This window comes from Lepidothrix coronata, unplaced genomic scaffold (assembly GCF_001604755.1).
Source record: "Lepidothrix coronata isolate B3197 unplaced genomic scaffold, Lepidothrix_coronata-1.0 Scaffold177, whole genome shotgun sequence".
NCBI classification, from domain to species: Eukaryota; Metazoa; Chordata; class Aves; order Passeriformes; family Pipridae; genus Lepidothrix; species Lepidothrix coronata.
In genome coordinates this window covers 981,634-1,053,722 of record NW_016690357.1, presented here as the reverse complement: position 1 = coordinate 1,053,722, position 72,089 = coordinate 981,634, and the positions used below count along the sequence as shown (strand labels likewise).

General features: G+C 37.7%; 2 protein-coding genes across 2 annotated transcripts; one reads left to right on the top strand and one right to left on the bottom strand.

Annotated features, from left to right (window-relative positions):
- The first annotated feature begins 24,113 nt into the window (after positions 1-24,113).
- Positions 24,114-57,511, top strand: VWDE (von Willebrand factor D and EGF domains). Its single transcript, XM_017830368.1, has 30 exons — positions 24,114-24,173; positions 26,978-27,209; positions 29,248-29,325; positions 30,071-30,330; positions 31,782-31,871; positions 33,041-33,185; positions 33,842-34,056; positions 34,382-34,455; positions 36,475-36,748; positions 36,830-37,038; positions 37,480-38,465; positions 39,662-39,798; positions 42,606-42,761; positions 43,355-43,459; positions 43,821-43,935; positions 44,921-45,171; positions 45,291-45,510; positions 46,056-46,193; positions 46,804-46,866; positions 48,343-49,023; positions 49,351-49,446; positions 49,532-49,627; positions 50,147-50,242; positions 51,180-51,275; positions 51,613-51,708; positions 52,195-52,290; positions 52,390-52,485; positions 53,766-53,861; positions 54,422-54,525; positions 55,641-57,511. The coding sequence occupies exons 1-30, from the start codon at positions 24,129-24,131 to the stop codon at positions 55,659-55,661; spliced, it is 5,367 nt and encodes a 1,788-aa protein (XP_017685857.1). The 5' UTR covers positions 24,114-24,128; the 3' UTR covers positions 55,662-57,511.
- A 3,686-nt stretch (positions 57,512-61,197) lies between these two features.
- LOC108504853 (wnt inhibitory factor 1-like) lies at positions 61,198-69,691 on the bottom strand. The gene is made up of 5 exons (XM_017830340.1): positions 69,477-69,691; positions 66,617-66,712; positions 63,597-63,701; positions 63,086-63,181; positions 61,198-61,623 (listed from the first exon to the last, which is right to left on the bottom strand). The coding sequence occupies exons 1-5, from the start codon at positions 69,685-69,687 to the stop codon at positions 61,514-61,516; spliced, it is 618 nt and encodes a 205-aa protein (XP_017685829.1). The 5' UTR covers positions 69,688-69,691; the 3' UTR covers positions 61,198-61,513.
- Between the last annotated feature and the right edge of the window lie 2,398 nt (positions 69,692-72,089).

Below are 72,089 nucleotides of genomic sequence, written 5' to 3'. Positions count from 1 at the left end.
TGTACTTTCATCAATGTGCTTGTTTCCTAGGATAGTGTATGTTAGAGTTAGATTAACAACTTTAACTCATTTTGTCAAGTACTTTGTCTTAATGTCTTTGAACAAAGTCACTTGTATTCCTGCATTGTCAAACCTTGGGGCTTTTGGCTTTTGACACTAATTTTTGAAGAAAATTTCGACACTCATTGAAGAAAACAATACAAAAATACCTTCGTGAAAAGCTATTTTAAAAACTCCGAGTGTCCCTCCTGCTAGTGCTCATATGTCACTAACAAAGACAAAGGCATAACCAAGAAAGTAAGTGCCTTAAGCTCCTAAGACAAATTCTACCTGCCGACACACAGCATCTGGGAATACAGTAACTTGGTGGGCTCTGTTCAAGTTTCCTTCCTCCTTTAATTGATGATGTAGTCTGACATTTACTTTCAAATTAAATCCAGACTAGGGCCAATTTTATAGTCATTGTTTTGTTAGGTTCACTCTGAGTGAACTTAAGCTGGAGTGAAACACTACTTTATTATTGAAATCCAAAAAGTTGCATCACGACAAAAACCACGGCAAGCAGAAAGTACTGTTAGATATGTCCATACTTCACTATAGACAAAAGGAAATTTGTCATTCAATGAAGTGTTGGAACTTTATTTGCCTCAGGTTGCATGAGAAAAGCAGCTGAGAAAAATGAGGTTCCATACTGTTGGAATTTAACAACTTTTCTACGTATTTTTGACATAAAACTCTAAACCTCAGGTCATGAGGGTTAACTTTTTGTTTCTAGTTTCTTACTGCAGGAAGTGAAAGCAGAGACTTTCTTTCAGCAAGATTCACAACACACTTTTATACCTAGACACAGAGGAGAAATGTTAGAAATATTGTCTTTAGGAAGATGTGGAAGATGACCTTAAAATCTGGGGACTCACTTTCCTCCTGAAGAGCTAAATAAACTTGCCGAAGACTGTAATCCCTACAGAGACTGTTGAGCTTTCTTGATATCTAGTTTGGCAACTTAGAGAAGTCTACAAGCTGTACTTTCCCTGCAGCAATTAGACCTGTGAGGCAACTCTATTCTAAAGAAAGGAGGCCACTCTGTGAGCACTAAAACCTACATGTTCCTAATACTGCCAGTCAGTAAGGCATAGCCAAAAGAAACTCAAATGTGTTTGATTGAGGCCCCAAGTGAAGTAGTGTCTTTATTTCATATTTAGTGTCCATAAAAACTGTGTTAATATTTCTTCAAATACCCAGAATCAACAGTGCCATATCTATTATGTATGCAGTCAAAGTGAGGATGTGGAATATTATGTTAATATGCAGTCTATCTAGTGAAAGTTGCCTCTGTACATGGCAGAGGGGTGGGAACTAGCTGATCTCCAAGGTCACTTCCAACTCAGACCATTTTACGATTCTATGGTTCTATGATTAAAACCTACAAACATCCACCTTTGAAATATGAAGACCAGCCTGGTTAAGTACCTTGTCTGAGAGACTCCATTTCAGGATTGGTTAATTCAAACGTGTTTATGCCATTTACACGTAGATGTAATGTTAGATTGGTAGAAGCTCTAGATATAAGTTTTAACCTGTCCCCTCTTCCTTCTGTCCACTGGAGATATCCTACACAGTGCTATCTATTCTTGTCTCAGAACGTTCTCTTCTTCCCTGTATCTTGTAATTTGCTATCTTGATTCTAAAAGCAAACTCAGCTTTTGTACATAAATAAAATATAATTTTGGTTTGCATTGAGTTGGCACTTGGCAGAGTCAAGAGGAAAATATTGTTGAATCTGTTATTGACCCTGCTCAACTGTAGAGCTGGGCAACTTAAGAGATTTGAATATAAGAGCTGTAGACAGGAAATCATCAGAGGTGGAAGAAGTGTAGTGCCATTAAATACTTTATCTTCTCGATGCCAATACCTTCTTTGGACTCTGGAAATTCATGTATGTGCCATACAAGTTTTAGTAGAAGATTCAGCTGTACACAGAGACACTACTTTCCTATTTGTCCATTCTTTGATATGCATTTGAGAAGGTTAAACCCTAATGAACAGCATTTTCCACAAGAAATAAACATGAAGTGAAGGAGGCATTTCGGAGTATTATGTTTCTTTCCTCCTCATTCAACAACATAAACTGTATCGGCATCTCTGACCAGCACACTAAAAACCTTAAAATACTCTTATAAAACTTGAAGTAGACAGTTGTGTTTCCACTTACGAGAATCAAGAACTAGTTTTATTTTCCTTGAGGAGAATAACTCTGATAATCTTTATAATGGTAGAATAGCTGTTCTGTTCATGCAGTATGGGATCTGAGGGATCATAATAAATGTAACTCCATGTATTATATTACCTTATTTTTGTGATGTACTTGTTTAAGTCTACTCCTCATGCTGTATTTTTTTCTGTCAAGGTTAGTTCACGTTACTAATTATACTTTTTAATAAAGTTACATTTTTAACTGTGTCATCAATCAATTCTGAGAAATTTAATTTTCTGTAGGAATGGCTTTAGGAAAATGGTACCATCTACAGAGTAGCCATTAGCATATGTAAATGGAAAAACATGGAAAAGAAGATGAGACCTGTCTGTGGGTTCTGAAATGATCAATCTCTGAGACAAGATAAAAGAACTGCTTTCCTGGGGGAGACAATGACTTGCTTCTTCATGGTAGTTATTTAATGTCAATGTACTTTATTCAGGTAATAAATAAGAGGAGTTCCCCTGAGCCTGATTGCTTTTATAATGTGTTCTCATATATAATTATAAAGAGAATGAAAAGCCAAGCTGGTGTGTGAGGCAGCAAACTAACTTTGCCACCCACCATTTCTCCCCATGCAATTGGCTGCTCACCTGGGAAATTGGCAATGCATCTGTAGCTGACACAGAGCCTTTCATTTGCAGGCTGTGTTTGTGACACACTTGTGAGCTTCATTTCTCTGACAAAACAATCTTAAAAAAACCCCAAACCAACAATTTGTTTCTTATAAAAGATATTACTAGTATATACCTAAAAAGGGTGCAATAACCCCTAATTCAGGAAAGGAGAGAGAGAATTATATATATGGCCAGTCTTCGCGAGCGAAGATTTGGGAAAGGTCATTAACCCTTCAAGCCTGCGCAGTGGATTTTTTAGGTGAGACACAGCCTGCGCTGAACTGAGCCCACCCTTTAATCCTGAGGTTCATCTGCCGGGGCCGAGCAAGCTTGGACAGTGGCAGTGAGGTCCCCAGGACGTAGGTTTGTTTAGAGTGACCTTCTCTTAGATGGATTGCCTTACAAGGCTGACGAGCTCCATCTGCCCGGGGGGCTGGGAATCGAACCCGGGTCGCAGCGGTGAGAGTCCTGCACCCTAACCACTAGACCACTATAGAGAGAGAATTAACTACAAATTAAATAGCCACCTCTGCTTTCACCAGATTTCAAGTGGGATTAATTCTGCTTTAAGATAAGAATACAATAATCTTAACATCCCAAATCTGAAAGCCACATAGTACCAGATGTTTAAGACACACAAAAATAAATGAGATGCTAAAATCCCTAGAAGCTGTTTAACTTTCAGTGAAGAACTAGGGATTTATATTCAGCTAGAGATTTATAATTTTAAGAGTCTGTCCCACAGTCTCTACTGTGTGAAAGCCAGTGCAAAGCCAGTGCAACATTTAAGTCCCATTAAACCACCCGTCTGTAACTTTAATGATATAAAAGCCTCATGCTGACTTCTGCAGAAATGACTCATGCTGCATTCCTTCCCTTTCTACACTGCCAAGTTATGCAGCTACACAGTGAATATGTAAAAAAGGGGTTTGGAAACTCAGGCAGGGGGAAAATAGGAAATAGCATAAAACATCTAAATCTAAAGGTTGTAAGTATAAGAACATTTTCCTATCTTGCATGCACGAGAAGGAGAAATTATGACTGAGAAAAAGGTCTTTTGCAAATATGAAGCTGTCCCTTGGCAAGAGTGTTTTGATGTAACATCCTAGTATTTTCTTAAGGAGTTAAGATGTTAACAAAAATACTCTGTCTTCCCTAGAAAAGAGTTATAACTGACAAAGCCTTTGTTTTGTGGAATGCAAGGCCAAACACTTACTAAAAATCCTCTTGTACAGGAGCTCATTAGGATGGAGTTAATTTTCTTCATGGCAGCTCTTATGGTGCTGTGTTTTAGTTTTGTGACCGAAGTGGTGCTGTTATCACATCAATGCCTTGGGTGTAGCTGAACAGCACCTGCATAGTGTCAAGGCTCTCTCTCCAGCTACCTCACCAAAGGCCAGTAGGCTTCGGGTGGAAAGAGGATGTGAGGGAACACACCTGGGGGACCACAGACTTAGAAGACCTGTCTCCTTAAGCAGCCTGACAGAAAAGAACCAGATTAATGTTTCACTAAAATTTCACTGGAATTAAGGTATTTTTCATCAGTGCAAACTGTTTTGTTGGAAGTTTTGCAAACCTGCTCTAATTTGGACTAGATTTTCTTGTGCCATGCATTCACAGACCTCCTGGTAGGAAAAGGAATGAGTTGAAAACAGGCACAGTTGGGGACTTAATCACAGCATAATTACAGATCTGACCATGTCGATATTTTGGAGAGCCTTACAATTAATATGGCATAGTTATGTCTACCTCACTGGACTTTTATGTCATTCCCTCAGAATATTTTATCTGGCTTTATGGCCAATAAAATTCTGAGCCTACTGCCATCCCATCCATGCCAGATATGAAGGAGCATGCAGTGATGTCCCGGGGTCTGATTTTTTCCCCTTCCACACATTTCTGGATATGAAAGGCAATAACAGTTCTAACAAAGGAGACAGTGCACATTGTGTATATCCTCATGAATCACATACAGCAACAATTAATTAAGGTCTTTTTCAAACAGAAATATACACAAGAATATGCATTCATTACTAATGAATGCGACAACAGTTGCATGTTTAAGATGGCTGAGTGGAATTAAAATACGAATATCCAAAGCTGAAGTCAGGAATAAAACCAAAAGATTTCAAAGACGGAGAAGTATATAGCCATCTACAAACAAAGGTACAAATCAGGTTTCCATAAAGATATTTTATTTTACCACAGAACTCAAAATCAGAGAAAAGTTTTGGCTGAGTAGAGGCTACAGAAAACTTTACAGTTGTTTCTAGCCCTTCAGCTATTTCCAGTTTCACTCTAAAGCCATTTTTTTTACATGTATAAGAAATGTGAAGATGTATTTTGTACAACTTTGCTTTCTCTTGTATGTATGTGCTTGTGCGCTTGTGTCTCTTCTTATATATATAGGTAAAAGATATTCTTAGACTCATAGCAGATAAAGGACTTAACTTGCCCATTGATATTTCTAAGATTATACTTGCTGCAAAATTCAAATTAAGCCTATAATGTCCATGAATGGCACAACAGGAGAACAGTCTTCTTTTTTAAGGGACTCCATATAATGTAGAGACAACAAGCACTACAATACATAGAATCTTTTAACAGGGGCACCAGAGGCTGAACAAAATTTTGTCCTCAATAAAGCCAGTAGCTGCTGATGTTGTCATAAAGACAAGCAGTGACTAGGAGATGCACTTCCTTTGGAGTAATAAGAGCTGAATGGCAAGATAAGCTGCAAAGTATCACATTGCTTCATTCAGTAAGAAGGTTTGCCCACTTGTTACAATCCCTCATCAGCACACTGTTTTTCATCAGTGGTAGAAGCAAACTGCCATTTAGTCTGTTTGTACTCTCATAGCCAAAAGAAGAGATGATTTGAAAACACCTACCCTGGAGCAACACTCTGCATTTGAATGGGTAAAGAAAAACAAGCCAGTTTCAAAGCCACCATTCTCATGTAAAGATCATAATTAAAATCGTTTTTTAAATTGCATCCTTCACAAATAGCTGTTTGTGCTCCAAATCCTTACATTCCCATGCTTCCGCATTTGTACTTAGTCCTATTTAGAAGGAGCTTTTAAGATATCTGAAAAGTTGTCAGAGGATGTGATTTTTTTTTTTTTAAGAATAAGGTCCTCAACTAGTTAAGTACTGACATCTAGGTAAAAGAATGTTATAATATGTAAGGAATGGTTTTCACATCTACCAAATATTCAGACTTTAATAAATATCAATTTCAATTAGAGTAATTATGTTTTTTCTTCCTAGAAAAAGGAAATCGCTATATGGGTTGACTTCCATGTCCAGTCATTGCTTTCACCTGTATCTAGTTTAGAAAGTCACACAAAATTAGAGTGATTCCTATACATATAATAATAGAGGTCTTGTCTGTGAAACTTTTAAAAACTTACCTTTAAGCTGAGTCATAAAATTAAAAAACATTTTTCTCACATATGAGAGAGATGAGATTTTTGTTTAATGTGATTTTTGGTCTTCAAGATTCTTTCAAATATCCCATTTTTAAATGAGGATAATATTTTACTCCATAATTGTCTACAGCGAAATAATCTAAATACCAAGCGGAGGGAGGGATGTGTGTGAAATCCACTGGTACTTTTCCAGGTTTGTGGTAGCTCTTAAAGAGCCTGAGGATCCTCCAGGAGATAATATATAGAAGGGAGGAGGAAATATTTCATAGCAGGATGTTGCAGCAGCTCTGTACATGATTTACATGATTTGGAAAGTTTGTAATTAGAATGGTTTCTCTTACATTTTTGTAGAATTTGGGCCTAAAGCATTCTGTCTACTTGAGAAAACATGACACAATTGTCTTTGAGATGTTTTTTTTGCAACTACTCCTAGAGACAACTAACCTTTCTGTCTGAAAGGTTCTTTTATCTCCTACATTTTTTTACAGATAAATATACACAGGAGACAAACATTTTAAAAGGAGGAAAACCCTATCCTACCAGTAACAGAAATGTAGCTTTTATTTCATTAAACTACTGCTATGAGCAATGGCATATACCCAGGGTTTTTTTGTTTCTACCGTTTTGTTATGTTTTTCTGGAATGTATGATTTAAAAACCTGTGATAGCAGAGCTTTTAAAGAATAAACAGTTGTTTTTATGTTCTAGTGCAAATGAGTCTCAGTGGCTTACGGCTATCTCAGTTAAGGTTTTTTTAATGGCTTTTATGGAACTCTTTTTACCAAAAACTACCTCAACTAACACTGAAATAACAGTGAACATGCACGCACACACAAACACACATCAGCCTTCTCAGTCCTGCAGAGTTATAGTGTGGGACATCATCAATCACATCCACAGTGCCAAATGTGCTACAGAGTGTAAGGTGAACGTAGAGCCAAGGTCAGAAAGCACGTCTTCATACCGAACTGCTGACAAAACGTGCCTTTCCCAAGCAGCTGAGAAATGTTTTTCTAAATAGTTTTGATTATATCTATTAAGCCCTTGGCTCCTTTAGAGCCCGTGGGTTATGGTTACAAAAACTTCATAAGAAGGTAAAACAATATATTCATTGTGCCTATGTTAGTGAAAATCTCTAAAACCTATCTACAGATTTATGATCAGTTTATTTAAAAACAAGCATTTTCAGGTGTACTCTAGTACCTCGTTTTCATTCATGAAGATCTGCCTAGAGTGTTATTGCTATTCTTCAATATTTAAGAAAAATCAGATTTATACACATTGTTAAAACTAAAATGAATTTACACTTTTACATTAAGCTCACAGTAAACCATAAACAATTCCTTGTGTTCATTGAAAGATGTGGATTTCGCCATGGTCTCATATAAAGATTGATTATTGCATTTACGTACAGTAAAGTTTTTCACCATTTTAAGTCACTAATATGCCCTACTAGACTGGCACTATCTTATTAGCTGCATTTTATTTTTATTTAGATACATTTCCACAGATTAGAAAAGCAGTCTTAATATTTACTAAATTTAGTATCTGTAACATGACTTACACTGAACACAAAATTGCATGGCATCACGCAGTAAAATCATGCATGGATGCTTTAGGCAGATTTACAGTTTAAACCATAGGACAAAACAATAAACTTCTTATATCCACCAATATCATTAGGTATCCTTTATATGTGAAAGGTACACGTGTATGTATTTACACAGACACACAAAGACACATACTCTTTAAATGAATTTATAAACATATACACACATGTAAGTTATGATGAACTGCTTCAGACCTACACTAAATGGAGGCACAGAAAAGCACAGATGGAATTTAAGATGACAAGATAAAAGGAAAAGGAATATTTTGTGGGTTTAACTGTTTTCTAGTTTGTACACTAAATGCTGGAACATGGTGTGGAATATTGAAAAAGGCCTGAGTCTTGCTGTGCAGAGAGAATACAGGGAAGCAGTGGATAGTTTATAGAGCTGGACAGAAAGTAAAATATTCTAAAATTTTCACAAAATGAGGGGAAATGTTTTAAGGAATATTTGGCAATTTCTTTCCCTGTTTACTTCCCCCCCCCAAGCAAGTTTATTCTTGTTATTATCGTGTCTACATATGTGAGTGCATGAGTACACACATACACACTAAGGAGATCAAATCACTCAAACAAGATGATAAATCCCAGATGCAAGCCATGGATGTTCTCTACCTATATACAAAAGACAACCCCTTGGGGAATCTAGCCACTCTTCAACTGCAAAACATTAAATGGCACAGAGAGGATGTGGATCTTCATCCTGCAAACACTTAAACATGCTGCAGTCTAAGCTGTTAAATAGTCTGAAGAAGCCAAGTGTGTAAAGCGAAATATATAATTTAGTTGCAAATTGGAGGTCTTAAAACACAGCAGAATGTATTGCTTTTAAAACTTTCAATTTTTTTCCTTAGCAATACCACACAAATCAGGATAAGATAATCACAGCTTGAAAATCTTTTAGTAGAATTCTTGTAAAACCAAAGATTACACTCAGAAGGGGCAACTGTCATAACCTTTATGTTCACAGATGCCAAAAAGATGCTGGTGGTCTAGGGATTATCTTCAAATACACAATGCTAAGGCTCCAGTGGAACAGCAGGATGTCTGTTCTTAGCATAGCAGCAAGTCTGGAAACAGGAGGGTAAGAACATCACAGAGAGTCACAGATCTGTAGAAGTGGAATTCCTAGTTTTACAAACCATCAAGTGTAATAACTCTAGATTAAATCTGTATCATCAAAGAGGAAAAATGTGAAATAAGGTCTGACTGATTACATTGCCTTTGCAGAGAGGGCTTAAAGACTAAATGTTTTAACTTCATTAAACCTCCTGTTAATGGATTGTGAAGTTTAAAATGACCCTTCATCCACAAAATACAGATGAGCTGGCTTCTACATATGTGGGGGCACTTTGAAAAGAGAAGCCAAGCAGGTTATTAGGGACTGGGAGGGAAAGAAATGCTACAGAGGACATCTCCTGTTTAAAAATATGTTCTTAGTTCTAAGACTGCCACTATATACAAGGTCAATAGTAATTTTTTTGCCTCGCCTGTATTATCTTTCTTCTTTTTAATTGACAGTCTCTTCTCCTATGAAGAAGAAGACAAAAATGAATAGATTTTAAACCCTGTTATATATGTAAGCTTAGACCAGTCTAAATACAGCAGAATGAAAGGAAATATTTCATCGTATTGATTGATTTTACTTCTATACATCCTCATTTCTGAGCAATAATCACTTTAGGTTAGTAACTAAACAAATCACATCTGCTTTATGACAGTTAAAGAACAGCATTGACCAGAATAATATTCTTTTCATTAGAATGCAGAGGGCATCAGCTTGGAATAGTCCTGGTGGGACACAGTAGATGTGTTTGAGATACATGTCATCTATCAATCTGTACATGAAGCTTTAAATTGTGATATTTTACATTTTCACATGGGACTAGTAAGCATTAATTTCCATCACATTTCAGGGCAGGTTACAAAACAAATTTTTAACAGGTGTTTGAGGACTATTGAAGGTATGGGAACTTTTATTATCCAGTGTTTTTCATGAGCTCATTTTTTACTTTTATATTTGCAGACTGTATTTTAAATTCATGATAGTCGATTCTACAAAAGTATTATACACAATGGAAAAGAAAAAGTACATAGGCAGGACTGAAAGAAAACCCATTTAAATGCAAAGCCTTCTTTTCCTAATTACTAGAATTGCATAAAAATCATATAAATCCTACAGCCAGCTTTTACCAGCACAAAGTCATGTAGCTCAGTGAGGCCCACCAGTGTAACTGGGACTATTACAACAACCAATATTTTCCATTCTTTTCAACTTTTCTCCCCCAACTTGCAATCAGACATTGCTGCAGTTTAACAATATAATTTGGCTTTGATTTTTACAGGGGTTTTTTTTCCTGGTATCTTTTATGTTGATTTCATGTGACAGTTTCAGCAATGACCTGCTGAAAGTATTCTCAAAGCCCATGGGTGGTCTCTGAGACATATGGAAAAGGAGTTGAAAACTGAACGGTATTATAGACCAACAGGTCTAATAGGAGATTATTATTGAAAAGATATATTTATTTAATTTTATATTTTCATACCTCAGGCTCACGAAGATGAACACTTAGAATACGAGTAGAGTAAGATGCTCTATGACTTACAGTAAAATTCATTTTGTAGCTCCTTAAAGCACAGCAGCTCAAAGCTCTTCCAGATGAAATTTCACTTAACTGAAAATTGAGATATGACAGGAAATAGGTCTGTATTTCAGCAGCCTTTCCACTGCTGACAGAAAAGACAGAGGAGTTCATGGCTATGTTCTATTCACCTATCAAAACCTTCACGTATTTGTCAAAATCACATTTCTACTCCAGAAAAAGCACAAGCTGCTGACACTTCTGAATACTTCCAAGTTTGAAGGAGTGTTGTATGATACTAAGTAACATACTGTAAAATAAAATGTTACCATTCCAGCAATGGCACTCAATATCTTTCTCTTTATTGTTTATATATCCATATATGTACACTTATATATCAGTTTATTTAATAATTAGTTTTATTTAAGTAATACTTTGCTATCTCTTCATAGAAAACAGAGGGGTTTATATCCCTATAAAATATTTAGTGCATTATACAAGTAACACTTATGAAGTCAAATTAAAATCTTCTTTACAACAAAGGAGGTAAGTTGCTCCAACAGGCTGGAATGAGTCTTTGCTTAAGGAATGTAAAGAAGGAGTTCACTCAACTCATCTGCTTACATGTTTTCTCAAAAACAAACAATACCCTGCCAAATGTAACAAGTCAGCCATGAATTCCCTTTGTCAGGATCATAGATATAACAACAGCAGCTCTGAAGCCAGACAACTATGGTACAGAAAGGGTGCTTTTTCACTAGAAAAAAAAGAAATTATGTTATAATCATAGGGTTTGGGGAAGGATTAAGGCAGAGACAAATGTCTACCGATAGGCTGTATAGGAGAGACAACTTGGGGAAACCAATACACTACAGCCCTGTGCTAGATGAAGAAATCAAGTAGCTGTTTTGTTGGTGTTTCTTTAAATAATGTGTAGGACTATGTCTGTCTAGATTCTATTGATGAAGTTATTGTTTGATTCATTCTTGCCCTATGTAGTTACTGGAACAAAACTTGTATCATAAAAAAAGATGCCATAAGGATTTATTTGTTTTCCCACTGACCATCTGTTTTTCATTCTCAGATTTACTTATGATCTATTTCTAAAATGACAAAACTGAGATGACTAACAATATTAAACATCAGAATACAGAAGTAATTTTTTTTTATCCTTACTCAAAGCTCTGTCTCCATAAGCCATTTCATTATCTCATACAGTTCACATCAAAATTCCTAACTATAGAGGAAGACAGGTAATGAAACAGCATCTTCCTGTTTCAATAGCATTGCAAGAGTACTTAAATCAACATTATGCCAGAAAGACATTCAATTAAAAAAAATTACATATCATTTACCATAGTTACTTATAGTGCCAGTACAATGGGAATTAATATTTTAAACTAATCTAATTTAGACTTTTTTTTGCTGTCTCTCTCAGTAAAGCTTTTCTTTCACAATATTTCTGTTCCTTCCTATTGTTAGCTTCAAAACCCTAGCTATAGATTCACAAGGTTTCCCATGTAAATCTGGCAGTGCTTAGATAGCTGTTAACCCCGTAATTTTATGCATCCTTTTTTCTGCACTTCCACTTTTTACTAAAGATTAAGAACATAAGAAAAATCAAAGTATATATTGCTCCGTAGTGCCTGAGAGTGACCAGAGAGTGATTAGAGAAAACAGAACACACAAGTGAAATAATTTCTTGTCCTGTTCTCACTTTTGTCCAGTCTGATGCTTTGGTTTTCCTGAGCCAGACACTGTAGCTGCATCATGTTTAACACTTCTTGAGATTACTAGTTCAGTGTTCAGCCCTCAAAATAGTTCAGTGTAATTAATTTAGCACTAGGATTTTAAATCTGGTGTCCTACTGTAATAATATTGTAGTGGATTTTCACATCAGTCAATTTTTTTAGAAATCCAACTACCAACACTACTGTGCCTGATTTTGTAAAAGAGTTTTTGAACATTTTGTTCATTTCTATGCCAAAAAAAGGGCTGTGCTTTGATCCCATGTCATTACACTTCTGTCAGACCAAGTCATGCTCTGTTCTTTTAAGCATGTTAAAACCCAATGATATTTAATTAAAAATTCAGATGGCCAAACCATCGGAGAGGGAAGTTAACAGGGCACTAGACAGAGATTGTCCTTCCAGTTTCTTCAAACTACAGATGATAAAAACCATTTTCATAACTTCCAGTGCCAAGAAAATGCTGTCTGCAGTGAGATATCTTACTCCTGTCCAAGGAAAAGACATAATTTTGTCTGGGGAGCAGCCAGGAAACATATATTTCATTAGTGTGAGGCAGGGGAATCTGTTTTCTTCAAAGTTCTTGTTTAAAGCCTCAACAAAGCCCAGTGGAAAACTGCAAAGGGGGGAAAAAATCTCATCTGCTTCTCTCTATGAGGACACTTCTCAGTTTTTTCTTACTATATAAAGGTACACTTGAAAACAAGTATGCTGGGTGAAATCCTCAGAAAAACCAATGGATTCTCAGTTAAGCTAACTGATAATCTGTGCTTCTGCTCCTTTAGAGTGCATCTGTTCTTACCATCCCAACCTACGTTAAGTCAGTAAACATTGCCTTTCCCTACAACGCAGGTAAAGGCTTACGGAAAGACACAGACTAACGTACTGTAGTAGTAAAAGCTGAGGAATCCTCTGCTTGTACTTGCTTCCTGTTATGATCCTCAGCTGTGAACTCTCTCCTTGAGAGACCACAGAGATCTTTTCATAAAACAAAGGCAAAGAATGTGCTTTTCCTGCTTTGGTGAATGCATCTTTCCTTGCCAAGCCAGCCAAGGTTATTTATTTGTATATTCACTGTTATCAGATAGCCATGGAATGTGGAAAGGATGTGCCATGTATTTGGACACAGCCAGAGTTGGCTGCTCCGTGATCTTACTGACTTGCTACCTAGTAAGCTGTTACCATATATAAAGTAAAAGCTAGAAAGAGAAAATATAGGCCCAGAAAGAAAGAACGCAGCTTTTAGCACTAGGATTGGGAGATTTTTAATCCCCCTTCTTCTTGAGGGATTTTACTAAAACATGTTTTAACGTTTACACAAACAAAGCCTTTGATACTAATAAAGGTAATGCAAGAATTTGAGAAAAATATTTCATTATTTATTCATCATCTGAATAGGTTATATATTTTAAGAATATTTTTTCTCATCTGCATCCTAGAAGAGCACATAACTTAGTCAAGGCTTTTACTCAGTAATGTGAATTTTTATTTCACAAGTATCAAAAAATATTAATGCAAATACAAATAGGTGAAAGTAAGGAAGACTGACTATGATGTACACTATTACCTATAAGATCAATATTTTGTTCCTTACTCAAGTAGCATTTATTCTATAAAGGCTAAGGAACGAATTTTATGGTGTCCTGCTTTTTTAAAATTGCAACTAAGTAAGCTGTACACACACAAAGAGAAACAGCATGGGAGACAGAAAGAGAAGAAATAGTAATTGAGAATTGTATCACACTCAACTGATCAATGTAATTACATGTCAGTGCCACAGTTCAGTATGGGTAAAACAAAGATTATTCCATTACTATTCCACTAGCCAAGGGACTTCTCAGAGTTCAAAATATTCTGAATAAATACAGCTGATAGACTATGAGTTAAGAATATAAAAATACTTGAGAACAATAAAAGAGTAAGGGGCTGATCCAAAGACAATTAATGGAAAGCCTAAGACTGATTTTATTTGGCTCTAAATAACCCCTGGAGATCAATTTCCTATGATTTACATTAAACCTTACACTGCTTATCAAAACCAAATTACATTAGATTTTTACACCAAAGTCCTTTACTACATAAGTCAAATACAGTATATACAAGAGGTCAAATATAAAAGAGAATTAAGGGCTAAAACATACTAAAGATGTCATTACTTCTGAAAGTTAAACAGGCTGTCAACACTGAGTACATTTACATGGCAGTTTAAAAAATACACTCTAAAAATTTTAAAAGCATTTTGGAAAACAAATGCCACCCAAAAGCCACTCAGTTTTCTGAAAGAGCTGCCAGCAGAATAAATTTAACCTCTTGTGATGCTGTAATGTTAGCCACAGAATGACTGAAATAAATAAATGCACGTGACCATTACTGGTTCTTTATTTCTATTTGTTTGGTGTCAAAGATAGGGATGGGGGATAGAATCAAATATCTCATTCTGAAGTAGAACTAGCAAAGTGTCTTTTTGTGTCTTCCTACATCTTAATGATGTTTCTGGACATTAGTTTCAGAGCTGTTTTAAATCAAATGAACGTTAGCTCAGTTAAAAGTGACACAAACCACAATTTGAAGGAAGATTGGAATTTGACTTTAAAGACAGAATTGATTAGACAAAGAATGTTAACAATTTATTGTTTTGGAAAGGACAAGTTCACTTACCATTCACATATATGAACTGATACAAGTAAAAAGAAATTATTTTTACAAACAGAAAGAACTAAAACCATTAAAGGGCAAGTGCAAGGGAACTCATCCTTCTCTGATAATTTTGGATCTGCTTAGAGCTGCAGGCTATCTCTCAGCCATCTGCTCCTTACAGGAGGGGTGTTATCTGCTGAAGGCAACTCTTTCCAAACATTCAGCACTTGGCATTACAACAATAACCTTTGAAGCTTTGCAGGGAAATTTCTCCCTACTTCCAAGTTCTGCTCACAGCTTTATTTAGAGTTAACATCCATGCTCTATCTCTGCACAGATAGCAAATACAGCAACATGGGTTTAAAGGGCTTACTCAGATTTACCTTGCCTACAATACAGACAGGCTTAACAGTACAGCATAGAGGACTCATTTAAGAAAGGCTTCCATCTCTTAGCTCCACAATTTGAAGGAAAAGCCTTATAATAAATCAGATACAATGGGCAATTTTAGCTTAAGCTTAATGAGATTCTTCTCTAACTATTTATCTGAGTTTATAAAACATGGCTAAGAACGTCTAAGTGTCAGAGATGGTAATTCTTTGTTCAGGTCAGCTTCCACCCACCCAGCTGTCCTCAGTTCTCAACCTCTGCTTCCCCTCTCTCATGCCCTACCATTCACACTAATTACTTGTTATTCCAAGGAGGCTACCACAAGCATTGCCTTTCTTCTAGGTGATCCTCTTATTTACCTTTGAGTTGGGGGGTTGGATACAACTGGAAAAAACATTTCTGATTTTGTCTGGAGCCAACAACTTTTAAAACTCGAAGGTGATTTTTCATTTCCAGTTCACATCTAAGCAGCTACATGCACCTATTTGAACATATTTTGGCTAACACTTCTGATTGTTCTTCCTGACTTAGTTACCTAAAATAGTTAAGGCTATTACTCCTTTATCTTAATCGATCTTCTATCCACTTGCCTGTTGTCCACTCTGGACTGTTTCCCCCAAAGCAATTTGAGATAACATCATCTTGTTAAATAATGTATAAGACATTATGTATTTTTACATATTGAGTTAATGATCTAAGGTGCACTGTTACAGACATCACACTGGCACATTACCAATATAAGTGTCACGTGATGAAGTTGCTATGTTGGCTGTATTTATAAGAAAATGCCTTCTTTTTCCTTTGACATGTTTTCTAGGATTCCTGTTACCCATACACACATGCCAGAGCTCACAGTAATGAACTTATGCAGATAACAGTTAACAGAACAATCTAGTTGCAGATTCAAGAACTTGGCATCAGCAGAGCCACTTTCTTTGTTATCTGAATTTTTAAACTTTTGCAATGATTCTATTTTCAGCATTGCCCCAGTCATGTTCCTTGTCATCCAACACGTCTTCTTCTTCAGTTTATCACTCTGCTCTTCCCTCCCTAATAAGCTGGTCCTGAGCCAGCAAAAGCACTTCTGCTCAGGCTTCCTTCAAATAATCAATTTAGTTCATTCATAGACAAAAATTTAGAATCTACCTTAAAAGAAATATATATTTAAAAGCTTTACCAAACAGGCTGAGATTACTAAACTGGTTAGCCTTGGAATAATTTTCAAGACCAACCTCAAATCTCTCTTTCTTCATTGTTCATCATAAAATACACTCTGGGAAATGTTGCTTTGGGCTGCAATGTCTAAATGCTCCTTGTATTGATACCATCACTCCCTGCGTGTGTCTTCAGTTGAATATTAAACTGTTTACAACAGGAATGACTTGGACTACATAACCATTTATAGCATCTTAAATTCTTCATTTGACAGTCTCGATTTTCCTCCCAAACATCCTGCTACTTAATAATATGCACATACAAAATTCTAGTTTGAGTTCATATTCCATTTTAAATGAAAGAGGTGTTTTCAGCAGTGCAAACCAATTTTACATAGCCTATGATTTACTTAATTAAAACTACGGAAATTATGGACTAAAACTTTCTGAAATTGCAACCTGCTGGAAAGATCTATTTTCCAATTATAAGCATGAGACTGGCCTAGAATTACTTTCATTTTCCCTAGATTCACTCTCATTGACACAACTCTGTCACCATGAGTGCCAAGTACTACTTTTTGGCAAGTTGTCAGCTCTTTTAACCACAATATGCTCTTTCTCTGCTGTCTCTGTAAGAGGCTGATAGTAGCAGAGGTAGCTGGTAGAGGAAAACCAGTCTGGAAAAGATAAAAGGTGTCTGTACTCCAGGAGCCATTACTGCCACCTCTTTCGACCCTGTGAATGATCCATGACCAAAGGTGTAAATTCTCCTGTAAATACCACTCCATCATGATTTAGCAGGCGTCAAAGAAGTAGTTCAATGTTTAAATTTTGTCAAAGATTCTCATATCTCTCTTTCTAGGTCCGGATTTTGTAACTTGCTTTGTAAAATACCTCATTCTCTCCTCTTGTCTTCTTCATAAGCATGTGGTTTTAGAAAAATTAGAAATAAAACTCAAACTAATTTCAGACATATGCAGCTTTTCAGGATAAAAGTTTATCATATCTGCTAACAAATAACCCAGATAGTTGAGTAAACAATTAAGAAAACTAATTGTTAAAATTTCCCTGAATGCTTAAGACAAAAGTATTTGCCTGAGAGAACTGTCAGAAATCCAAGACTCCACATTCAACTCTTAGGTTGTGCCAGGGATTCCTTTTCAACACTCGCTGCCATCATGGAGTTGAACTGCCTCTTGCAATGAAGAGGCTCAAGGTGTGTAAGCAAAAAAGGACAGATTACCCCCACAATGCTGCTGTGCATCTGCCTCGACTCCAAGCCCTGATATCTCCTTCTGCAGGGAAACATGCTCTGCAAATAGCCAACCCGGGTTAGTATCTCCTGGAAGCAGTCCTCTTTGACCATTGTAGCCTGAACATCTGTTCAGTGGAAGGCAGTAAGCTATGTTTCAGTGTCATCAACATTTGTTAGATCTAGGTCTGCATGTCCTACAGAAAATATTAAACATTTCTGTGGACTGCTGTACACCTTGGTGTGTGCAAGGTAGTTCAGTGCCTGCACAACCTCAGGCCTGCAATAGAAAATATCAGGATTGCCAAATCTAAAATGCTGAAATTTGTTCTGTCCTTTGTCCTCTGACAGACATGAGGAACATCTCTCAGCAAGTCTTGAAACTTGGGCTCTTGGCACTGTTAAATGTTTGCTAAACTCAGTCTGCATTAATGGTAATGAAGGTTACATATAATAAAGGTTATAGAAATATAAAATACTCTTAGCAATCTATGGAACAGCCCGTTTGAAAACGGCTCTTCTTCAACATTTTATTGCACATTATAAAATAAATACCATTCTGGGTTGGAGGGCAGTAGGACATTGCTCATGATGTCGACTAGCTTTGAGTCTGTCTGGGATAGGGAAAAGCATCTTTACAAAGCCCTCAACAAGAACTAACGACTGTTGTTCGTTTTCCTGCTGAGAATCCTCACCAGGGAGCACCGGGCAGGAGATGCCACCGCGCCCCGGGCAGAGCCCCCAGCCGTGTCCCCCCAGCGCCGGGAAGGGAGAGGGAGTAGACAGGGACAATCCACCGCGACCCCTGGGGGGCCGGGCCGGGGCCGGGGCTGGATGGGGGGCGGGCGGAGGGCCGGGCCCCGCCGAGGACCCCCGAGGGAGGGACTGCGCTGAGGAGCGGGGTGGGCGCAGGGAGCCCTTGGAGGAGCGCGGAGACACCGCCTGGGCCGGGAGAGCCGCGGGGTCCGCGGAGAGGAGCCATGGCAGGGGCCGCCCCTGCAGCCCCGCGCCTCTGGCTCTGCGCGGCCCTGATGGGCTGCCTGGCGGCTGCCGGGGCCCGCCGGAGAGGTAAGCGGCGCCGGGAATCGGGCACCAGGAATCGGGCACCGGGAATCGGGAGCATCGCCGCCAGCAGGTGGACGGGAGGGCGCAGGGAGGGCGCAGGGCGGGCGGCTGCTTTGGGCGCCGCGGGCGGAGGGGCAGCGCCGGGTGCTCCCCTGTGCCCCCGCATCGCCTGCGCATCGCCCCGCAGTTACGTGCCACTGGTTTCACTGGAAGAGGCGTAACTTTACCAACAGAGTAGGAACTGTCCTTGTCGTAGCGCACTTGCGGAGAAGACCTGCCTAGGGAAACTCGAGGACCAGGAGTGCTGGTTGTCCCACTCTCTCTTCACGGCGCTCTTGCCCTGCGTGCTGGAGCACGGGCAGTGCGTTGGCACATCCTTACCTGGGACTTCTGCAAACCCCGTGTTTCTACTGTTTCAAATTTCGGACAGAAAATCCACATAAACAGTAGATGCAATAGTGTATTACATTGAAAACGACTACAAAAAGTTCTATAAACATATATTTTACGTTTTTATAGAGGTTATGCAATTATTTACTACCTTTGCAAAACACCACTTAGGGTGTGGACATGAGTGGTTGAAAAGTGTTTTTAACACCAAATCAAATAAGGCTATTTATAAAGATGTATTAATGTGTTCATGTTGATTTGATTTTCTTTGTTGTTCTGTGCATTGGAATAGTCATATTCCTGTTCAGTGGGATTGCAATACTGTCATTGCTACAACATTTTTGCTCACATTCTCATTTGTCTCATCCAAGGAAATGGCGTCTTTTAAGTAGTTACAGTAATTTTTATATTTTGCTTTGAAAGTGTTACTCTAAATAGTTTTTTTCAGGATAACTTCTTCCAAAAAGTGAACTTCTTTTTATTTTAGTATTTTGGAAGAGTTTAAATCCACAAATACATCTAAGCACTTTTATTAAATGCAGTCCTAGTTTTAATTTCTGCCTTGGGATATTGATATGCTGCCTCCTTTGCAGTCAGTAGATGCAAGAAGAGGCACATTCATGATCAGAAAGGGCACTTACTAAAGAGTTTAACTGAGGCCACTTGCCAGACCCTGACCTTTGGACAGGAGGAGGTATAAACTGGTAAGCTGTTTATACCAGAGGAACTGAGTTGCCAGTCCTACCACTCTGCCCTTACCTATCTGTGGTCTGCTGTGGCTCTTTTCTCTTTGCTCTGGTTTGCATTCATCATTTCTCAATTATTGACTGCTCCATCATGGTGGAAATATTATGGACAGGTGGACAATCACTGAGCCCTCTTTGCACATGGATGGAACAGAGATATGAACAGGAAGTTGAAAAGCCCCTCCTTTGGCATAATTTTCTGCCTGAGTGCCTCAGAGGCAGTCGTCAGGAGCCTTAAATATCACTTTGGGGAAAATGAGCTCTTTTGTTAATTTCAGAAACCTCTTTGACTTTTGGTTAAGGTGTGGTATTCAGAGTACCTATTAGCTGACCCAGTTTATGTCAATCTTGATACAAACCCTGATGTGTTGGCAAAGCTTTCATCTACATCTCTCCCAATATGCTCATCCACTGGCACAATACTATCCTTGTCTTTAAAATGTTGCAGCCTAGGGTCACATTTCTCAATATCTGGCAGAACCAAGAAGGTCTGTGATGGATCCCAGTAAAGCTCACTGTATTAATTCTGAAGACATCCAGGAAAAAGCAAATATAGAATTAAATACTTCCTGGTATGCAGAGACTCGAGTTGAAGAACAGTAGAGACCTATATGCAATATATGGAGGGTTTGTGGAAAGAAGCACAGAATATGATAGAATATTCTGGGGAAACAGCTACATTGCTTTTTCAGCAGACAGTATGTAGTATCTGGACCTCCAAATAGAAAAAAGAGTTTGACTTTCTAGAAATAAGTCTCTCCTGATCACATGTATCCTATTGCATGTATCTCCTTTGAGTTAAGTTAAACCAGAGGTGCACAATCTGCAAAGAAGCCTGAATTTCATGATCTCAATTCTCAAGTATTTGTTTGCGTTTCATAATTAGAATTTCCTTATTCTATGGCAAATATTCCAAATTAAAGATATAAAATCACTAATATATTTAAAGGTCCAAAAAGAAATAATTAAAAAGAATATTCCCATATACATGGAAAGATTTCCATCAAGAATAATCGTGATTAAATGCTATATTTTGTTAAAACTTACAATGAGTTTTCCATTTTGTGTCAGAACACATTAGAATTTTTCGTGACTGTGGGTGAATTCAAGACAGCAGTAGTGCATACATCTTCCTGTACTTTAATGTTCTCACGTGCTAGGCAGAGTTGGTAGGTAAGCCTGCCCTGCAGGTAACCTTCCTCATCACTTTCCAGCTATCAGACACTGTTTTCAGGTCCTTATAATTTTGTCAGACTTTACTCACTGGGGAGTGACTCATTGGAGAGAGACTATTTACAAGAGCACATAGTGACAGGACAGGGGGTGATGGTTTCAAATGGAAAGAGAGTAAATTTAGATTAGATATTAGAAAAAAATTCTTTACAATGGGAGTGATGAGGCACTGGAACAGGTTGCTCAGGAAGCTGCGGCTGCCCCATCCCTGGAAGTGTTCAAGGCCAGGTTGGATGGAACTCTGAGCAACCTGGTCTAGTGGAAGGTGTCGCTATCCATGGCAGAAGGATTGGAACCACATTATCTTTAAGGTCCCTTCCAATGCAAACCATTCTATGATTCTATAAAATTTCTGGGTGTTAGACACAGGCAAAACTTTTCTGGAGCACAACATCAAAATCAGTATTCGTCATTCTGAGAGTATTGTTTTAAAGAATGTTTATATCAAAATATATTTTTATTTAATGCATCCTGAAAAAGTAAATTGTGACTTCAGTGGAAAATTTAGCCAACTATCCTCTTAAATGCCATGGTTTGAGCAGATCTGGTCTTCAAGAGTAACTTTTTCGCAGAGAACATGATATTCATTTCTTGTCCTTATCTATCCATAAATATGATAGTTTTATTTGTTTCTGCTGTTGCTGGAGTCAGACAGCATTTCAGATGTGTAAAACTCAAATGTGCAAAAAAGTAATTTTTATTTGTGTTATTGATGATGGTAGTTATTTTCAGTTGTTTTGCAGAATGTGTAAGGAAAGGAAGAGAGAAAAAACATCAACCAGTATTACACAACTCTGAAGTTTCCATACAATAACTGTGTAAACATTAGCCTACTTCTAGAAAGGAAGAAAGAATACACAAAATGCTGGATGACATTTTAAAGTGATATGCATAATAAGAAACTTATAATTTGATCTTTAGTAGGATTTATAACCCTATTACAAGTGAGTACAGTCAGCTGCTTTAAAGATCTATCAAATGATGATCTAATTAAACTGTGGAGGAAAAGAAAATAAAGACTTGTCTCATGTCTAGCTTGATTTATTAATGGAGAAGGTAACAGATATTAATTGTTTCAGGAGTGGCTCAGTTACAGGAAAGGAAACTAATGAGGGTGCTCTATGAAAGGAAGAATTCCAATAAAAAATAGAGGACAGGAAGAAACTTTCACCATGGTTCATAAACTGCTTGTGCTGTAGCTTGCTTGGAAAACATTTTAATAACACACATGACTGACCTGTGATTCTTCAAGGGCTTTTCTTTAAATTCCAGTGGAGGTAAGTTCTCTGTAAGGTCAAATTGTATGGACACGAATAGCCTACAGGCTACTACGAGCAACTCAGAAGCACAGTGGTGGCACAGTCAATCACACCGACTTCCAGCTGCCCTTAAAGGCTAGAAGATAAAGCTATTGTTACCTGCCTGGGTAGCCTAAAGCCATATTGGATTAAATCTTCAGTCTTTGAAAGACTATGGGATTCTCATGCTGTGTGCTAAAAGAGATGAAGTCTGTTCTTTCACTAAGGCTTCTTCTCCATTTAAAGGTAGAGAATTACATGGTTTGGAAACTGTTTTATAGTTGTGATTATCTAGACAAAGACACAAAAAATGTGGAAGATTTTTCATTATTGCATGATTTGAACTAAAATATGTTTGTAGTCAGTGACACAATTATACCACGCAAAATATGCGACAAATACAGACAAACCCAGGACCGAAAACTGAAGATCAGAGCATTCATATTCAAATTATGACATTAGAGAGCTTTGCTTACAGCTGCATTTTAAAATTCATTAGCAGCATAGTGAAAGCAAGAATTAAGATTCACTGTGTCATTCAGTATAACCTGAAATTCAGTTCACAGTCAGCATCAGTTGGTATCCATTTTTAAAAGCAAGGTAAATAGATAGGTATACTTCAAGTGTAATTTATTTATAAACATTCTTCTACTTTATTTTTCTCTACTTTCACTTCCCAAGCACATTCCTGAGAAAGAATGGCTGTTCAGTACGTTGCATGTAAATATAACATTACTCAGAACTTCTATTGTCACTGTCTTTGACAGGAGTCAACTCAGCTGTCAGATCAGACTCAGAAATTGTGGCATTCTGCTTTATTTCTGAATGAGTCCGCATTGTAAAAAAAAGCTATCATAAAACTTCTTTGTATTCTGATCCTTCATTTTACCTATCAGAAATCTTGAGATATTTTTTGAGGCCACAGGGTCACTTAGATGTCCAAAAATAAGTTTTTCAGTTGTATTTACCTTATTATAATTTAGCCTGTCAGTCATGCAGATTGACATAAAATGCATAACCAAGTGTCTACCCATTTCCATACACACTTTTGCTATAATCTGCAAGTACACATACAAACTATATGCAACTATGCAACTATCTCTCATTCATTTGAGGGAATTCTTAATTTCATGCATTGGAATCCTGTAAAATGATAGTCTATTTACAAAAGAACTTTGGATAATCCTTACTTCAGGTAAGATTTTGATCTTCTAATATATCTGACACCCCATTTGTATTCAGGTTCTTAGGTTTAATAAACATCAGTGGAACCAGAAAGTCAAAATCTAGATAGACTGTATAAACATATTCCTTCCCTCTGTTTTTACCTCTAGGGTAAATGGTTACTAATTTGCATGTATTGTCCACAAAAAAGAAATAAAGTTACCACATGGTGAATTCTATTAAATTTCAGAGTGCTAACGTGAATTTGTTGTTACTAAGACTTCAATATGTTTTTCTGTAAAATTAGTTTCAACCATATCGTGATACATCCTTATTTTCCCTTAAAAATACTTAACATCTTTTTAAAAATACTTGTTAGACATTCTTGCTTGATACTTGAAATACTCTTACTCCACAGTTCTTGAGTGCTCTCCTGCTGGACATCAGATCCTGCAGAGTCCTTACCGAAGCGTTGATTTTGATTCATCCCATCTCCAGCAATCAGCTATTCAGGATTTGATCTGTGACCATTCCCTAACACCAGGATGGTATCGCTTTATGATTTTTGATAAGCCTGCTGAGATGCCAACCAAGTGCGTGGAGGTATTGTTACAAATCATTTGATTCTGAGAAGTAACTCTCTTTGCTGAAGAATTTTTCAGTAGAATAGATATAAAAAAAGAGAATATGGTTATGGAGACTGATGTGGAAGAATACAAAGTACCCATCTTTTCTAAATACTTAATTATATTAAAATGCATTACCTTGAAAATCAAGTCTTAAGCACTGAAAATTTTACACTGAATGGGCAATAGCAGAAGATGATAAATTAAATCCCTTCTAGAGCACTCAAAAACTGTAATTTGTAGTCAGTGCTAAAGAAGATTTTCTCAGTGGCAACATAGCAGGGATATCATGTTGTAAAGCTGCAACTATGTGATGGTCAGTCCATTAGCAAAGCCATGTGAAAGCAGAATAATAACTTGAAGCCACATGAATCCAGTACTTGTGGAGCTTTTAAAGTGATCATGTCAGAGAGAAGGGATTACTCCCTAAGTGACTTGAACTAACAGAGCTAACTGAGGATGAGTTATCTTGTCATCTGCAAGCCCCCAAAGACTCAAGAACTACTTGAAATATTTAATACTTTAGATGTGTAATTCTTTATTTTGGAGCATACAACAAACTGTAATATTCTAAGAAGATATGTCTTCGTAGTTTCCTATTTTAAAACATTTCCGTGTTTAAAAAACCTAAGAATGTCATTAGAATATTTTACCCTTGTTTTTTCTAAAAAATTGAAGTTTCCTGGTCACAGTCTATTAAAAAATTAAAATAAAATCCCATCGATTAAGTGCTTCTAAAGGAATACAAACCAGTTAAAGTATACTAATGAATTAAATTGAGTTTATAGCAGCCTGTCTTATTTTTATTTATTTATTAAAACTTTGCAGCTATATAGCACCACTGAAGTACCCTTAATGTGCAGCTGACTCAAAGACTAAGAGGGATGTGCTGCAGAGGCTACTCATTATCCAGGTTTTATACTGAAAAAAAAAATAATCAAAAAGTATGATTCCTGAATGACTTTCTTTCAATTATGTTTAATACAAAAAAAGGGAAAAAGTTAATTAACTGGTTGTATTTTCTCAAAAATTGATTCTTTTACGTAAAGAGTTAGCATGAAAACCAGTCGAAAAAACAGTGTGTTTTTCAGAAGAGAGGTTAGACAAAATATCTACTCATTTCATCTAGGTAGGTTTTAGAAATTTGACTGAAATTCTCAGTGCTTAGTAAATATTGTTAAAAATAGGCTGCCATCCTAACACAGAGGAGCTCGGATAATTGCAGTTGGAAAGAGATTGATTCAAAGCTTATTCAGCAAATTAAATTTATTCCTTGACATCTGCTTTTTTGCATCTGTTGACAAAACCAAGACATTTATTTTGAATCTTGAAGTCAAAACATTAAAAACAAACTAAAATGGATGTCTTGTTGAGGAAGTTTCCTCCTTTTCTTTTAGGGGAACGTTTATTATAACTGCATTTAATCTCTGTCAAAGATTCAGATTTAAACAATCCATCCCATTTCTGAGTACTTGTTATTAATTCTATCCTTCTGATGGATTGATGGTGGGCTCAGAGATTCTAGATTAAGAAAGAAAAGTGTAATTTAGAGATAAGTAATTGCTAAGTGAGTCTGCAGTAGACTTTATACCAAGAGATCTAAAGACAAGTTGATCTGACACCTTGTTGCACTATCAGGTCAAAGAAAGGAATACTTGAGGCAAAAACTGAAGAAGAGGGTCTCAAAATCTTACAGTTTCAGATTTATAGTTTTCATGTAAATGTTTTCCAAATGCTGGCTTTAACATGCTGTGTCCCTCTGGTTGTTTCTCTTCAGTTTGCTTCCAGCAGCACATGAAAGCCAGGAGTTGATCTTTAACTCATTCTGGTAACCCACGAACCAGATTCCCTCTTTGTCTCCTCTTCTCGTAATTCATTTTTCTGTATTCCACTGATCAACTCTTGTGTCTGTTAAATCAGACTTATGCTTTGATTACCGTGGTTGGTACTACTGTGAAGTTGTGGCCTTCAGGGCATCTTCTTTGATGTGAAGACCTGACATAGCCATAGCAGTGAGGGGTGAGGGAGAGTTTTCCACTGAAGACTTCGTACTCCATGAAGAAAAGCACTGAACAAGGCTTTTGCTTGCAAGAGAAGGAGCAATAATCTGCTAAAATGACCTGTTCAATCAGCATCTACACTACAGACCGTGGTCCACTGCTTTGTAAACACCAAAGGATTTAGGGTTGCTACAAAGTCAATGTGATTGTTATGGGGTTGCAACAAGCATATTTGTATATAAAGATGAGGAATTGAAAGACAGACGGGGCTTATCAGTTGTCTTGCATTTTCAGGTTAGGCCACATCTTTTAGAGGAAATCCAGGAGATTAGCAGAACCTTCAATTCGTGGCAAAGGGTGTTATATTCAGTTTAGTTGATATTCAGTGTGTGTATGTTCTGCCTTGTATTTGCTGTGATAGCATTCACACAGTCAGTTACTGCAGGTTAATGGGTGCAGAGTATCTCACTAAGCCATAACACAACTGTGACCTTCTTTGGGCAAAACACTCAGTTGTGACTCCCAGTTAAGTTCTTCAGACAATAAATTATAGCCTGTCTTTAAAAAACCAAATTCATTAGAGTCAGGGAAGGACTTAAGTCTCTTTTGTGTACATTTGTATTCAACCTTGAGGAGGAAAGTCAGCAAGCCCTCTATTACCCTGTCTAAACTTTGCTAAAAGCTCATGCAGGTAATTAATTAATATGTACCTCTCGTTATAACACAGCAACAGTTTGATTTAGCATTAACCATTTTCTGATCTTTTTTTCTGGTGGTGAAGATGAATCACTGTGGAACTCAAGCCCCTATCTGGCTGTCTCTGAGGGAGTCAGAATCCATGCCTCGACCTGGTGAGATCAAACAGTTAACAGCTTGTGCTACATGGCAGTTTTTCTTCAGCACTTCAAAAGACTGCTGTCTTTTCCGAATCCCTGTCAGGGTGAGGAACTGTGGAGATTTCTTTGTTTACTTACTGCAGCCCACCCAAGGATGCATGGGTTATTGTGCAGAAGGTGAGAAAGTGCATGCTCTAATTCAGATAAGCATGTGTGTGCTTATAAGTGTGCTTCTGTGATACTTGGCTTAGTGGAATTTCTTGCAGTTCTTACTTTTATTATTCATACAATAAAAGAATGATTTGAAATGGTAAGGTGGGTTCAATTTAACCCTTTTTAACTTACATGTAGCACTCAACTATTGTTCAAAGCTCAAAAACTTAAGAACTGAAATTTTCCATGTAATGAAGTGGGGTTATTAAGACCCATCTGGAAATAAAAATTCACTGTACCTACAATGGCACTCATACTCTGCAGATACCCATTACTGAACGTGCATAGAATTACGTATCGGAGTGAGCTTTGCCTAAGAACTTGACTAAACTGTGTTTATATCTGTTATTTAGCACTGTTCAGAATACTTTTGTTACTGTAATTATCTTCATTCTGGGAAGCATACACCTTGTTGCTAGAAGAAAATTTAACACAGAAATACTTTACTGATGCACACTTTATTAGTACTGTGAGAAAGAAATTTAGATTTTTTGCAATGTCTCGCGTTGTCTTGGACCCTTGTGCTGCAGAAGTCTGTTGCTGTTCACAGCTCAAAACTTCAGTATTTCATTATTCATGCCAGATTTTTCAGATAACTTAAGTAAGGCATGGTTAAATCCTTACAGTTATACCGGGAAACACTGTGAAATAGGGACAAATTAGTGCAGTAGGAAATTCTTACTAGCTCATATAATGTACCATAGTGAAAATCCTAGCAATATTTTTATGCATCATATACTGCAGTACTCTGAGTCATAGTCTCTATTACTGACTACTTTCAGAAGCTTAATAGCAAATCTGCCAGTTGGCTTTCTGGTGCCTTTGTGGCCTAACATTACATCTTTAGGTCCAATTGTGAAAGCATTCTCCAAGGTTTCAGCGTGCATGTGACTGAAACAATGAAGAATTCCTGCACAGTAGGACTTGCATTTACTTTGGCTCAGGGCTTGTGAAGAGGAAGGAAGATATAAAACCAGAGAGGCAGCAAGCTAGCAAATTTTTACTGTCTCAAAACAAAGCAGGCAAAAAGCATAACTCTTATTTGGCTCTGCTGAATGCTGTAAATCTGAAACACATTTTGAGTTTACAAGCACTCGTATAAGATGATGTTTTTGCATGAAGTGCACTGTACTGATGTGCTACTTTTAGTATCTAGGTTACCACGTGTACTGTGTTTTCTCTTTCACACTTGATAGCTGTAAATACTTGATGCAAATGTTCAAACAGTCTGTCCTCTACATGCTAGGGAATTCAGATGTTGAATTGTGAAGTGTGGAACAGTGAAGTCTTCATTCTTTTTGGTGAATGAGAGTTTTAGTGTTGTTGCTGGCCTTCTTATGTAGTTTGAGTGGAGTGACTAACCTCTTTCTACTCCTATTACAAATGCAAAGTTCCACTTATTTTTTTATGGTATTCAAAGTACAAAACAATAGCAGTGCACAAGCACTTTTTCTTAGGCCCCTGTAGGAAAGAGGATTTTTTCAAAGCAGGTCTGCACTGAATTTGGCTGTCCAGGGTTGCGGTTAATGAATAAGTGTTTAGATGTGGATTTAGGAAGGCAAAATATACATTCAAGAGAATAGTTTAATTCCTTTTTATTCAGTAACAACATCTATAAGTATTGGCTGAGTACATCAGTAGTAAAAGATGCAGAGGTGGTAAAATGTTTTGTATACCCTCTCTCTCCTGCAATTGGATATGTCTGTCTCGTATTGGCCTCATAAGCCACCAGCGTGCTTGTAACAAACGTGGATAGAGCCTTCCTAAATCTTTGTTCACGAAGCCTAGCCATGATGACTCTCTCTCCGAGGTGATTTCCAACACAAGCCTTTGTACTGACTGCTGCCATAGTTATATATGGATCAGATTACAAGATTGCCTCTGTTCTGCAAATTTGCACTTCAATTAGTGTTTTGTGATATTTGGTGTGTTTGTAATATAGGGCAATAATTTAAGAGCACTGGAGCACATACACTGTATGTGTGTGAATATACAATGTAAGAACAATTTATGATTGTTTCAGATGCAAAGCCACAGATGTGTGATCCTGAGGGAATGGAATTTCAAGGTGCCTGCAGCAGTGAGTATTTTGTTTTGATTTTCAAGATTTTCTGTGCATCTGTGACCCAATAACGTCAACATTTAGTCATATTCTGTCTTGAATAAAAACATGTTCATGTTATCAACAGTATTGCTTGGCTTGTTGCAAAATGAGCAGTTTGGAGGTAATGTCAGACAAATCTGGATTGCAAAAGTACTTTCTCAGAATAATGTTTTGAGTAACCACTGAAATGTTAAAAAGTAATTGTGATAATTCTGATTTACAGATTAATTTGATTCTTGGAAGTACAATATAAGAGGAATCTGCAAATCTACAGTTGCTTATTCTGTTCCTTTCTAAATAGCCCTTTTCTTTTCCTTTATTCTTTTTTTCACCACTTTCTTTATAAGTAGTGAAATTATTCTACTCTGAGGCAAATTCTTTTGCATGTTGCTGTCTCCTGTCTGGTAAAATAATTAATTGTATTTTATTCCCTTGCTTATGTTTTTTTTTTTTTTTTTTTTTTAATCCCCCCCCCCTTTAGCACCTTCCTATTGGCTAGACTATAATAAAAGGTTCATAAGGAGTTTTTCTCCATTTAACAATTCATAAAAGGAAGATACACATTTTTCTTGATTCTCTTATGAAATTATGTAATATTTCCACATATGAAAAAGGTAAATATTATTAGTTTATTAACTGGCAAAAGGTAGTCAGTGTCATTTTATCCAATACTGATTTTGTGCAGAATAAAAAGCACAAACCGCACTTCTGTTTGAACTAGGTAACCTGGCTGCTACATCAGCTCCATCTGTGTCACCACCACTACCATCCGTTCCTGAAGTTGTAGCAGAGATGATCAAAGGCAGCATTTACTTAAGGTGTACCTTTGGCGTTCCTTCTGCAAACAGCTCTGTTGGATTCATTGTAACTTGGTCAAGACTTTCCCCTGAAGGTATCAAAGAAGAACTTACACACGAAACAGCAGTTCATACCTTCTCACTTCTAGAACTAGATGGGATAAACGTCAGACTTGGAGACAGAGTATGTTAACACTTAATTATAATTTCTCTGTAACTTTGTAAATATGACCCAGTAGACACTAAAAGTGATCAGAGATCCAGCACCATGCTGTATAATTTTTCCTGGAAGAAGCCTACTGCCTCTACTTGTTTACACCAACAGTGCCCATATGAATGTGTAAATACCACAGAACATATCAGTAATTACCACTTCCTTTAAGGTTTTGAGACTGTCTCACTACAATGTAGTATGCATCCAGGAGGTAAATTTTTATTAACGTTGCATCTTCTTCACCCTCTACTGTGATTTTAATTCAATACTGTAAATTAGGAGGATTTTTGGATGCAATTGCATCTCAATGAGAGGCTGTAAGAGCCAGAGGTTATGAGAAGCTGTGTTGTTGATTCATTAAATAGATTTTTTTCTCTGAATCAATAATGAGCTGCTGCTTAATGGTTTTGTCTCTAGGATTGTATTTAAATGGTTTAATTTCTGCCATCAGAAATTACTCAGTGTGAGTACCTGCATTACCTTTCATGGTAGCAGAATCAAGACACAGGCTTTCATAGTAACTTTGAGAAGCACTGGAAAAATCAATAAATATATTTACAAAATACAGGTTATTTTTCCAGGCCAAAATAAAAACAAAAAAAACATGTGGTTGTTGTGCATCTGTGTGTTCAAGCCAAAGACAGGCTGCTTAGATAGCTTATGCACAACAATAACAATTGTTAAATCCTTAAAAATCATTCAGGGACTTCAGTGACAGTCAAAGGGAAAGACACAGTCATAAGTTACCTGCTGCTGCTATGAATCTTTGGTTTTTTACAGGATTGGAAATATTGCATGTGGTCAACATATCTCAAAACGGATACAACAAAATTAAAAAATAAAACAACGAAGCCAAACACAAAACCGAAGCAAACCCACAGTGTCTAGTATCAGGGAACTAGTTCAGTGGAGGGAAATCACAGCGAATTCATCATCTTGAAAAAGATTATCCAGGCCTGTAACATCAGAAAAGCATAATCTAAGACCTAATGGGCACAAAAAATAACTAAAGGGCAAAAAATGTGAAACGGAAAAAAAAAAGAAGTAAATAACATGTTGTCAAGTGTAGAACACATTTTTGCAAGACATCATGGGTTGCAGAAATGCTCCAGAAAAAAATGTTTAAATCTGGGGAGAGTCAGGTATTCGTTAAAAGGATGACTTATATGCAGCTTTTAGTTCAAGAAGTCTCTGCACCACTGGTAGTGTACGCCAGGAAAAGGTCTTAGGTAGCTCGATCTGTTTCTGGTTTTTTTTCTATGCTGTATTTACCAATTACCACTGGCAACTGGTAACTTCTGGTGCAATCAGAACACTGGCCATGACGAATCCATTGAACTGACCCATGGTGACTGGGTTTTGTCTTTATTTGACCGCTTCATACCAAAAATGTATTCTATTTTGCTGGTTTTGCCCTACAGGTCTACTGTAGCTGTTCTGCTTTTTTCATGGAGAAGCCAGATGTACAAAGCTCTTCAGTTGAGAGCAAGGAATTTTTTGCTGGAATTAAGGTAATTTTTAAAAAACATTATGTTCTACTTTATTGTCGTAGGAATCTTTGAGTATTGCTACAGCAGCCATTCCTCTGACTAGAAGGCACTTAAAATGTATTAATTGTGAATTAATAGAGCGTGTTGTCGGCTCTTCGTGTACTCAAGGTGCAGGAAGGCTGAATTGGCACCTTGCACATGTAGTGCAAGCCTTGGATTCCAGCAGCTTGAGCCAACTCTGGCCCAGTGTTTATAAACATGGAGAGCCATGGCTCAGACCTGAGCCCAGGGACACTGTTGTCCATTAGTTTAATACTGCTGCCATTTCTGGCATGATGTTGTCCTTTGCCAACAGGCTCTTATGGCATGTGACTGACAGGACAGTCTAGGCTGGGCCTTCTTCCCAGGAGTGAGGGAAGGTGAGGCCAACCTGATGTGGGCTTAAAGGGGGAAACTGGGACATGATCTGTGAGTTCTGTGGATACATCTGTAGGGACCCATTCACTGGCCAGGAATGGGACCCCAGTCCAGGAAAGACATACTGCATGTCCTTACGTGTTGGGTATAGTCTTATTGACTTAGCCTGAGCTTATGTTTCTGCAGGATCAGGGCCCAGATTTATGTCATGTAAGTGCAGGTCTGAAGTGTACACTGCAAAGGCCCAATGTGTTATTTTTGTTGCCCTGTGAGGCTGAGTTCAGAATTTTACCCAGTGTACCAAGCTCAGCTGTAGGCCCCTGTTACTGATCTCTAGTTGCATTTTCCATTATACATCTTTAGCGAGCTGTATTGTAAGCTGATGGAGAAGAATCCCAGGAGAAATATGGTGCTTTCAGACTCTTTTGGGAATTGTTTCCTGTAGGTAACTTTCCCTCTCTTTCCCTCCCCACTCCCCCAAGACAGTACACCAAACTGTATCTTAGCTTCCAGGAGTTACATGGAGAATACATTTTTGTGGGGTTAATGTGGTGTGTTAGTTTCGTACGTTTCTATCTAGCCTTTAATCTTGCCTTTTGCTTATCCTTGCCCCTTTTCCCACCTCTTGAAGGCTCTGGCTGTAGCATCCCCATCTTTTCTCAACATGCTGCTGCTCCTCAGCCCATGTAAACAAGCACTCCTAGCTGGTTAGTAAGCAGTGCTGCAGTTTACTCACAAAGCATGCATTTTAAGTAGAGTTTCTTCTGTGTTAGATACATCCAGAAACTTATGATATATCAGAAGATGGGAAGGAATACAGACTGACAATAGAAAGTAGCATTCCTATTCCTTGTCCTGAGTTTAGCCATCTTGAAAGTGACTGCAAAATCTCACTGACATTAAATAGTGTTGATGTAGGTAAGTATTACACTGATTTCGTTGCATTTTGTATGTTTAATATATTTTTCTAAATGTTCCTGCTGTATCTTTTCTTGGAGAAGCTATTACACTGTAAAATATTTTCTAAAATGTTAAAGTGTTCACAAGCTGTATATGATTCTGCGGAAAGTATGGAAGAGTATGACCATATTACTTGTTGAAGTTAGGTGGTTTTTTACAGCTGTTGATAGCCACATTCTTTAACTCGAATAGACAGAATACTTTAATACTTGTAAAGTTTAATTCAGTTAATTTTGTTTACGTGTTGCTTTCCAAGTACTATATATGCAGTACCAAAGTCCTCATTTTTTACTGTTATTGACATTTTCTGTAGTACTTTCTCAAGCACAAGTCCCATGAACCAGGAAGAGCAGACAACTATTTTTATGTCACATTAGCAAGCCTATCATGATTTCCATTAGTCTATCGAAGTGGGAAATTCAAAAACAATTTCTTGGGGGTGTGTATGAAGGTGTAGAGAGGAGGTTTTGCATGACCAAATGCAAGAAAAAAGCATAATTATTTTAATTTATGAAAGAGTACGTAGAAAAGTTATTATGTATATTAAAACTAGTATACAAAATGTGACTTATTTAGAGGAAAAATTCACTAATTATGTATTTTCTTTAAAACAGGTAAAGAGCAGTTAGGTTTAAACTTGGCTCTTTCTTCTTGTCATGTGGATCTTCTCCAGAAACCCTGCAATGATGGAATCTGTAGTCAAGCTGTAATTTATTTCACTGCTGTGACAGACTTCATGCAGGATGGAGACAGAATTACCAGAATTGCAGTTGAACCTATACCCAGTGAGAATTTCCTGTGGAATGGCTATGTTCCAGAAAGCACACAGGTTGAAAATCTTCATGTTAAGCTCCATAAACTAACCAGAAGTATGGCTGATGTTAATGAAGTTTCTATTTCAGTCATGACTTCCTAACTCACACCAAGATTTCTAAGTAGTCAGTTTTAATTTTTTTATTTTCATTTAAATTCTGTGTTTTCATTTAAGTTAATTTTTTTTACATTTTAGTATTGATATAACTACTCAGTTTGATTGAAAGCATAATATAATATCTGTATTAGAATGTGAACTAGTATACTAAGATAAATAATGTACCTGAGTCTGTTTATTTCCAAATCTGACATGGCTTACTATTTGCTGCTTTATTCTGAAGATTACAGTTAAGGATCTACCCACTGCCTACTGCTACTCATTTACTGATCCTCATATAATTACGTTTGATGGAAGGTAATTACTGAATTGCTGCTCTTAACTTAAAGCATGTGGGGATTTTTTGTGGATGGTTTTGGTGGGCTGTTTTATTTATTTAAGCATTTATATATTTATTTCAAATCTCTGCTGGTGATACAAGTCAGATGTAGTTTTCTGTAACAGCACTGAAGTTTCTTGGGGTTTTTTTTGACAATAAGGATAAATGTGCTTCAGTTTGTAAAAAAAGCTTGCCAGTCATGATGAGGTTTGTAATATTTGCATTTCTAAAGGCAAGCTTTGGGGTTGTGGCAAGAGAATGAAACAAATAGACTATTTTACTTTCTAGAGCCATATGTCAAGAGAGGAGAGGATGCTGTGCAGTCTGTTGACTATGAAAGATAGTAATGCTCATATATGAACCATGATAAAATGATTAATTAGACAAAACTTTTAATGCAAAGGTGTTTCCAATCAACGGCATAGTTTCCCTATTTCTGTGTGTCAGTATCTGAATCCTTGTAAGGATCAAGTTCCTAGAAGCTTTTTACTGTCTGTGTAGCATTTTGCTGAGTTTATTAGTGGCATTGAAAGCAATAGTGGCATTGACAGCACTTAGTACTGTCACTTGCACGTCACTGGCCTTCTTTTTGAAGTGAAGACAACTTCCTTGGACACAGCTGTTGTGGTTTTGCTATGCTTCTTTCTTTCAAAATGTTTCTAATTCTCAAAAGATGTCTGAACAAACACATGCTCCAAGCCTGAGACTTTCATATTCTCTGTTCAGTAGAAGCACATTTCTTCAAGTAGCAGGGCGAAAAGAAAGAGGGTATGTTGCTTTCAAATAAGGATGTTCAGACCACAGCTCCACTCCTGTGAACTTGATAACAGAAGGAAAAATGAAGGTTGTGATTGATTCTCTGGCAGAACTGTGACTAGTAATAATAAAGTCAATGGAGTTATCCTGATCTTGCACTTTCTCCTTCAGTAGAAGTTTTAGGGATGTCTTCACTGAGCATTTTAACTGTGGATGCATTGTGATCAAGTTTCCTTGTGAAGCAGTGTTTTACTGTGATGTGGTCTGTCAGAAAGCATATGCTGCAGGGAAAGAACTTTCTTTTTAAGTATAAACTATGTTGCTACTTTATTTTACAAATTGAGGAAACAAATAGAAAAGGAACTGTCTGCACTGAATCATGGACAATCTTATGCAGTCCCAGTAGGGCAGCCATCTGCAGTTTGTCTGCAGGCCCATTATATACAAAGCAAATTGCCAGTCTACAATTAACTGTCAAATGCCATTTATAGCCAAGAGGCTGTTAAACTCACAGCAAAAGTTTGGGGGTTTTCTTTCCATTCTTTCTTCTTTTTCTTTCTTGCTGCTCAATCATTAAATTGGCTATTTTAACCTTGCTTCAGGGGACAGATGGCAACCCTAAGGAAAAAAAGCAAGTTGCTATTTATGGTTTTCATTTTAAATATTCTTTGGGAATAAGCACTCCCCATCTCCATCTTAATAAAGCAGACCTTTTTAAAAAAGATGTGACTTTCAAAATCATTTTGTCAAGGGTACTTGTGCAATTTTCAGCAGCTGCCCCCACATGCACGCTGCTGTGCATCTTATTGCTCTCTCTGCATAGGTATACTGTTGCAGAAACAGAAAGGTTGAGAAGTACCCTCCAGTTCCCTGTCATATGCAGTGTTAAAAAAAAAATCAAAGAATGTCAAAGGCTTCATGGTTATGTTTCCATTCACAGCCATTGTCTACATATACTCCACTTCTAATACTTCTTTAATTCCTTATTTTTCTGGTGTAAAAATAAGGTTTAATTTTTTTTCTTTTTTTGATTTAATGCTGCACAGAGGAAGATATGATGGTGTTTCTTCAGGATAAGTTGTGTGTTAGTCTGCAGGCTGTACTGTTTGTTTTCTCTGACTCAGGAAAATGAGTTGCATTATCAAAGTTCACCAAATATTAGAAATTTGTTTGAAGATAAAGTTGCTGACATGTGGTGATTATAACCAAAGTGATATCACATGCTGTTCTTTTGATTCCAGAGTCTACGACAATTTTAAAAGAGGAACATTTGTTCTCTATAAGAGTACATCTCGAGATTTTGAAGTTCATGTGCGCCAGTGGGACTGTGGAAGTCTTCACTACCCAGCATCCTGCAACTGTGGCTTTGTTGCCAAGGAAGGAAGTGATATAATTGCATTTGACATGTGCAGTGGTCAGCTACATGAATCACAGCCACACTTATTTGTAATAAACAGAGACACAACAAGAAGCAATGTCAGAGTCACTGAATCCTACCTAGGAAGAAAAGTAACAGTAAGTAGTGAATAATTGCTTACGGAATAGGTAAAATTAAAAACCATGTTTCTCATGATGGTATCTTCAATCTCATTTTAGATTTTGTTTTCTTCTGGAGCTTTCATTCGTGCTGATGTGAGCAAATGGGGAATAAGCATAACGCTTAGGGCCCCCAGTTCAGATTACAGACATACAGTGGGACTCTGTGGCACCTTTGATGGAATTGTGGAGAATGACTATCACACTGCAAGTGGGGTGGAAATCCCAAATCATGCTAATGTTCCTTTTTCTTTTATTGAGGAATGGAGGTAACAATTGTTCTGTTTAAATTAACTGTCATAATTTTTGGTTCTTCACACTCTTAAAAACTTGTCAAAATACTAAAAGAAAAAATCTTCTCAAGTTTTTAAGTTAATGTTAGAATGCTTCAATGCATTCCATAATTAATTTAAGAGAAAATTGAAACTGAAGTGCCAAATAAGTATTTAAGTACTATTATGTAAGATTAGTTTGATTAGGTTTGAACGAAGTATCAAGGTATACAGAAAATATCCACTCATCTCAATTCTTTTATTATAAGTTATTCTTGAGTTTTTGTGTCTTAATTGGCCTTTAAATATAGCTGTGTGTTGCAGATTCAGTGACATGCTGTAAAAGTATGAAACAGCAAAGAACAAAATGTTAATACTTTAATAACACAATTAAGATAGTTCAGATGATACAGTTTCATCTTTTTCTTTCTTGTCTAGAATTTTACCAGGAGATAGCTTGTTTGACAAAACACCTGTTTCTTTAACATCTTCGAGAAAAGTAGTCTTCTGTGACTGTGCACTTGAAGATGATGGATTATATCCATCAGTGAACAAACTGGAGACAGTTTCTCAGTCAGAACTTCCACTGTCTTGTAAAGAAAGTGGAAATGGTAGATTTCTTTCTTTGATACCAGGACTGGATGTCACTGCTGAGTATCTTGGTCCTACTGATCTTGTCAGAGGCTTTAAGAAACGTTCGTCTGCACATGAAATGGATTCATCTACACTTCTGCAGAGGCAGGATAATCAAACCAAACTTCACAAAACATCACGAGTAAACTCACGTGTCTTGGCAACCTCAGTGAGAAATATTGGTACAGAAAGAGAAGGAAGTTCAAGCTCAGGCAGTAGAAAAAATTCTCAGCGTTACAGTAGTCATCTTCTCAAAAGTCTGTCAGTTATAAGTAGAGGGAAGCGTCAAAATTATTATGACTACCATCCAGTATTCCTATTCCAAAGTCTCAGCCAAACAGACTTAGAGGAATATAGTTATTTTTTCCCAGAGGACCATGCCACTGACGCAGACCAAAAGTTCCTTCCTTCTTGGCCCACACCTTCAGGCCTCACCGAGTCTAGTGCTCTGTTACTCTGCCAGCAGGCAATAGCTAATTCCAGTATAGGAAGATCTTGTGGTGCCCTTCTTGGCCGGAGAACAGAGGATGCAATCAATATGTGTGTTAAAGATTTGCTGCTGAAAGATGACCTCAGCTGGGCAGAAGCTTCCTTACCTCTTCTGGAGAATGAATGTGAGAGAAGAATTTTAGAAGAAATAAATTACAACCCACAGGAACTTGAAGGCTCAGTTGAGAGCCTACTTACTGCATTAAAGTGTCCCAGTCTCTGCAGTGGTAATGGGGAATGTACAGAATGGGGCTGTGCATGTTTTCAAGGATACAGCTCGTATGACTGCAGCATACTGTCTGGTAAGTGGGGGGAGATTTAAGTGAGGGATTTACTTAAATAATGCTCCTGCAACATACATGTATTTTTCTCTCCTGCTTTTGTACACAGACAAGGGTGGCCCTGTTTATTACCCAATAAATTACTTGCCCTTAACTACAGCTATAAATATTTTCCATTCAGCCTTCTTGTTTCCAAAGGACAAAACATGGGCTTACTTTCTGGTATGCCAGATTTAAAAAGTTTACCACTTTGTCAGTTTGCAATCCAGAGTGTTGCCCCAAGAGATTGGCAATGTTTCCACACACTGTCTTCTTCAGAGAAGATCTCCCTTCCCCAGTATTTTATAGTCTATGTGATCCTGTTTACTAACAGGATCTGTAAGTGGGATGTTCTTCTCTTTATTGCTGTTACATGTCTGTAAGATAACTATTAGATATGATTGGATTAGAATCGATGGTGAAGAAAAAAAAAAGATACAGTATATAGAGCTGGGCAGGATTTTTTAAATTTTCAATAAATAAGACGGTCACTAAAAATTCAGTTAAGTAGGTACACAGGAAAAATATAAACTCTACTACAAAACTCAAAACTCTTTCAAAATAAAACCTGCTAATATTTTGTTTTGCAATGGTGTTTTTGTTTTAGTGACCTACTTAAAAGCAAATAAAGAGGTATTCTTTCTATAAAAAGAAATCTTTTATTCCTCTTGAAGTCAAATAAGATGGTTTTACTACATAAAAACTATTTTTAGTATTCTAATCTGTCAAATTATTTCCCGAAATAACTTCCACCTGAGATATTTTTCTTTAGTCCTTAATTAAAAAAAAAAATCCCATTGTAAATTATTACATAACCATCACCTTTCCTGTTCCTATTACTAGGGCCTGAGTTTCATTTTGATTTTATTCTGCCAATGTGATGTAAAGAACCATAGTTGAAAAAGCAAAACACATATTCACAAGTCTTTTTTGTCTGTTGAATTTTCTCTGCTTCATAATATTCAAGTTCTAAGAGCAGACAGAAGCCTAGCTTTAAATTTAGGATTCATTTTAACAATAAAAAAAATCTTTCTGTTTATGCCTTTCTTCAGCTGGGTCCAGATTTCGTTGTTTACATAGTTTTCATAGTTGGATAGAAAAATAAACATATTGCTTAATGTAAATGCATATTAATGAGTTAATATACTGGCATTTATTGTCTAATCTCTACTTCCAAGACGAGGCTCCAGAAATTACAGAGCTGGAGAATGCTGGGCTGTGTGATATTCGACAGTATGACTGCACATCAGCGAGAGTTTTTGGACATGGCTTCAGGGAGTCATTGAATCTGAAATGTGAAATCATCAAATTGCAAGTAGGTCTCCCTGAGCAGTGACAATTATATTTTAAGCTTCTTGTAAACGAGAGACAAAATGTCTAACATATTATTCATTGATGTGGGTACAACCCAGTGCTTCAGTGAAAGCTAAAAGCAAAGGCTCTCAGCACTTTGCAGCAGACAATGAATTCTTTGCAAGATTGCCATTTCCTCCATGATAAGAGAAATACAAAACATAATGGGAATGCTCAGCAGCTGAGAGGGAGATAACAGCATAGGGCAGCTATCCATCAGAAAAGGGCAAGGGCAACCCTGTTAGTAACAACCAGTACATCGTTGTTCATTTTTTTCAGTGCTTATGGAGAGGAATTCAAGTACCACTTCTTTGAAAAAGGACAGCGAGGTTAAAGACATTACTAGATTTCTGCCTAAATTCTAATGCTTGAAATAGCCCTTTATAAACAAAATAAATCTGTTAGGAAAAGAGAAAGGCATTTTTCATGTGTTGTCCATTTCCCTGAGGCTATTTAATGGTATACATCAGCTCTATAATGTAGATTTGAACAGGAAATTAAAAAAATTGCATGGTAAATGTTGTATGGTAAACTAAGGGGATCTGTATAGAGAGACTGTTGTTATTCAGACTTAGAATTTGCTCAAGGCAAATTTATAAGCAGTTTACAAGTTTTGGCTGGAATAAGCAATCAGCAATTACAAGTTTTTATGTTGTGTTAGACACGAGCAAAAAAAGCTTCAAAGTAAAACTGTGTTTCATTGATGTGATGCTGGAGGGGGTGAGAGTTGGCAAAAGGGGAACCATTCAATGGGAAATTATGTTCTTGAGACAAAAGGTTTTCTTAGCTAGTTCTGGCAGATGTTAAAATTATTTTGACAGAATAAGCAATGCTGGCTATAGATTTCTCTTAAACTCAACATATATCCACTCAACTTGGCTTGAAATGATAGTCAAGAGTAAGTTTACACTCCATTAGGTTAGAAGACTTTTAGACCATGCTCACCGGAAGTCAATTATTGGGAATTCACTTATCACAGTTTGAAATGTCTCAGTTTTAACTTGTGGCAAGATATTCTGAAGTCTCTCTTTTAGGTGGTGCATTTAGCTCCTGGCTACAAAAACTTTCTATTTAATCACTTTTAGTGATGATCTGTTCACTGACAAGAGCCAATTTACTGCTGTTAGCTGCAGTTGAGGAGAAAGCTGCAAATTTTTTGCTTGAGAATACAAAAGAAAGGAAGTTTGGGGGTTTGTTTTGTTTTGTTTTTCAGGATGGAGTAATAGTGAATTTATGGAAATGTCAATGGACTTGCAACAGAACTCCCCATATTTTGAAATTGAGCTTAAATGATTATAATTTCATAGGGGAGGCATTTTGACAGAATTAAGAATTTCTTAGTTTCAATATTTTCACTTTTGAAATGTTAGATCAAATCTGTTGTCCACAGAGTGTCTTACCCAGCATATGGTAGGAACTTGATAGAGGTTTGGGTTGGACATGGCCAGCAAGCTATGACTACAGAGATACAGAATTGAAATGTAAAGCATGAGTCTGTGTTTAACCTCTGCAAAATGAAAATATGGTTTTACTTCCTTCTGGTTTACACTGAACCCTAGAAGTAAGTTTTTCTATGAACCTAATGAGCTGGAATGCTAGTAGATCTGAGGGCTTTTTAATTGGTTTTTGAAAGGTGAATCTGATTCTGAAAAAATTATCTGAACTTGCCTCCAGATAATAACAAAAGATTTCTGGAGAAATAGACTGTATCACTTTTCAAAGGTTACAGTACTAAATGCACTCAAAATTGTATATTTAGAAATATTTAGCATTTATACTTTTACTTACCCTTGCTGTGAATTATTTAACTGAATACATGGTGAAAGAAAAACAAAATGTTTGATTGGAACAGAAATAGCTCATATGTCTTTTTAGCAAAAGTGTTTAATTTTCTGTCTTTGAAAAAAAAAACAACAAAAAACCCCACAAAAAACCCCACAAAGGCTTATACAGCGGATGATCTATGTGAGGACTGGGATTGAATAAACGTCTCAATCAGCTTTGGTAACTAGAAAATGTGCCAGTTCAGTAAAACCTAGTCAAGCTCAAAATTATTTTTAATTTCTTAAATTAATTTCTGTTCTCTTGATTCTTAGGCTGTCTGGATTCTTACTTCCATCTAACTTTATTTTTTTTTCATATGCTTATTCCTACTTCCACATCAATACTTCAGTCAAACAGTATTATCATCCTTATTCTGTTACCTTGAACTCTCAAGATGGATCCTTGGATGACTTGTCTTCAGTGTAGTTTAGAAGAAAAGTCTACAGGGTCAATGGTGTCTTGTCCTATTCAAAATCTACTGGCTTGTACAAGGGCTAAAAGGCTCAGTGCCAGTGTTCCCCCAGCACCCAGAATGATACCTGAGCTCTGCCAAAAACCTCATCTGTTCCTCCGATTAAAGCCTGTCCTCACATGGGAGCAGAGATGGAGTGTGACAGAGGCACTTGCATGTCAGCTCGGTGCCGTTGCAGGACCACCCACTGTTTAACCCTCCTATTACTCCCCAGTTGGAAGAACTCTTTGTCCTTGACAGTGCAGTGCCAAAGGGCTGTGCGTCAGCAAGGCTTCTCTGCCTTTCTTCCACAGTAGCAGGCTTCGCTAAAAATCTGTGTGTGCAAATAATGTCATTTAATATTTGCCACCGCATTCTAACCCAGACACATTAGATTTGTTCAAAACTGTACAATACATGTGTTTTTTCTCTCTGATAAAAATATTTGCATGATGTGTTTCACTGAAAAACAGATTTTCTGTCTTACCATTTAGTATAGTAATAGACAATGGATTCCTGGAGAACTTCTAACTATGCCAGCTGTCTTCCAAAATGCCAGGACTGTCGACTGCCAATTACCAAATGATGGGCAGCAGTCTGATGTCATGGATGTGGTTGATGATAAACCCATTGCTAAGTGGCAAATAAAGGTATTTACAGAAATATTCACTTACAAATATTCCTATTAGATGAAAATATATCACGTAGATGTTATTCTTTTTTCAATGGTTCTAAAGGTAGAACTCAGCTTGCCTGACTTGGGGTCTCAGTTTCATCACCTAAGCTGAGTGTTGAGTGTCATTTGAGAGTGTTCTCCTGCAGGGGGACTGTAGATATGACCTACATCCTACAGAGACACTTGTTCTTCAAGAGTAGAAGTTACCCTAGAGCATTTCAAATAACATTGGGTACATTTATGGTAGAATTGAATTGAGCCCAGGCTATATGTACTAATCCCTGTGTGAGGCAGATGTCTGAGCTCTCATACGGATTGAGTCAATAAGGTCAAGAGAGTGTACATACTGTTCAACTTACCCTAAAGTAGACACCTACATGTGGTTGGTCAAATATCTGCCTAGACTTATGGGCAGGTTTGATTAGATTTCTGATGACTGTTGTGAGAGTTTAAATACCCATATATAGTTGTCTGTTGCTAAGTGGAAGCTCACGTCAGCAGCCCACATTGGTGATCTATCTATTGATACCTGTATTGGTTAATCCATTTTTGCTGTACACCTTGCAGATTTCTAATGATGGACTCATTTATAGCAACTCTAAAACAATGATATTATATGATGGAGCCTGTCAGATATGTGAATCACAAGAATCTGGATTATGTACGTTAAAGGTATGTGTTTCACTACTCTCCATTATGAATAAAATGCATTTTTTCAGGCAGAAAAAAAATGTAGAAAAATCAGCAGAATGTATCCTGTTCTTTTTCCAACAGGGATTTTCTATGCACAGAAATGATATGCACAGAAGGACAAGCTGAGATGAGGCAATTTTAAATGTAAAGAATCAAACCAAAAGCACTTCATATAATTACCAAATAAAAACAAACTTACTGTCAGTTACTTAGATTTAAAAACAAGCTTAGTTGTTTAATGGAAGTGCAGAATTATTAGATTTTATTTGGTGCTATACAAATTCATAACCAATTTGATAACAAAAAATATTAATAAATCACATTTTTATTTCTCTAAAAGGAGAAAACATGCAACATAGATGGACTCTGTTATGGTGAAGGAGACACAAATCCAACCAGCCCTTGCTTACTCTGCAGACCTGACATATCAAAGTTAACTTGGTCAGTTGTTGAAAGTAAGTTCTAAATAGTTCTTTTGTAATACCAAGAAGTTGAAAGTCTACTAAGCGTTTATATTTATGGAAATAGTGATGGTTTAATTTTAACTATTTACAAATAACTAATGAAAATTAACAACTTTCGGTTTAATTGGCACTTCGAAGTCTTTTGGTATTTAGCAAGCTACACCCACATATGGTTGTCTTCAACATATAGAAAGTCTTTTAAAAAAATTATTCTGATACCGAACAGGTGGAGATCACAAACTGAATTAAATTACATGTGATATTTATTAGACCCTTAATATTTGGACATCATCTACATCAATGGCATAGATACCTGGCCTAAATATTTGAAAGTATATCCAAAGTTTTCATACTTCAATCCATTTAGAAACCACACTATGTAAAGAAGACCTAAAATTTTCCTTTTCCTTTTCCATAGTATAAAGTTCTAGACTAGACATTGTAATTCTTTTGGCTCAGATTTTGTATTTTCCATTGGTGTTTATGTGTATGAATGTGCTGGCAAGACTCTGCCTTGATTGGAAAGGGTCTTGTGTGAATGGGACTCCTGGTGCCTGTATTGGTGAATCTTGTCCTCATTCAGACTTGTACTGAAAGCCAGCGTAGCTATACCTATTTCAAAAGAGTGAAACCTGAATGAAAGGAATGAAATGAAACTCATCCAGCAGTCAGGAAGTCAAGGGATTTCCATCTTATAGTCATACAGTTAAAATATAGTGGTTAAATTCAATAATTTTTTTTTTGATGTATAGATGCAGTGCATTACAAGCTCTTGCAAAGTAAAAGCAATTTCTTGGTTATGTTTCTATAGTTAAAATGAAAATATGAAGTGTTTTTTCTGTGCCATACCAATGGCATTAGAATTTAAGAGAAAAAATTCAATGTGACTTCCTTAATAGAAAGATATTATCCTTTTAATTTTTTTAAGTATACTGTAACTTTTGCTTAAAAGGTGAAAACATCTTCTTTGTTACAGACAATCAGCCTCCAGTCCTTGAAACTTCTCAGGTTATGCTACAGACTTTTTATGGAGAAGATTTTGTATATCAGTTTTTGGCTTCAGATCCAGAGGGCTCTGCTATTCATTTCACATTGGATTCTGGTCCAGAAGGTGCCAGTCTTTCCCCATCAGGTCTCCTTTTGTGGAAAGCTCTGTCAACAAATCTCCATAAATTAACATTTTCTTTGACAGATGACTGCAATGCAACAACTAAGGTAGAAATAGAGGTAATGACTATTACAGTAAAATGACACCTACTAGTAAGATATTTAAGATATCTAATTACAGAACTCATTGCTAGTTCATTAAAAAAATAGAAAACTGTCTTATTGGGCATGTCTTGTAGGTCAGTGTAAAATCATGTGATTGCCTAAATAATGGCTCATGTGTGACAAACATTAATTTCCCACCTGGAAGTGGAAGATATCTTTGTGTGTGTGTGGCTGGATTTGAAGGTGATCTCTGTGAAGGGAATACTGATGACTGTAGACTTAACCAGTGTGGTATTGGCAGATGTGTGGATGGAATAAACAGCTATTACTGTGAATGTCCACCTGAACTTCAAGGTAAATTGCTACTTTATTTACACACATTTATCACATTCAGTGATAAATAGGAGTTTCTAATTATATGTCTGAAATTGTATTTTTTTAATTTTTGACCGTAAATAGCTTACTGTTAGATTATGAAGAAATTTTCTGTTCTGGTGATAAAGATATATGGTATGCTTCAAGATTTTTCTTGCATGAATACAATGGTTGTTTATTTTGGTTTACTATGAAAGCGAATTTCCATTGTTTTTCTCCACAGAGGTAAACTCAGCAATATGGAGAAACATAGGAATGATGAGTTTGGTTACAGTGTGATTTCTCCTGCAGATAAACATGTAGTTCCCACAGCTCATTTTCTCCATATTCTGCAATAAGCAAGATACTTAATATAAGATGAAAAAATGTGAATTGCAAACTTAGCTGTTCTTATTAGCTGTACTGAAATTATAGATACTTTTTTCTCTATTTCAGCACTGGCATACATTGTACTTTTATAAATATGCCATCAAAGTCTAGTGACCCAATATTATAGAAAAATTTAAATCTGTATTTTAATGCAGGTAAACACTGTGAAGAGGATGTAGATGAATGTGTATCCAGTCCTTGCTTCCCTGGAGTATTTTGCTTCAATACTTTTGGTTCTTACTATTGTGGTCCATGCCCAAATAATCTGCAAGGAGATGGGAAGTCATGTTATGGTAAAATTCCTTGTTTTTCAGAAGAGTGGTACTATCTTACTGTCATTTGGATTAAATATCTTTGATTATGCTTCATGTTTCTAACAGTAACTTAAAACTCTTTTCTGTAGTCAGCAAAACAGGACTGTGTCTCTGGTGATGGCAACATCAGACTGTACTGGATTTCATAGCTGTAAAAAACTTCTTCTAGTGACAAGAAAAAAAAACATACAAAACACCCCAATTCTTTTATATCAAAGTAGAATACAATGAAATTTTGGGGGGAGCTTCTTCATTATTTTCATAATATGAGAAATTATTGACAAAATATTTTTCTATTAGATTGATTAGCATAGAATTATTTACCCAAATCAAGGCATTTGCCAAATAAGGTGCCCAAATATTTATTTACAATGCAATTACTGCATAACTTGAATTTTTAAAATACTCTGTTAAAAACTTTTTTAAAGTTATTAAAAAAAATATTTAAGAAATATTTTTTACTTTTTATCTGCTTTCTGAATTTTGAGTTGTTTTTATCTATTGAAACTTTAACTTTTACTTTATTTAAAGTTGAAACAAATGTAGCTACTTCTGTGCACTACTGATGTGCCTTCACATATTTTTTTAGAAAGCTTTGAAGACACTGATGTTGAAAGGAAGGATTCCACAGGAAAAATTGGAGGGAATAAAGGTGATTTCTTTTCATAAAGAGAATTGAATTTCCAATTCACATACTGATAAGAATATAGTTGTCAAACAAAGGTCCTAGTCAGTTTTATGTTAGTTTAATTTTTCAGTTTGACACAATTTAATTCATTACTGGGGTTGTATTCTGATCTGAAAAATGAGACTGAAATGTCAATATCAACAAATCCCTTAGGTCAGTCAAGTAATTATATTAAGAGTGTGATGTATGACACTCCTAGAGTTGCCTTTTGTTTTAGTGACTAACCACTGACATAAAATAGGTAACCTGGGGATAGGAACATCTGTTATATGAGATAAGCAAAAGTTTATGGCATTATGTTGAATGCCATTTTCCTGCTTTAACTCAAAGGAAAGGTGAAAGATGTGGCAAGTGACTGTCTTTATTCTAAAACTCTAAATGCTGTTGCTGGCATTTCCAGGTCTGTGCCTGCTGGGGCTTTCTTTGCAGGAAATTCTCGTGTGTCTTTTCCGTTTATCTCTGCATTGTTGTTGAGGGAGAAGGGAGGTACTCTCTCACTCCACTGCCAATGCTGGATAACTCTTCATCAGCTGCAAAATGGTTTGCTTTTCAGCATTAGGAGATAGAACTCTAATAAAATTCAGTAAAGTTTAACCTTTTGTGGACCACTTTTTAGGACTATTGTAAATGGATTGGGGTTTCATTCTTCCTCTGCCCCATAATGCTGAAAGACCACATATAGCATTCCAGCAGTCTTGGATTACAGTGCCTTACTCCTTTCCACAGACTTCCAACTTTTCTTGGGCAGAATATGAAGAAGGTTTCATTCATTTTGCACTCCTTTCAATGAGGAGGCTGAGTCAGTCTCTGTTGTTTAGCAAACACATGCAAAACCTACTAATAAAACCCATGTAGAAACTTTAAGAAAGTTGCTTAAAAAGTTTGAAGAGTAAAAGATGGTAATACTTTTGCAACAAGGTGGTGGATTATTCACCGAGAATACTGTCCATGGTGCATCAGTAAGTAAAATCATCTATATACTTGTGATTAAATCTCTGCTTCTGGACTCTCAGCTTATTACTAGCACTTAGACACACTGATGAACCATATGCAGTATCTTTTCTTTAAATTCTTTCAGTAACCTGGCTGGAAGCCATATATGGATCTGATAATCTGCTCTGACAGTAAATCTCTTTATTGACGTGGTATGGGAAAATCTCTGCTATCTAACTCATATATATGGTGATTTCTCCTTGTCTTCCAGCCAAGAAAAGGCCATGGTGAGGGTGGAAAAGGATGTAAACAGAATACCTTGATCTTCTCTAATTCTACCACTTAGGTTCTACTGCTTACATTCTGATGTTGCACATGGAGGGACTTCTTGAATCACAGAATGAATGGGCTGTATGTTTATCTGTTCAGAAAGCATTCCCCATGCTCAGAAGGAAAAGAGTCTGTGGTCACATACTTTTTCCCCCCTTTCTTTCTAACATGCTGCAGGGTTTCAACAATCATCCTTTGAGAAGGTTTTAAGCATCTCAAGCTATATTCCCAGTTCTACAGATGTCCCAGAGAGATTTATTTCTACAGAAATGGTCAGTAGCAGCACACCATCAGCCTCCACAGTAAAAACAATCACTGCCTGGAAGTCACTTAATTCTCAGAGAAGTGCTTCTTTACAACCTGCTGTTACTGGAAACATTGCTCACACTCTCAGGACCATCAGTGGTCACCTTGCTGACATGGAAGTGAGTTCTTCAGTACATACTGTGATGACTGCGTCTTCAGGGAGCCATGCTGTATCACCTGAGAAAAGAACAAGGTCACAAACTGAGGCCTACAGCTATTTTGACACTAGCAGGAAGACTTCTCCTAGCAGCAGAGCAAATATAAGCAAAGGACTTTCTTTGCCAAGCAAAGCATTCAAAGGTGGCAATGCTCAGAGAGTTCTGCACCTATTAGCCAAGCATAAAGCAAGTAATTTACCTTTTGCCCCTGTCAAAGTCACTGTCCCACCAAAAATGCTTCCTGAAGAACTGAGTGAAGCAGTGATTCCTAAAGCAATAACCTGTACTGACTTACCCTGTTTTCCTGGTGTACACTGTGAGCCAAGTCAGGATGGAAGCATCAGGTGTGGTCGTTGTCCTAATGGTTATTATGGAGATGGCTTCACTTGCAGAGGTATTACAAATAACTGAACTTAAATGCCTTCAAAAAAAGAATATTGAGATGTCTTTATAACTTGAAAGTACATTGTTACTGTATAATCAGTGAAAAGCACGGTGTATTGAATTTTCTCACTTTCATTATTAATATTGGCATAGCCTACAGGCTTTTAGTTGTATGGATGCACTTAAAAATATTTTCCTGATGTGTCTTAGACTCCCATTTACAGACAGTGGCATAACGGATTCTCTGTGATTTGTGCATTATGTTAGGCAAAGCACAGTTGTGTGAAATGCAACTTCTATTTTCCTTATTCCCTTTGTTTTCTTCATTGCCTTTCAGCAAGATGTAGACAAACATGTGGCAAAAATATGGAGTGTGTTGCACCCAATATTTGTAAATGCAAGCCTGGTTATGCTGGTTTTAACTGTCAGACTGGTGAGTATGGTATTTTGATTTTGCCTGTGGTAACTCATATGCACAAATTAATGATTTGAAGAGTGATATTGATTTTTTCACACAGCTCTGTGCAGACCTGATTGCAAAAACCATGGGAAGTGCATTAAGCCAAATGTCTGTGAATGTCTACCAGGATACAGTGGCTCCACTTGTGAGGAAGGTAAATAGAGTATTTTTTGCTTTTGAATACATAAATACCCAAAGGATGCTGTGAACAACTTCCATGACTGTTCATTCTGACAGCAAAGAGGTGTGCTCATTTTACTTTTACTTTAACAGAACCCTTAAGTAACACAATATATATCCTAATTTTCTTGATATAAATTGTAAATGTTGCTTGTGATTGGATATTCCTAAATTTAGCTTTTGCTGTAAATAGAGGACTTCACCAGTGAATGTAATTGCCCCTAAGCTAAACAGTCCTGAAGAGTGGGAAATACTCTCTGGAAATTGTGTCAGGTTTCTTTTTTTCAGGGTGGCCACCACTGTTGAGACTGTGTACTCTTGGAATGAAATTCTTGTTGTTATTCTTGTCAAAAGGCATTGCATATGTCTCCTTATTTTATTTCCAGTTTTTTGCTCACTGTCAGTTATTAACATTTCCCTTTCTATAAAGCATGACCAATCCATGCATCTTTGTGGAGCTGATTTCTTGAACCACATAATTCTGTACCTGCAGCACATTGTAAACCACCCTGTCAAAATGGAGGCACATGTTTGGCCAGAAATCTCTGCACCTGCCCATATGGCTTTGTGGGACCAAGATGTGATACAAGTAAGCAAAAGAGCATGAGGGAAAAATACAGAACATTTGCTTCTGTTGTTCAGGAGCAAGAAAGTAAATTATGGTTTAAGTTTTTATGCACTCTGTCTAATGCTAGCAAATGACATAATACCTCTGCCTCTTTGAAGGAGCCCATACTTGGGCTTTTTGAACATTAGATAATATTTGCACATAAGTTTAAAACATAATGGACTATTAAAGTTTGGCTAGCTTTCATCCTGGTAATTTTTATCGTTCAGAGAGTCCAAATTTAGACATGCTGTTTATATATAATTCACCTGAATGTAATACTTTATTAACCTGGAATTGAGAAAGTTCTTTGTCTCCTCCTCAAATCCCAGCACTTTTGGACTCAGTTTTTCTTGTTCTAGTCTCGTTTGTGACACTAAAAAAAAAAAAAAAAAGCTGTTCTTTGTTAAGGAGTACTAAAGAGAATGAGATGTACTCTTGAAGAACTGATTCATGGTTTTCCAGAGCCATGATACTTAAATGTCTTTGCTTGTTAGTCTCGTGTCACTATGAGCCCTTGTGATGGAAGACATTTGACTGAACTTTCGTGGAGTCCATCAAACTCATCATGTTACATGGTCCACTTGTCTCTTAGTATAGCATTTCCCATTTGTTTTAGAATTTTTTGAAATTTTCTATGTTTTTAACACTGAATATAACCAAACCATGGATAATTGCATGGAAAGACATTTTATTTACTTTGTTGTCTGGTGCTAGCTATTATGGGTTTGAGACTGGGTTAATCTGTTCAGCAATTCCTCTTCAGCTAGTGGAATTGTATGTTATTTCCAGTGTTGATATGTAGGAAAGAACTGTAATATTAATCAAGCATAATTTGTAACATATCTCTTTCTCTCTCTTCACCCCGATCTCCTCCCCCGCCTTCTCCTTTGTTTTTGCCCAACGTTTTGGATTCTAGTGGTTTGCAACAGACATTGTGAAAATGGTGGTGAATGTCTCACTCCAGACATCTGCCAGTGTAAACCTGGGTGGTATGGACCTACATGCAGTACAGGTAACACTCCTGCAACTTCCATGTTCCTAAGAGGGTGTCCCTGGGACCTCCCATAGTTTGAAATCTGGAACTGTGTGGCTCAGAGAGCAGAGATGGGCAGCTGCTTACTGCAGCAGAGCTCCAGCACTCCCTCATGACTCTGCATGTAGTTTTGCTGCCAGCAGCACCTCTTGGAAGTCTTACACTGATCCTTTAATTTTGGTGAAGATTCTGTGGGAATGGTGTTACCTGCAGTTATCTTAGGTGTTTAGTTCCAGTCCTTGCAACACACACACATTTTTTTATATACTTTATTTGGATGTCATGCTTCCCACTCTTCCTGACCCTATTTCTGCAGCAATGTGTGATCCTGTGTGTCTCAATGGTGGTTCCTGTACTAAGCCAGATGTTTGCCTCTGTCCACATGGATTCTTCGGTGGCCAGTGTCAGAATGGTAATATTTTATATTTTTTCTTACCCTCACCCCTTAGCTGCCAGTATGAGACAATGTGTGAGAAAACAGTAAGACACGAAATTAACAATCAAGTCATGTACCTGAGAAGTGGTGCAAAACAAATATTGTGTTATTTTTTAGATTTTATGACTGATTCAATGAGTGTTCAAGGAGAAGGGAGACTTAAAATTTGTCTTGTCTTCCACTCAACATTTGAGTGGAAGTGCCATTGTATATTTTGTGTAGTCTAGTTACTCATGTACACATACAGTTGCCATCCTTGACCCCTTTTTATCTGATTTTGTCTTTACTATTGATGTTGGCACCAAACCACATTAATATGATTTTTACAACACTGGCCTGATAGTTCTGAATGTCTATACAAGCTGTCAGAATCTTAGTCTTGCTCTCTTGTTTCATAGAAGTATATCACTAAGGCAAACAAAATACTAACTACAGCCTTTTCCTCCTGTTTCTGTCTTTTAGCTGTCTGCAGCCCGCCTTGTAAGAATGGTGGTCATTGCATGAGAAATAATGTCTGTACTTGTCCTGATGGGTACACGGGTGGAAGATGTGAAAAAAGTAAGCCAGTGTTAAAATCCTTCCAGGATCCAAAAATAACCAACAAATTATTCTGTAATCAGTTAAATGTATTGAACAGCACATGGTTTTGATTTTAAGGTATCTGTGAGCCAAGGTGTATGAATGGAGGAAGATGTGTCGGCCCCAACATTTGCTCTTGTCCTTCAGGATGGAGAGGAAAAAGATGTGACACTCGTAAGTACCTTGTAGTTAACAGGAGAACTATACCTTACAAGTAAGATATGATTTAAGGTTACTCTGTCCACACAAGTAATAGGAAGTTAGTGCCAAAGTACTTAAGTATATACACATGTTGAAAAAAATAGTAGTCTGTAACTTGGAAGAGAAATTAAGGATGGAGAACTAATACCATGCAGTTCTTAGGATAAATCATGAGACCAAAATATCTTTTTAAGTTCTTGTATAGCAAATATTATCTGTTTCTTTCTTAATTCTTGTCTAAATAAGAAATATCCATATTTCTGCAAGGAGTTGAGTTCAATAAAGTCAAAGAAATTCAATTTGTGCTGTAGGATATAAAAACAGATAGAAAAAGAAGTTCAGTGAAAGATGGGAAAACTGTGGAAACGGTGGGAAGTGATTGAAATAGAAGATGCAACGAGCACAAGCTCTTTAGGACAGGCAGAAATAGGACTGTGATGGTAGAACATCTGTGGGTCACATTATATCTTAATGAAGATACTGATGGTGCATAAAGAAAATGTATAAAATGTGTCAGCGTGGATAAAAGCACAATCTGCATGAAAATCAGCATGAGGCTGGGTGGTAGAAATCCCATAGCTAAAGTGTTAGTGTCTGTCATAGTACTCACGCGAGGCTCAGGAACTGATGCGGGCAATGAGCTCTCTAATGGCACGGAGGAAAAACAGTTTTCCCTGTATTACTTTCTGTAATTATTGGAAAGGGTTTTTTTTTTTTGGTTGAAAAAAATATTACCAGTATGGACATGGATGAGATATTCTTGGACACTCTGGAAGAGAGATTTGATTATCAAATAGGCACCTAATGAATGGAAACAATAGCAGGTTAATTATCGTTTAATAAGCAGGGGCAAATGTGCAGAAAAATGGGTCACAGAAAATAACTTTGGATCAAATGTTCATGAGTTGATTCACCATGTGTTCAGTTGCATGACAGACAAAGATCTCTCACCAAGGTATGGGGTTTAGAAAGGTAAATTTAGAAAAAGCAAAGCTATTTAGCATATTTCAGGCTTTTGTAGCAATCTGTGATGCCACAGAACATCTCAATCTGTGCTTTGGCTGTAGGGCTTTTTGTTTCCAGTTGCCTTTATTCTTTAATATCCTATTGATCTTAGATAGATAGTTCAGTGAAGATGATGTGACTCTTGTGTATGGAAAGCACTCAACCTCTCATGGGCATCCTGAAATCTGAGTCATAAGTCAAAGTAATCACTTGGAATTTAACCAAACTTTGTGATAATGTTTGTGCAGCAATCTGTCTTCAGGAATGTAAGAATGGTGGGGAGTGTATTGGACCGAGTACATGTCATTGTCCTCCGCAGTGGGAAGGAATCCAATGCCAAACACGTAAGAATTATGTGACCTGAAACCTCTTGCTTCAGCACAATTCAGACTGCACAGTACAGCCATATGCAGAGCCTTGAAGTTCTACACCTTGGTTGTATTTTACCCTAATCTGTGTCAAAGGCAGGATAAAGAGTAGAGATTCCTCTGCCCATTCTGAAGCCCTCCAGGATATGATGGCAGTCTGGGACCGTGGCAGTATGTTTTGGCTTGCTCTAATACTGTACACTGCTGTACCAGCCCTGAGAAGCCATTGCAATAGCTTGAAATAGTAAGATGCATTAAAAAACACCTTACTCATGTTCCTTGCTCAGTCTTATTCACACTCTTGGCATGTTCTCATGTTAAATCTGCATCAAAGCATGAGGGGGATGGGATGGCCATAAGAACTTTGTTGGTTCCACATGACCTTTAAGTCTCCTATGCTGAGGGGTGTTTCCTTGTGAAAATACTGAACGAGTTCTTGGCTCCTATAAGCAAACAGAATAAGTATATAGAAATAGTAGCCACTTTTCCTCCACCAAGGTGTTTCCATGAATAAAGCCACATATCTCTTGTTTTAGCTGTATGCAACCAGAAGTGTCTGTTTGGAGGCAAGTGTGTGTTGCCCAACGTATGCTCTTGTCGTCCAGGTTATACTGGAGTCTTCTGTGGGAAGAAAATTCAGGTACATGTGGAGTCAAGATGCCATCACAGATACAGTGATTTGGGAGTCATTATCTAGTCCACCCTGTCCAATGAAGCAGCACGATATACACCAAATATGTATTTAGTCTGATTTCTCCCTTTCAGTCTTCAGTGAGGGAAAATTAATGAAATTCCTAAGAGCTATTCCAGTAACTTTTAGGCTTTAATACTTAAAAAATTGTTTTTAACACCTAATGTACATTTCCTTTGTTTCAAATTAAGCTGATTATCTCTTGTCATGCAGCAGGGATTGGTAACTATCCTCTTCACAACTACTATTCTCTCTTCCAGCAACTGGCCCCATTTTAGGGAGAAGTGTCCCGCTGTTGACTTTCTTAGCTTGCATCAAGTCAAGCCCTGATCTTTTCCCAACTAACTACACTGCCACTCAGTTCATCCCTGTTTTATACAAATGTTCATTATCCCAAAGTGTAACTTGGGAATAGCTTTACTTTTTTGCATCATAAGGTATGATGGCGATTTCTCTGTTTTGTCACACAATTTTCTGTTGGATTCCCTTGTTTGAGTGCTGACAGTCACTCACTGAAGTAGTTTAATTAAACATTTCCTTACAAGTAACTTCTTTGTGACATCTGAAGTCAAAGTATGCTCTTCTTGCATCATCTGTGGTGTTTCTCTTCTTTTAATTTCAATGTATAGACACTTTTCTGGTGCCAGTAGAATTGAGAGATGGGGCAGATATGTTTCAGAAATTGAAAGAGAGAAATGCTCATACATCTTTTGAAAATACAAAACTACATATGACAATAAGAGACTATGTTTTTCAATATGGATTTCCAAAATTGGCCCTAAAGAGAGGAATATTTTGATTTAAATGTTTACATAACTATGTCTGCAAAGAATTAATATATTTTTAATCTAGAAAATATATATTGCTGATCAGTCAGACGGTCCTGTATTGATTAAACCGGCAAATTTTCTTTAAGAAACAAAAGAGCTATAGGCACAAGTTTAACTTATGTTGTGATTCTGTGTATCAGGAAAATAGAGATGCATGGATAACTTTATTGTAAACATGGGCTGCATCATTAAAGTCTGTTTTTAATTTTTTTTCTCTCTCTCTCTCTCTCCAAGGTACAAAGGCATCATGATTGAAAAAATGTATCAATTAAATTGCAATGCTTCATGGATGTATGAGACTGGAAAATAGCAAAAGGGTTAAAGGCAATTACAGAGCTTATTTAAATGAAAGGAATATTCAGAAGTGTTATTTTTAAAGATTCGTATTAGCCACAAATACTGGTGAGCTTCAAAACAACAATCTTGTAGTCATTAAAGCATATATGTATATTTCTATAATTTTTTGCTACCTCATGCACAAACCCCACAGCTTCTGATGTCTTCACTGGACTCAGATCTGATGACTGATGCAAACTTAAAATTCTGCAGTTCGTTGATGCAGTCAGCTGGACTGAGATTTTCTTTGTGGGAACAAGATTGTAGCAGCTGCTGAGTGTCTCCAGCAAGGAAGGCAACACTTCAGCACTTCCTGAATGGTACCTTCTGTTTGTAAACACTGTATACATTATGTATTATTTGGCTGCAGACAGAAGAAAAAGCAGAACTATGTTTTTCTTCTTCTCTTGTATTTGCATCATTCTTGGTGTAATGATAAGCCAGTAGGGAGGAAGGAGGGGAAACCTGAACTGAGGCTGGGCTACTAACAATGGAGGCTTCCTTCCCATCTTGTTAACAGTCATCCAGGTGCAGAATGACTCTGGTTTATTTATGACAAGCCTTTGTAGCCACAAGCCAGATACCAACTTTTCTGTTTTGACTTCCTTACTTACACTTATAATTTGAGTACCCAGCTACTGAATTATTGGTGTGTCTGTAAGACTTCAGGCCCCTGCTTTGAGATAGCATTCAGTAATATGAGGAAATTTTGTCCCCAAGTCTTTAGGAGAAATGTGACAACGCTTTTAGCAATGCTGAATCTTAAAAGGGGAACTAATAAGCAGAGAAATTTGTTGTATATATGCCATCCATACACATCATGTCAGAAAGTATTTGTAAGGACTTCTTAGAGGATTTCTTTCCATTACCTATTGCTCCAATGAACTGTTAGCACCTACCAGCTACCAGATAGTTTTTGAACAAATAGAATTCCATTTTTTCTTAAGTTTCCTACAGAAGACCACTACCTTCTCCTACACCTGTTAAAGACATTTCAGTTCCTGCCACAACGAACTTGAGTTCTGTAAAAGACACAAATATCCCTTTACTTAAGCCATTCAAATTTACTGTTTTGTTTTGTTTATTTTTGTTTATTTTATCATGACTTCCCGTTCTCCTGAGCAATATTTAGTTTACATACTCTAATTCTGAACGGGAAGAAAATAAGAGCTCATTTTGCTATTTACTGCCACTCTGGGATGCTGATTGCCAAATCACAGCTTTTAGCAGCTCTGTGCATAGATTTCTCCTCACCTTTTTATAGTCCTCTTATGTCATTTTGCAAAGTAAGCTGACATTTTGAGAGCTCAGCATCATTCCAGAATGATACCTGATGGATTTCCAAGTGCCTGACTTGTGTATTTAAAAAATATTTTCAGTTTCCCACTTGCATTTTAAATTTCAATGTTTCCATAGTTTCTTTCAATCAAGTATCCCAGTGGCTGATAGCCTGATAATCTGAGAACTGTTCTATTATTTAAAACCTTTCTCACATCTCACAAAGATCTCGATGAACAAAACCTGACTAGCTCTTGGAACTGATGCCTCAGGATGATGCTTTGAATACATAAGGTTCTGAAAATGTTTTTAAAGTGCAAACACACCAGTATCACGTAATCTCATATTGTAATCACCCCTATTCCACATGTCAGTTACAGAGGTACTGTGCTTAAGAGAAAGAGAACATCTGTCTTGAACACTGCTAATAGTATTTTGGTTAATGAGTTTCTGCTACCCTCTGTTCAAAAAACTTAATATGTATATGTGCATTCTAGGATTTCAGGCTGAATAAAGGGGGTTTTTATCATAACTTTTAGTATTTCCCACTTATTTTCAATGGTTCTAAAGGCAGAAATTATTTTGTTCACATTTTCCAAACACAAGCTGTGTGAACAAAAGCACATCCAGAGTTTTGCTATAGTAGCTAAAAATGCTCAGTGCTAAACTGTGCTATTTTCCAGCAAACACATGGTGCAGAAAAATTACTAGTACATGCAAAAGGCCAGACAGCTACTTCAAAACTGTCCAGTAATTATGTGATTAGTTGAAACTATTTTGTTACTACATTGTCCATCATACATGTGAAACAGAATTCACTGTAATTAAAAAGCACATTGCAACAATGCAGCAAAATTGCTCAGTGCAGCAAGAAGAGGCAGAAGCACAGAGAGTGCTTGTGTACTGAGGTTAACAAGATTGTTCTAAACTTGCAATCTGAAATTAAGCCCCAAAGATTTAGGGGATTTGGGACAGGGAGAGAAGGGTTGCATAGTGCTGGAGTTCACAGAATTCCAATATGATGGAATGAATGCCCACTTGTGCCAAACTGAAGATCTTGCAGTGACCCTTAGCACATTGTGCAGAACACAGGCACCTTCACTGAATTTTCTTGCATGATTTCTTTAGACACTAAAGAGTGTTGCAAGGTACCTATGCACATCATCCATTTATTACTAGGTTGTACTACAGTTGCTCTTCAGGCCAGCAGAAATTCTCCCAAGTGCAGATTGACTTTTGTCCCTGATCTTGAAAAGATCTTTAAAATGCAGTGCAATTAATGCTTTCTAAAGGAAGGACTCGTATCACAGGAGATACCACAGCCAGCCATGTTGGCTGTGATTTAAAAATAAAACCACAAGTGGGCCCCATGAGAAAGGCTCTTTCTTTTTACAAAAGTTAATTACATGTTCTCAGAGCTGTGAAGAGAAGCAAGTTAACATTTCCGTTTACAAAAAGCAAACTTATAAAGAAGAATCAGCACAAACCCTAAAGTAAATAGGTATAAAAACTGAAGCTACTTGACAAATTGGTTACATCAACTCCATTACTGGTCCAAATGGGAAGATACAAAGTTTAAATTCTCAATAAAACATAACATCTGGGTAGATATACAAACCCAAATGTAGAGGTTAGAAAGTGTTACTAACGACTAAAGATGTTTATGCTGTTTCTGTCACATTAAAGGTGTCACATGGCGGTGTCAGGTCATTTTATCCAACTTCTGCCCACAGCTCTGTTTAGCCAGTAAATGATATTTTACAGATAAATCACTTAAATCAATTCTTGCCACAATCACTTAAGAGTGAAAGAGAAAACATGAATGGTAAAATGTGAGTGTAAGTAAATTAGGAAGAAGAAGCACTTCTCACACTTCCACGCACACTCTAAAAAGACAGAGTATCAAAAATGCAACCAGTGCAATATCCCTACAATTTTTCCCGTTGTTTATAGTGAAAAACAGAGCATCCTACTAACTATAGTTACAATTAGCTCTAATAAGTAAGAGAGCTAATATGTTCTGTATTGTTTTTCTTGATCTTTGAGCTGCATGCATGACTCACTTCCCACAGAAAGACACATCTATCTCCAAAACCTGCATTCTGTAACTTGTACATTCAATCCTCCAGCGAGTGGAAAACAAACAAAAGACAAGAATTACTGACAGTTCTTTTAGCAAATGTATGTGGAATGTGGAAATAATGTGGGGACCTGGACTGTCTCTTTTATTCTCACTTAAAATTTAATTGAATTATAAAGAGAAATTATACTTAACAAAACAAAAAAAACCATGAAAAACCCTGTAGCCAGTAGATGGTGCTACATTCAAGCAGTATTTCTAAAATATGACTACTTTCTGTGTGATATCAAACTACTGTTTACTTATTTCAGTCATTTCTAAAGAAGAAATTAATTAAATTAACATTTGTTTTGGCCTGCTCAGAAACATCAATTATACATCTCTCACTGACTGCTCCTTTTACTCCTAACAATGTCAAGATCTCTTTCAGCTTCTAGACACCATTATTGTCAGTTTTGTCTGTACTAGTTGAAGTCAGTCTTTTGGGAATAATACTGAGATATGATGCCTCTCTGTATTTACATAGTTCTGCTCATTTACTCTAAATCTTTGGTCTGCTGTAAGTAATTTTTTTCCCTTCACTCCCCTGCAAACAGTATGTCACCTAAGGTATTCAACTCCTAAATTTCTAAATTATGGCATGATTATTGTAATGAACTGTGACACTGAATTTCATCATCATCAAGCCTACTTCAGAACCACTGATAAATCATCTTGTTTCATGCATGAAAATCACTTTTTTACTAGCAGGTGTGAAACAGTGTATCACAGCACAAGCAGCACAAAAACCATGCACTTCTCTTATGTGGTCCTCTGTCTCCGGGAACAAATCCTGCACAACATGCCTGCAGCATGTTTTGTCTGAACTAAATGCAACAGCCTCTAAAGCAAGGGCAGAGGAAAGCTCGACTGTGCCACACAGCAATTGCTCATAACAAAACAGGAGTCTCATGAACTACACCCTTGCCTTTCATTTGCTCCCTGCATGCTTGGGTTCTCTCTTTTAGAGAAGGCTGGTAACTGAGAAGACCCATTACCCTTACCTATTTGCTCAGTGACTTGTAATCCCTGGAGAAACATGCCCATATAAGTCACTCTGCCCATGAGAGCTACTGCATGTTCTGGTAAGGGAATTTATACAAAGTTAAAACGTTATTCCAACAAATAGACTAAAGTGATCCGTAGCTAAAATTCTCCCATCAAAAATTCCAGTTTCACCTAGAAGACAATGAAAACCAAACTATCTCTCTCAAAAAAATAATTCATCTGAGCATAATTCAGAAAGCTGACTGATTCAACTCACATGTTTTGGCAAAACCTTCCTCAACTGCAGCATTCAAGCAACAGCACAAGTTAGACATGGAACAATGGACATAGGAGTCTCAGTCCAATATGCAACCTGACCAAAAGGCTGCAAAATCTAAATAAGGCCACATGGGAAAATCTCCAGAAGGGAGGCCTCAACATGTTCCACACAGGTGATTTGTGACAGGCACAGCTTTTCCTCACTGCCAGTCTGTAACCTCCCATTGTACTGCTCCTATAACAACACAATCTTGAATGGAAAAGAATTATCAATGTCTCCAGAAGAAAAACACATTTCCCTATCTCACTGGGATAAGGAGAAGAAATAATTGGAAGTTGAGAGATGATCAGATAATATGACTGTAGAAGTAGTCAAGATAAGGACTCTTTTAGAGTATCGGTATAGATTAAGCTTTTAGAAAGTAACAGCAGAATTGTCTGAATGAGTACTGTGTTTCTTTGGTTTTGGTTGTGGGGTTTTTTTAAACACTGCTTAACTGATCAAGATCCAGATCTGATTGGGGGGAGGGGCAAGCAGACATAAAATGATAACCAGGATTTAAATAAGATGCTTTGCAGATTGGTGATGTTCCAAAAAGACACAAACTGCAAATTTCCTCTTGCAACTCATTGAAGTGAAATTATCACTGAACTAACAATCACTTCTGATGATCTGAATTGAGGGCTTTTTGTTTCATATGCTTTTTAAAACACACATAATTAATAGAACACAATAATTCTAGTCAAAGGGAGAAAAATCAAAAAGAAGAGCATAGATCTATTCTGAAGTACTTGATTTGAAGAACAAATTTTATTTCAAGGTCAGCTGTATCAACCAAGACATAACACTTCTGCTTATTAAGAAAAAATGGGAACAGAAGAAAACGTGCCATACACTACACACAGTTGAATACTTAAAACAACTTTGTTACAATCAGCGACACTTTCATATAGAAAAGCATTTACTTAATATAGTGAGGACAAAAAGCTATTTGAAACCAGTTAGTTACCATGTTTATTTTAAGGTCCCCCACTTCTGCAGACTTCATCTCTGGATGGTTATGTAAAAAAAAAAAAAAAAAAGCAGCTTATCTTTGCTGAAGTTGCTTCATTCCTTCCTTTTCTTTGTGCACTGCAGACCAGAGTATGGCAGTCGACATCTGCACACGTTTGGAGCTATGCACTTCCCTCCGTGTTGACAGGGTAGTTTACATACAGCTGAAATGAGACACCAGATACACAGTATGTCTTCAGCACAATACAGGATCATTTTTCTTCTCACTGTGGTAGCAGAATTGTTCCCTGGTGACTGCATTGGGACAGTATAAATAACAGCATAATGGAAGAACTGAAAAGCAATGCCTCTCAATTTATGGCATCGTGGCCTTCACTGGAATACAGGCACAGTATGTCTAGTCTTATTCATGCTCCATTTCCCTTTTAAAATACTATAATTTCTGTTCTTTAAGGCATGGGCTGTTTTCAAGATGGATGCTTCCATGAAAGTGAGAGAACAATAAAAATTCTTGCTGAAACTTATTTAAGCAAGTTCTTGGATCCACGTGCATGAGAAAAGAGTCACCACTTTCTGTTCCCCCACAGGAAGGGCAGAGGAGGGCTGAGCTTCAGCTGTCCCCTAGCTACACATCAGTTCAGTTAACAAGCCAGGAGCTGCAATTTGCTTATGAGCATCTGCACCAACAGAAGTCAAACTTAATGCAGACCTAGTTAGCTCAAGAACAGTGATTTTGACATTAAGAACCTGACCACTTCTACCACTATTGCAGCTGCAGGAAATGGAGCTAGGCATTTTACAAGTTCTTTGCATCTCCCACAGTTGGCTTTTATTGTCACCCTCTATCTCAAGACACTGACAAATACAAAGGATAAGGATTTGCATGGTCAAATGGGAACATCAAAGTATTATTTGTTAATGTTTCCTTGAACATATATATTGCAGAAGAACTAACACTAGATTCCTACAGCCACACAAAAACTTCAAATGCAGAGGACAATTCAGAGACCTTGTACCCACAATATCCAGTTTAAAAGCAATGTTTACATGAGCTTTAAACATCAGGGCAGTGCTGCTACAAGCATACAAGCCCTACGAAGAGTAAAGACTTTATAATCATCTGCTTTTGTGAATCAAAATTTGTAAAAATGCCAGTGTTTGTTCAGCAAGAGTGTCAGTACTAATACTGACTACAGAATTCTCTTACTCAGAATTCTAAGAGCACCTGGAATTGATTCTGCCAACTTATCCTCAAAGTCAGAATCAAGTTTCAGTTTTGTATGTCCATAGAATTTAATGAAGTTTCTAACCCACACCAGTAGCAATAGTATTTCTGTAATGGCTATTTTCAGTTCTTTATTCTAGGGTCTCAGTATATAAAAAATATTTCAGAAATATGGACAAGACATATCAAGTAATTAATTTGGTGGCAACCAAAATCTGAATCTCTGTCAAAGTGGAAAAATTCTGTGCTTTTGACCGAATTAAAAAGCCATCTACTCCTTATGCATACTTGTAAGAGCCCCAGTATGCGGAAGCAGCTCTCAGTTACTATTCTAAGATACTTCCCTAGAAGCTTTGTTAGGCACTGAGGATTTGAACACTATATTGGTAAATCAAACAAGCAGAGGAAAGGATAAATGAAAAATGTCAGAAGTCATTTACCTAAGTGACATGCTCCACCGACCCATCCAGCTGGACAGCTACAAATCCCAGGAGCCACACAAGCTCCATTATTCCGACAACCTTGAGGACAAATTGCTAGAAGAAAAAGAATGGATAAGTCAGCAGGATTTACAAAACTGATATAAAAGAATTCTGACAGAATGAAAGATTCAGGATGATACAAATCAAAATAGCAAAACACATTTTCTTCCAGGCCAGATACTCAGCTGGTATAGCTCCAAAAGCACTTCCAGGACCATGAAAATGGAAAAAAAAAGTACTTATGTATTGTGTTAAGATTTTTGGTTTAAATCTTAACAGATGTACACCTAATGCGAAATAATTTCACACGATTTTATCTGAGTATGTACCAATAATGTAGGTCACTCATTTCTGTAGTAATGCAATGACATTTCCATAGTTATTAGTCTCTTAATACTTTTAAAATGTTTTTGTTACTGCAGTTTTATTTTTAATCAATATAAATATTTTCATGAACACAGATACCCACCTTCTTGGCATCTTGATCCTGTCCAGCCAGAAGCACAAAGGCACTTCACAACTCCATTGACAGAGACGCATTGCCCACCATTTTGACAGCCTCCTTCACAGCTTACTGCAGAAGACAGCATACGCCGTGCATTTCAGAACAGGACTTCAAATCATTATCTTTAAACAGGTGGTCTAGCATCAACTACTTGTTTTATCACATCTGCAATGACTTTTCAGAGCAAGGCACAGTTCTCTAAGGAATGAGTGAGGATGACAGAACCACAACTGCAAATGCCACCTCAAAAAGCAGTTAAAATTAGGCATATGCTTAAAAGCTTATTGAGCATTTAGCCTGAGAGTCCTATTGCTATGGCACAGCTCCTCCCCTCCCCAGCTGTGAGCCAACTGCTCACCAGCTACACCACTGTTCATCAACTACACCACAGGAACTACAAACATGCACATTCATATCAAACTTGCCAAATCACAGCTGGTACACCAATAACCTGTGGTCAAGGATGTACGTATTTCCTTACCTGACAGGACCTACATATAACAAGAGGAAGAAGAGAAATGGATATTACTTTGACAAATGAATCTAAGCAGTGTCTTCCTAAAGGCCAAATATCTAAGCCACCCTCCTCATTCCAGAACTGTTCCACACACCAAAGCCCTGCAGGCCTCATTAATGAAGCATTATTTATGCCAGACATATGATTGGTATCAACTGTGGCGAGCAACATCTTTGAAAAGTGGCACAATCATTCTTCTGTACAATCAAATGCTTCCTTTCACAAGCATGAATGTAAATTATACACCACCTTCACCGCATTGAAGAGGAACAACTATCCTTCGTTATAAAAATGGACAGTTGAGATGTCTGCTTGATAATTTGTAGGAAAAAAAGGCCAAATCTCTGTTCAACCACAAGTTTTGAGCTAACAGATTTTTGGCACAAATACTAAACATGCAAGGACAAACAAGTCAACTCCAGAATAGCTGGAAAAGCTCTCAAAAGCTTGTTTGCATATTTCTTTGTCACATTATATAAATTAATCTATTTAATATTGATGGTGTTTGATTGATTTTGGTAACTGGGAGAAGTGCCTCAAGATTGGATGAAAGCAGATATCACTCCAATCTTCTAGAAGGGCAAGGAGGAATTGCCTGGTCCTCGGCAGCTGGCTTGAGCAGGGAGGTTGGAAATTATGACCTCCAGAGGTCCCTTCCAACATCACCCATTCTATGATTCTGTGTGATTCTGTAATAGCACACTGCCCCACACACAGGTTTGTACAAGGTGAACACAAGCCTTACAGGGATAACCTGATAACAGAATCACAGAATATTCTGAGTTGGAAGGGACCCACAAGGATCATTGAGTCCAACTCTTAAGTGAATGGCTCGTAAAGAGATCGAACCTGCAACCTTGGCATTATTGGCAAATACAAGAAGGACTTTTACTCAGATGCTAATCCAAGTCTAAGCTGCAGTATCAGCATTAACTGAATCCTCACTCTGCTTTTTTCTATTTAAGTAGTATCACTCACCTTGTTTCTGATTTAGACTCTTGTAAGAATATCAAGTTCCCCTTTCTTGAGGGGTCCCTGTCAAGATTCCACAAAGCTACACTTTCAGTTGGCTTTTAAGACATTTAAGAAAAAGTTAAAAATTCTTTTGCTCGAAAATTAAGCTGACCATGCTCCAGTTTGCCTCATTGCCATCAACACTGTAATGTCTACTCAAACTGAATAGTTCTTTCCCAATGCATTATGTAACAGTAACCGTTATACAGATTTTCATCAGAAGATACCTTCTTATCTTTTCTATTCTTCTATAATGTTACCAATTTTGATATTAAATTATTATCACTGGCAGCTGAATTCTTATTCAGTCTAGTTAACATCCCAGAGCTATAGTTTAAGCTTCTGCAGACTTAGACAGATGTTACCATGTTAGGTACTCAGCTCACACTTTCTTCATAAAATATCAAATACAGCTTTATGAAAAAAATAAACAAAAAAATCACCAAGCCAAAACAACCCACCCACTACAAGGCTCCAGAAAGCTGCAGAAGCTAGTTGAGTTCCTTCCCCAAGTACCCAGTTTACATTCCAAGTAAACTCTTGGTAGCTATTACGCACTGGAAGGATGTAAAGAAAATGCCCCCAAAATAAACATCAAGCATAAAGAGAGAAGCCTGTGAGGTGTTGCTAGCTGCTATGACTATAGTGAGACAGAATGTTTATTAAGTTCTCAGCACACTAACGACTGCCCAACTAATTTACCAGTGTCCTTTCAAAAAAAATTTCTAAAAATTTCTAGGTGCCACATTGAGGCTTTTCTTCTGAAAGGAAAGCAACGCTTCCTTTTTCCTTCCCTTTCTGGAGATATCTTGCTTACTGCATCATTTTTCCCTAAAACTATTTCAAGTTTGCTTCCCCTTTTCTCCCAGAACTCGAGTTATCAGTAGTTCGATCAGTTCATAACAACATAACAATGTTTTCTTGGATTGCCTCTTCCAAACCACACATATATTAAATAGGCTTCACAAAACCATAAAAATTGGTCTTTGCTACTCCTCATCTCTGTCATCTCCTACTACCTCTCAACAATACATTGCCACACATATCTTTAGTGACTTGCCATCAATATTACAACCTTGCAGATACTACACAAAAGTTTCAACCACTTAATGCAGAAATATGTATCTATGCAAGCCATTTCATTAAATTATTTAGAAAGAATCTGTTACAAAGCTAAATAGAATATTTATGTAACACATAAACATGGTATTTTCTAAGCGAAAAAAATTGCTCAGATTCTCACAACACATTTCAGTAGATGTACTCCATCCCATCCTCCTGCAAGCATGCAGATCCTCTAGGCTATGCATGTCTTGACAGTAAGGTCATAGGTTTACAGAATTAAGGTCATTATTTCAAAGTGTATTAGATCCAGGACTTGAGGAGTCCCAAATTAATTTAGTCTGTTTTCAGACTCCTTGTCTTTCAAAGCTACGACTTTTTTGGGTCTTACCTTTATGACAGTATCTACCTCCATATCCAGGTGGACATCTGCATTTTCCAGGTCGGAGGCACTCCCCACCATTTTTGCATTTTGGATAACATGTAGCTGTAAGACAGACAATAAAGACAGCTTGGATAAATATATGTGAAGATTACTAAAGTTATTACTTAAATACATAAGAAATTTGCACATTAGTATATTTGCAGTTGTCTTCGTATTTCCTAAGATATATTTGTCATGTCATCTTACATTGCCGATCAGGTGAAACAACTTCCCTGCACAGAGAGCACTCCACCCTATGAAGCTTTTAAACACTCAAAACTAAGGAATCTTTTGGACCCTGGACAGAACAGGCAGAAGAAAGAGCCATATTAAAGAGTAATGAAGGAGCACAGCTGGACTGCCAAAAAAGCTTTTGATAACTGAAGTCAAGAAATGACAAGTGAGAAAACAGGTGATAAGAAGAAATGATTTTATAAAAAAATGCTGCAACTTCAGTGGCATCTTCTGATTCTTAAGATGAAATATCCAACTTTTTCCTCTTTACTGGATTCCTACATACCTGAGTTGCTTGTGTACCTCTCCAGAAAAACTACATGCTCAGTTCCTTACACCTCTTCTCTAAAAAGTCTCCAGAAGTAAGTCAGCATTTCTTTCTCCCCCATCCTCTTTTTTTTTTTTTCCTCAGCTGGCCTCTCAGAGACCTTTATGAAATGTAGAGTGTTTAGTTTAGAAATCATCTGAGATACACATAACTTTTCTCATAATTGTAATTATCTGCTGTGAGAAAAGCATCTATGGTCATCACAGATCCTGCAACTTTTTCACTGCTGACAGCTTGGACAGACTGGATAAGGCGCAAATAAACATTTTGATTTTGCAAAATTCTGGATAAGTCCAGTCAGATTGCAAATCAATTACCTATCACACAGATCTCCTTGCTACTCATAATCATTCCTGAATCAGCCCTGGTGTCTGAGAAAACATTTTTTATTCACACACAGATTTTAGAAACCCATGTGTTTCTGAGAGTCTCATCTGAGTTAACTGCAGTTCTCTACATCACATTGCTTTATCCTTTGACTGGATGGGTGAAAAGTCTGAAAGAGAGGGAAGAAAAGGCAAAAGATGAGCAGTGAGTAACACTACACTGATTTTGTTCTCACATAGCACTCTGAAGCAACCCAACTGAAGAACACAGGATTTTTCACATTAGTACCTGCAGAATGAGTATTTGCAGGCAAATAAAGGACAGAGACGTACAAAAGAACCAGCCAGTGCTCAGTTCTCCTTAATTGTTTTACCAGATGCTCTCAGTTCATTGGAAATGCCATACGAGAGCTCTCAATTTAAGAAAAATTCTATTTCTGTGTCATTTCACAGTTTTCAGTTCAGTTTTCTTGACAGAACAGGGGATGAAGTTTCATTTATCCATTTTTTTTCTACATTAGTGACTTTATGAGAACAAGGATTCAGTGATTCCCTTAACAATTCCAGACAGTTCACCTGTCTAGTTCAAAAATGGATCTCCATCTCCAACAATCTTTCACTTCTCCCCAAAACCCAAAAATGTCTAGGATCCAATGGTTGTTTGGAACAGTTCATACAGCATAGTTTTTAATTTCCACTACACAACACATTGGCTACACATCATTTGTCACTATCTGCTAGCCACAGCTTCCAAATGAAACAATACTCTATGAATGATTACAGAACTGAATGAAATTTTCAGCATCTCATCTCAGAGTTAAAAAAAAAATCACATTTTAAATGAAGGACATTGAAAATTAGAACAAATATTGTACAAATTACATCACGTCATCACATATGGACAGCATGCGAAGGAAAGGAACTCCTGACATTGAGTGATTTTTTAGCAATTAATACCCACAAGGTCTGCAGTTAAACTTTAAAAGAAAGTATTTATAAATCAGACATGTTACACTAAACAGGGTTTAAACTAAAACTCTTCTTCATGATGTTCGGTTTTGCATATTGGGTGACAGTTTCAAAAATACTTTGTCTCCCCTTGGAAACCAACAGGCACAGACTTCAGTTCACCTTAGCTTTACACCTCCTACCATGGAAATGGGATGTACAAGTGACTCTGTGGGTCGGGTAACATGTAGGATGTAAAGTCTAGTACTTTTAAAACCACAACATATTCTAAATAAAAAGAAATCCAGAACATAACCTACTTTCTACTCATTTTGTTGAGCTTTTTGTTAGCACTAGCCTGACTAATCCCACTTAGAAATACCAGTTTAATGTTGCTGAAGCTTAGTAAGACGTCAGGCCTCTAAAAGCATTCAAGAACCGTCTGGATGCAATCCTGTGCCACGTGCTCTAGGATGCCCCTGCTTCAGTAGGGAGGCTGGATCAGAGGGCCCACCGTGATTCTGTGATTCCTTAAATACTTCCAGGGAAGTATTTAAGCATGCACAGCTAAAGCAACAGAAGGAAGCCAGCAGAAGCCTGTCCAGTAAGCGGATCTTTACCCAACGTTCAGGTGGTAAAACACGATCTACTGACCCACGGCGGGATCTACTCACCCAGGTGAGCTCTTCACGCCGGCTCTTAGCTGTGCTCTATCAATCTGCTATCACTGCCTCACCCACCAAAAACTCTGTGTCTTTACCCTCTTCTTCCACCGCGCCTCATTTACGCCCTCCCCGTCACCCAACCACCCACCTCTCACACCAGATCCAAACCCGAGCTCCTCAGTCCTTCCCGTAGGGATTACTCGCAGGAAGGCTCTCACGACAGAGAGCGAACACAGGTACCTGTGCCCAGCCCTGCTGGCACTCAGACGCGTCCCCAGGGACCCCAGCGCGTCCCACCCCCGCCGTGCCGCCCCGGGCAGCGGTACCGTGCTGGCAGCGCTCGCCCTCGTAGCCCTTGGAGCAGAGGCAGGTGCCGTTGCCGAGGCAGAGCCCGCCGTGCCGGCAGCGGGGGCTGCAGGCGGCCGGGCCGGGCCCTGAGGGCGGGGCGGTCCCGCGGCACAGCGGGCACAGCGCGCACAGCGCCAGCCAGAGCAGCGGGCGGGGCAGCCCCGTCCCGCCGCCGTCTCGCCGCGACATGGCCCGGGCGGGCGGCCGCCAGCTCGGGCAGTTCGTCCCGCTCCGCTCCCCGCCCCTCGGCCGCCAACTCTCCGCTCGCTCCCCTCTCAGCCCCGCTCCCTCACGCTCCCCTTGCTTTTACCCTCTCCGTTCCTTCCCACTCCTCCTCCCCGGCGCCGGCCTCCCCCCTCCCCGCCGCCCCCCGCGCCGTGTCAGGGCGGGAGGGAGCCCCCCGGGTGTCCGTGACCCCAGCGGGGCACCGTGCGGACAGGGCCGGGAGTGCACGCAGGAAACCGGCCCTGGAGAAGAGGAAGCTCAGGGAGGACTTTAACGCTCTCTACAACCTGGTTGTATGCAGGTGGGGAGTGGACTCTTCTCCCAGGCAACCTGCGATAGGACGAGAGGACACAGTCTTGAGCTGTGCCATGGGAGGTTTAGGTTGGGCATTAGGAAGCATTTCTTCACAAAAGGGATGATTAGACGTTGGAATGGGCTGGCAGGGAAGTGGTGGAGGTGTTTAAGGAAAGACTGGACGTGGCACTTAGTGCCATGATCTAGTTGACATGGTGGTGTTCAATCATAGGTTGAACTCAGTGATCTCAGAGGTCTTTTCCAACCTAACTGATTCTGTCTGCAGATGCAGAGGCCTCTGCCAGCAGAGGACCAGCCACCAGGTAGTCACACCATGCGTCAGGCAAGAAGCCCACTTTATCACCTGGCCTGGTGGCACACTCACCAGTTGCTGGCCCTGCCACCCAGTTCTGGGACAGCACAGCTCTGACCTCCGACCCCCTTTGAGGCCTTACAGGCTCTCCTATTTCTGTTCACTTCCACCTTTAAAGGTGCTATGTGTGAATATCGTGACACAATATTCGAAGGGTGATTTGAGAGAGGAGTGACGTACTGAACTCACTGTCACCTTGCAGATGAGAGGAATTTGGATTTCATAGAACCATAGAATGGCTTGGGTTGGAAGGGACCTTAAAATTATCTAGTTCCAACCCCCACCATGAGCAGGGACACCTTCCACTTGACCAGGTTGTTCATATCCCCAACCAACCTGGTCTTGAACACTTCTAGGGATGGGACATCCACAGCTTCTCTGAGCAAACTGTGCCAGTGCCTCATCACTCTCACAGTAAATAATTTCTTCCTGATATCTTATCTAAATATACTCTTTTTCATTTTTAAGACATTTCCCCACATCCTGTCACTCCATGCCATTGTCGTAAGTCCCTCTTCAGCTGTCTTGTGGGCCCTTTAGGTACTGTAAGGTGCCCTAAGTTCATCCCAGACCATTCTATTCTCCAGGATGAACAGCCCCAGCTCTCTCAGCCTGGCTTCACAAAGGAGGTACCCCAGCACTCTGAGCATATTCATTGCCCTCCTCTGGACTTGTTCTTTGCTGTGCTGTCTCTGGATAGGGCTTGAATACAATTCTGTGACAAATATTTCAGTTTGATCATGAAAATATTTTTAGTTGCAAAGAACACAAACATAGATGATCAGGAAACATTTTTTCTCTCATTATTTCCCATATTTCATAAGCATTTTCTATAATTTTAAAAGTTTCCCAGAGAAAGCACACACTTTCAGCACCAAGACGGAGCCCAGTGGAGTGTTTTCAGATGAGTTTGATTGACCAGTAGTGAAAAAGGGAGATTATAAGCACCAATACAAAGTTTCCACAGAAAAATGAAATAAACCTCATGCCTTTTGAAAAAACTAAGGGAAAAACAAGTCTATTTTCAGCAATGAGAGCTGACTTTGAATTATTTTTGCAAGCAGCATAAAACACCTTAATTTGTTTTCTAGATTAAGCAGTAGTATGATTTGGTAACTACACTCACTTTGACTAAAAATCAAAATTTATGCAATTGCCTGGTAATTGATAGAATAAAAGGCAAAGCCACTTTTGTTGTAAAACTGATTTTAATCCCTTTTCATACTTACAGTGTGTGGAACATACAGTGTGAAGGTCAAAAACTAAATGATCCCAGGTTGGGGGTGAAAACCGGAATCTTTATTTAACACTCACTTCACAATATAAAGTCTTGGGGGCAGGACATGTTCATGAAGAGGATGGATTATGTTAATTAGGGGATGGATTATGCTAATCTAGGACAGATTATGCTAACTAGATGATTACACAATTCTCTGCTACAACTACACAAAGTGGTTAATATTTTCCGTAGCGAGGACCACATGGAGGGGAGAGAACAAAGGGGCTTCTACGTCATCTAATGACATTATTACAAAGTCTTTCCATATCTTGCTGAAGGAGACAGGACAATCAAACATGGTTGAATGTTAACAAGTCTTTTAATAAGGCTCCTCAGAGTAAGGAGTTTCTCCCAGCTCCTGCTGTCCATGGCCTGCTACATAATCCTATCAGTTCCTTTTCTGCTGATAGCTGAGTTTTG

Excerpts from the sequence above, each read along its gene's own strand:
- VWDE (XM_017830368.1), top strand. The coding sequence starts at position 24,129 with ATGATTTTTGATAAGCCTGCTGAGATGCCAACCAAGTGCGTGGAG. Across the intron at positions 46,194-46,803 it reads AGATGGGAAGTCATGTTATG|AAAGCTTTGAAGACACTGAT; the intron begins GTAAAATTCCTT and ends ATATTTTTTTAG. Across the intron at positions 51,709-52,194 it reads CGGTGGCCAGTGTCAGAATG|CTGTCTGCAGCCCGCCTTGT; the intron begins GTAATATTTTAT and ends TCTGTCTTTTAG.
- LOC108504853 (XM_017830340.1), bottom strand. The coding sequence starts at position 69,687 with ATGTCGCGGCGAGACGGCGGCGGGACGGGGCTGCCCCGCCCGCTGCTC. Across the intron at positions 66,713-69,476 it reads GGGCGAGCGCTGCCAGCACG|CTACATGTTATCCAAAATGC; the intron begins GTACCGCTGCCC and ends TCTGTCTTACAG. Across the intron at positions 63,182-63,596 it reads AGGATCAAGATGCCAAGAAG|CAATTTGTCCTCAAGGTTGT; the intron begins GTGGGTATCTGT and ends TTTTTCTTCTAG.